Source organism: Hyla sarda (genome assembly GCF_029499605.1).
Source record: "Hyla sarda isolate aHylSar1 chromosome 2 unlocalized genomic scaffold, aHylSar1.hap1 SUPER_2_unloc_7, whole genome shotgun sequence".
Classification (NCBI taxonomy): Eukaryota; Metazoa; Chordata; class Amphibia; order Anura; family Hylidae; genus Hyla; species Hyla sarda.
In genome coordinates, this window is record NW_026607614.1 from 144,398 (window position 1) to 216,486 (window position 72,089).

General features: G+C 43.1%; 2 protein-coding genes across 2 annotated transcripts; one reads left to right on the forward strand and one right to left on the reverse strand.

Annotated features, from left to right (window-relative positions):
- Positions 1 to 11,659: 11,659 nt before the first annotated feature.
- APBB1 (amyloid beta precursor protein binding family B member 1) lies at positions 11,660 to 47,317 on the forward strand. The gene is made up of 14 exons (XM_056551319.1): positions 11,660 to 11,771; positions 17,774 to 17,818; positions 20,837 to 21,483; positions 22,177 to 22,373; positions 22,459 to 22,532; positions 26,370 to 26,427; positions 29,304 to 29,429; positions 32,166 to 32,293; positions 37,954 to 38,068; positions 38,152 to 38,236; positions 38,626 to 38,709; positions 39,183 to 39,295; positions 43,270 to 43,446; positions 45,514 to 47,317. Exons 3-14 carry the CDS (start codon positions 20,850 to 20,852, stop codon positions 45,673 to 45,675), a joined length of 1,953 nt encoding a protein of 650 aa, XP_056407294.1. The 5' UTR covers positions 11,660 to 11,771; positions 17,774 to 17,818; positions 20,837 to 20,849; the 3' UTR covers positions 45,676 to 47,317.
- Positions 47,318 to 48,650: 1,333 nt separating this feature from the next.
- LOC130298398 (uncharacterized) lies at positions 48,651 to 50,336 on the reverse strand. The gene is made up of 2 exons (XM_056551316.1): positions 50,188 to 50,336; positions 48,651 to 50,104 (listed from the first exon to the last, which is right to left on the reverse strand). Exon 2 carries the CDS (start codon positions 49,817 to 49,819, stop codon positions 49,019 to 49,021), a length of 801 nt encoding a protein of 266 aa, XP_056407291.1. The 5' UTR covers positions 49,820 to 50,104; positions 50,188 to 50,336; the 3' UTR covers positions 48,651 to 49,018.
- Positions 50,337 to 72,089: the final 21,753 nt, after the last annotated feature.

Below are 72,089 nucleotides of genomic sequence, written 5' to 3' on the forward strand. Positions count from 1 at the left end.
TCCTGTCTCTTCTCTGCATCCTGTCTCTTCTCTGTACCCTCTGTCTCTTCTCTGTACCCTCTGTCTCTTCTCTGTATCCTCTGTCTCTTCTCTGTACCCTCTGTCTCTTCTCTGGACCCTCTGTCTCTTCTCTGTATCCTCCGTCTCTTCTCAGTATCCTCTGTCTCTTCTCTGCATCCTGTCTCTTCTCTGTACCCTCTGTCTCTTCTCTGTACCCTCTGTCTCTTCTCTGTATCCTCTGTCTCTTCTCTGTACCCTTATTCTTTTATATATAATATTACATTATTTTTATCCCTTCCGTACAGGAGACATAAAACATTCACAGTCCATTTATTCCTGTATATAGCACCAACATATTGTGTAGTGTTGTACAGATCTTCTCACCCCTCCCGGTGCTCCTGTCCCCCTGGGGCTCATATAGTAAATTCCGGAAAATTCCATAGGTTATTGTCTGGATCTGAGGCGTCCGCAGAGAACATTCTGACTTATCGGATGACGTGAAGTGTGAACAAGCGCCGAGATGTCGTCCTGCAGCACAGAGGACATTGTGGGGTCACTGCGGCTCCGGCCAAAACAAACCAGATAAGTAATCAGCGAGCGGGCGCTCACCTTCAGGGGACGTGTAATCTCCTCTATACTCACCTTAGGGGGGTGTTAAGGGATTGGTTGCAGAATAAAATTACCCTGCCTCATTTTATTAAAAAAAATGTTTTAATCATTTAAATTCCCCCTTAATATAGGTATAGTGCGCTTATTTTACTACATGTGATTCAGTCATCAGGTGACTCAAAGATTTCCATTAAATAATAAGAATTTTTTTATTTTTATTATTCTCACCAATCTGGAATTAACAATGTGTTTTTTGGGGGGGCGGGGGGAGCCATATGTCAGCTGATATGAAAGGTCGCATCTATTCGGCGTATTTTTCCTTAGATTTTTTTTTCGCTCTTTTTTGCCTCGGTTGCAGTTTCAACCAATGCACTTTATAGAAGTTTTTTTTTTTTTTCTTGGTTGGGGGGGGGGGGATCAAATAACAAAATGTGGGTTTAACCCATTAATTTCAATAGAAATAGCTGTATAAGGAGGATCCAGGCCCTCGTAGACCCTCCCAGCCTCTCCCGGTGGTCTCCACATCATGGTCATCCCCTCACACTTTACTCCTTTGATAATTACGGATGTAAAATTAGGTTCAGTTCACACTGCGTTTCGTCTCTGGTTTGCCGTATCCATTGATATCACCGTTCAGGCTGTATGCGCTATTTTCAGCAGACTGGATAACGCAGCACATTGCACTTTAGAGTCTGCAGGAAAAACGTGTGAGACGTGAACGGTGGCGCTGTTCGTTAGGCGCTACAGTCTGCGTCCCCATCATATTTTCGGTGGGATAGCGACAGAATTGATCAATGACAGGAAAAATGGACCCAGCCATAGATCATTAGTCATTCCTCGTTAGTTACTAAGCTGAGTATTCAGTGCAGTTATTCTGAGCCTCTCCAGCTCTGCTATGTCATGAACCACCCCCAGGTGAAGCCACAATTGTATATAAGGATCCCCAGTGTGGTCTGAGGGGAGTATGAGCCCCCCACACATCATAGTTACATAGTTACATAGTTACATAGTTAGTACGGTCGAAAAAAGACATATGTCCATCAAGTTCAACCAGGGAATTAAGGGGTAGGGGTGTGGCGCGATATTGGGGAAGGGATGGGATTTTATATTTCTTCATAAGCATTAATGTTATTTTGTTCCAGGAATGTATCTAACCCTGTTTTAAAGCTGTTAATTGATCCTGCTGTGACCAGTTCCTGAGGTAGACCGTTCCATAAATTCACAGTCCTCACGGTAAAGAAGGCGTGTCGCCCCTTGAGACTAAACTTTTTCTTCTCCAGACGGAGGGAGTGCCCCCTCGTCCTTTGGGGGGGTTTAACCTGGAACAGTTTTTCTCCATATTTTTTGTATGGGCCATTTATATACTTATATACGTTTATCATATCCCCCCTTATACGTCTCTTCTCAAGACTAAACAATTGTAACTCCTTTAATCGCTCCTCATAGCTAAGATGTTCCATGCCCCATATTAGTTTAGTCGCGCGTCTCTGCACCCTTTCCAGCTCCGCAGTGTCCCTTTTATGGACAGGTGCCCAAAACTGACCAGCATATTCCAGGTGAGGCCGTACCAATGCTTTATAAAGGGGGAGTATTATACACTATAGACTGTACCAATGCTTTATAAAGGGGGAGTATTATACACTATAGACTGTACCAATGCTTTATAAAGGGGGAGTATTATACACTATAGACTGTACCAATGCTTTATAAAGCGGGAGTATTATACACTATAGACTGTACCAATGCTTTATAAAGGGGGAGTATTATATACTATAGACTGTACCAATGCTTTATAAAGGGGGAGTATTATACACTATAGACTGTACCAATGCTTTATAAAGGGGGAGTATTATACACTATAGACTGTACCAATGCTTTATAAAGGGGGAGTATTATACACTATAGACTGTACCAATGCTTTATAAAGGGGGAGTATTATACACTATAGACTGTACCAATGCTTTATAAAGGGGGAGTATTATACACTATAGACTGTACCAATGCTTTATAAAGGGGGAGTATTATACACTATAGACTGTACCAATGATTTATAAAGGGGGAGTATTATACACTATAGACTGTACCAATGCTTTATAAAGGGGGAGTATTATGTCCCTGTCCCTGGAGTCCAGGCCTCTTTTTATATATGACAATATCCTGCCGGCCTTGGAAGCAGCAGCCTGACATTGTGCTATTCTGTAGTCTGTGATCTACAAGTCCCCCAGATCCTTCTCTACCAGTGACTCTGACAGTTTAATCCCCCCTAAGACATACGACGCTGCAGGTTATTAGTATACACAGCCCCCCCTCTATATACACAGCCCCCCTCTATATACACAGCCCCCCCTCTATATACACAGCCCCCCTCTATATACACAGCCCCCCCTCTATATACACAGCCCCCCCTCTATATACACAGCCCCCCTCTATATACACAGCCCCCCTAAGACATACGATGCTGCAGGTTATTAGTATACACAGCCCCCCCTCTATATACACAGCCCCCCTCTATATACACAGCCCCCCCTCTATATACACAGCCCCCCTCTATATACACAGCCCCCCCTCTATATACACAGCCCCCCCTCTATATACACAGCCCCCCTCTATATACACAGCCCCCCCTCTATATACACAGCCCCCCTCTATATACACAGCCCCCCTAAGACATACGATGCTGCAGGTTATTAGTACCCAGATGCAGAACTTTACATTTATCCACATTGAACCTCATTTGCCAAGTGGAGGCCGAGACACTTAGTCTATCCAAGTCATCTTGTAACTTATGCACATCCTCTATATATACACAGCCCCCCCTCTATATACACAGCCCCCCCCCTCTATATACACAGCCCCCCCTCTATATACACAGCCCCCCCTCTATATACACAGCCCCCCTCTATATACACAGCCCCCCTCTATATACACAGCCCCCCCTCTATATACACAGCCCCCCCTCTATATACACAGCCCCCCTCTATATACACAGCCCCCCTCTATATACACAGCCCCCACTCTATATACACAGCCCCCCTCTATATACACAGCCCCCCTCTATATACACAGCCCCCCCTCTATATACACAGCCCCCCTCTATATACACAGCCCCCCTCTATATACACAGCCCCCCCTCTATATACACAGCCCCCCCTCTATATACACAGCCCCCACTCTATATACACATCCTCTATAGACTGTACCGTGCTACAAAGCTTGGTGTCATCTGCAAAGATAGAAACAGAGCTGTTAATACCATCCTCTGTATATACACAGCCCCCCCTCTATATACACAGCCCCCCTCTATATACACAGCCCCCCCTCTATATACACAGCCCCCCCTCTATATACACAGCCCCCCTCTATATACACAGCCCCCCTCTATATACACAGCCCCCTCTATATACACAGCCCCCCTCTATATACACAGCCCCCCCTCTATATACACAGCCCCCCTCTATATACACAGCCCCCCCTCTATATACACAGCCCCCCTCTATATACACAGTCCCCCTCTATATACACAGCCCCCCTCTATATACACAGCCCCCTCTATATACACAGCCCCCCTCTATATACACAGCCCCCCCTCTATATACACAGCCCCCCTCTATATACACAGCCCCCCTCTATATACACAGCCCCCCCCTCTATATACACAGCCCCCCCCCTCTATATACACAGCCCCCCCTCTATATACACAGCCCCCCCCTCTATATACACAGCCCCCCCCCTCTATATACACAGCCCCCCCTCTATATACACAGCCCCCCCTCTATATACAGAGCTGTTATTACCATCCTCTATATCATTGATAAATAAATTAAACAACAGCGGTCCCAGTACTGAACCTTGGGGTCACCACTAATTACCGGGGACCAATCAGAGTACGAATCATTGACCCCCACTCTCTGGGTACGATCCATGATCAGTGTTCAATCCAGTTACAACTAAAGATTCCAAACCCAAAGACCTTAACTTACCTGTCAGACGTCTGTGAGGGACAGTATCAAATGCTTTAGGGAAATCCAGAAACACTATATACACAGCCATTCCTCTATATACAGAGCCCCCCTCTATATACACAGCCCCCCTCTATATACACAGCCCCCCTCTATATACACAGCCCCCCTCTATATACACAGCCCCCCTCTATATACACAGCCCCCCTCTATATACACAGCCCCCCCTCTATATACACAGCCCCCCTCTATATACACAGCCCTCCCTCTATATACACAGCCCCCCTCTATATACACAGCCCCCCCTCTATATACACAGCCCCCCTCTATATACACAGCCCCCCCTCTATATACACAGCCCCCCCTCTATATACACAGCCCCCCCTCTATATACACAGCCCCCCCTCTATATACACAGCCCCCCCTCTATATACACAGCCCCCCTCTATATACACAGCCCCCCCTCTATATACACAGCCCCCCTCTATATACACAGCCCCCCCTCTATATACACAGCCCTCCCTCTATATACACAGCCCCCTCTATATACACAGCCCCCCTCTCTATACACACCCCCTCTATATACACAGCCCCCCTCTATATACACAGCCCCCCCTCTATATACACAGTCCCCCTCTATATACACAGCCCCCCTCTATATACACAGCCCCCTCTATATACACAGCCCCCCCCTCTATATACACAGCCCCCCTCTATATACACAGCCCCCCTCTATATACACAGCCCCCCCTCTATATACAGAGCCCCCCTCTATATACACAGCCCCCCCTCTATATACACAGCCCCCCCTCTATATACACAGCCCCCCCTCTATATACACAGCCCCCCCTATATACAGAGCCCCCCTCTATATACACAGCCCCCCTCTATATACACAGCCCCCCCCTCTATATCCACAGCCATTCCTCTGTCAAGGCTCCTACTCACCTCTTCATAAAAGCAGATTAGATTGGTGACACCTTCTATCCTTAGTAAACCCCTGCTGGCTATCACTTATAATACTATTATCCCCTATGTATTCCTGTATGTAATCCCTTATAAGTCCTTCAAACAATTTACCCACAATGCACGTTTAACTTACCGGTCTATAGTTTCCTGGGGAAGACCTAGAGCCCTTTTTGAAGATTGGCACCACATTCGCCTTGCGCCAGTCCCTTGGCACAATACCAGACACCAGAGAATCTCTAAATATCATGAACAGGGGTACAGATATTACTGAACTTACCTCTCTAAGAACTCTTGGGTGTAGTCCATCCGGTCCTGGGGATTTGCTTACATTTACTTTACTTAACTTACCTTGTACCATCTCTACATTAAGCCAGTTCAGTACATTACATGATGTGTTACCAGCACTGACCTGTACATGATGTGTTACCAGCACTGACCTGTACATGATGTGTTACCAGCACTGACCTGTACATGATGTGTTACCAGCACTGACCTGTACATGATGTGTTACCAGCACTGACCTGTACATGATGTGTTACCAGCACTGACCTGTACATGATGTGTTACCAGCACTGACCTGTACATGGTGTGTTACCAGCACTGACCTGTACATGATGTGTTACCAGCACTGACCTGTACATGATGTGTTACCAGCACTGACCTGTACATGATGTGTTACCAGCACTGACCTGACCAATGTCAGCTCCTTCTTCTATAGTGTATACAGAACTAAAGAACCCATTCAGTAGCTCCGCCTTCTCTTGATCGCCCGTGACAACCTCCCCATTATCATTATTAAGGGGTCCTACATGCTCTGTCCTTGGTTTTTTTTCATTTATATATCTAAAAAAATATTTAGGATTAGTTTTGCTTTCTTCGGCCACCTGTCTCTCATTTTGAATTTTTGCTGTTTTTATTACATTTTTACAGATTTTATTAAGCTCTTTGTACTGTTTAAATGTTATTGCTGACCCATCAGATTAGAATTTTTTGAAGGCTATTTTTTTGTTGTTTATTGCTCTTTTAACATCATGTGTCAGCCATGTAGGATTTAGTTTTAATGGTTTATATTTGTTCCCCTTTGGTATATATTTAGATGTATAGTTATTTAGAGTTGATATAAAGATGTCCCATTTACCTTCTGTATCAGTATTTGAGAACCCCTCCCCCCAGTCTATGTCCTGTAGTGCAGATCTCAGCCCAGGGAAATTTGCCTTTTTAAAGTTATATGTTTTTGCCTTCCCCGTCTGTCTTTGTTTTCTACATTTTAAGTGAAAAGTAACTATATTGTGGTCGCTATTCCCAAGGTTTTCCCGCACAGTTACATTACCAACCAGCTCTGCGTTGTTGGAAATGATCAGATCCCACAAGGCATCACTTCTTGTTGGGTCCTCCACAAACTGGCCCATAAAATTATCCTGCAATAAATTTAGGAATTGTCGCCCCTTTGTAGTTTTAGCCAACCCCGGACCCCAATCTATATCTGGATAGTTATTATCTCCCATTATTACCACTGTACCTGCCCGGGCGGCCTCTCTATTTGTTTATACAGCCGACCTTCTATCTCTTCAGTGATATTAGGGGGTCTGTAGATTACACCAAATATTATTTTTTCAGTATTTCCCTCCTTTTGTAATTCTACCCACAGTGATTCCACCTCCTCAGAATCATCACACACTATGGCATCGTTCACACTGACTTTCATACCACTTCTTACATACAGACAGACTCCACCACCTTTTCTGTTCATTCTATCCTTGGGGAACAATGTAAACCCCTGCAGATTAACAGCCCAGTCATGTGAGGAGTCCAGCCATGTCTCAGTGACCCCAACTATATCACCAGCCATGTCTCAGTGACCCCAACTATATCCCCAGCCATGTCTCAGTGACCCCAACTATATCACTAGCCATGTCTCAGTGACCCCAACTATATCCCCAGCCATGTCTCAGTGACCCCAACTATATCACTAGCCATGTCTCAGTGACCCCAACTATATCACCAGCCATGTCTCAGTGACCCCAACTATATCACTAGCCATGTCTCAGTGACCCCAACTATATCACTAGCCATGTCTCAGTGACCCCAACTATATCACTAGCCATGTCTCAGTGACCCCAACTATATCACCAGCCATGTCTCAGTGACCCCAACTATATCACCAGCCATGTCTCAGTGACCCCAACTATATCACCAGCCATGTCTCAGTGACCCCAACTATATCACCAGCCATGTCTCAGTGACCCCAACTATATCACCAGCCATGTCTCATTGACCCCAACTATATCACCAGCCATGTCTCAGTGACCCCAACTATATCACCAGCCGTGTCTCAGTGACCCCAACTATATCACCAGCCGTGTCTCAGTGACCCCAACTATATCACCAGCCGTGTCTCAGTGACCCCAACTATATCACCAGCCGTGTCTCAGTGACCCCAACTATATCACTAGCCATGTCTCAGTGACCCCAACTATATCACCAGCCATGTCTCAGTGACCCCAACTATATCACTAGCCATGTCTCAGTGACCCCAACTATATCACCAGCCATGTCTCAGTGACCCCAACTATATCACCAGCCATGTCTCAGTGACCCCAACTATATCACCAGCCATGTCTCAGTGACCCCAACTATATCACCAGCCATGTCTCAGTGATCCCAACTGTATCACCAGCCATGTCTCAGTGACCCCAACTATATCACCAGCCATGTCTCAGTGACCCCAACTATATCACCAGCCATGTCTCAGTGATCCCAACTATATCACCAGCCATGTCTCAGTGACCCCAACTATATCACCAGCCATGTCTCAGTGACCCCAACTATATCACCAGCCATGTCTCAGTGACCCCAACTATATCACCAGCCATGTCTCAGTGACCCCAACTATATCACCAGCCATGTCTCAGTGACCCCAACTATATCACCAGCCATGTCTCAGTGACCCCAACTATATCACCAGCCATGTCTCAGTGACCCCAACTATATCACCAGCCATGTCTCAGTGACCCCAACTATATCACCAGCCATGTCTCAGTGACCCCAACTATATCACCAGCCATGTCTCAGTGACCCCAACTATATCACCAGCCATGTCTCAGTGACCCCAACTATATCACCAGCCATGTCTCAGTGACCCCAACTATATCACCAGCCATGTCTCAGTGACCCCAACTATATCACCAGCTATGTCTCAGTGACCCCAACTATATCAATATGTTGCTCCAGTATCAAGGCCTCAAGCTCCCCCATTTTATTTGCTAGGCTTCTGGCATTTGTGAACATACACTTTACATTTCCATCCTTTATGTTATTGGGGTTAATTGGATTCAAGGGTGTAATTTTTATTTTCCTATGAAGCCTATTCCTATTAACTATTCTAACCCCTCCCTCCGCTCCACCCCCAGGTACATTTATAATTCCCACCTCTCTATCTACACTATCTTCCCCCTCTTTGCTGTAGGTTCCCTCCCCCCAAGTCCCTAGTTTAAACACTCCTCCACCCTTCTAGCCATCTTCTCCCCAAGCAAAGCTGCCCCCTCCCCATTGAGGTGCAGCCCGTCCCTACGGTAGAGCCGGTAACCGACAGCGAAGTCAGCCCAGTTCTCCATGAACCCAAACCCTTCCTTCCTACACCAGCTTCTGAGCCACTTGTTTACCTCCCTGATCTCCCGCTGCCTCTCTGGTGCCGCTCGTGGTACAGGTCCCTGATCTCCCGCTGCCTCTCTGGTGCGGCTCGTGGTACAGGTCCCTGATCTCCCGCTGCCTCTCTGGTGCGGCTCGTGGTACAGGTCCCTGATCTCCCGCTGCCCCTCTGGTGCGGCTCGTGGCACAGGTCCCTGATCTCCTGCTGCCTCTCTGGTGCGGCTCGTGGTACAGGTCCCTGATCTCCCGCTGCCTCTCTGGTGCGGCTCGTGGTACTGGGAATATTTCAGAAATTACTACCTTGGAGGTCCTTGCCTTAAGCTTGCGGCCTAAGTCCCTGAAATCATTTTTAAGGACACTCCACCTACCTCTTACTTTGTCATTGGTGCCAATATGTACCATGACTGCTGGGTCCTCTCCAGCCCCGCCCAACAACCTGTCAACCCGATCCGCGATGTGCCGAACTCGTGCGCCAGGCAGACAACACACTGTTCGGCGATCCCGGTCTTTGTGACAGATTGCCCTGTCTGTCCCCCTACATCAGTCCAGGAGCAACCTGAAGCGACTCCTCCTCCAGTCGGGTGAGCCAAGCGGACTGACTCCTCCTCCAGCCGGGTGAGCCAAGGGGACTGACTCCTCCCCCCAGTCGGGTGAGCCAAGGGGACTGACTCCTCCCCCAGTCGGGTGAGCCAAGGGGACTGACTACTCCCCCAGTCGGGTGAGCCAAGGGGACTGACTACTCCCCCAGTCGGGTGAGCCAAGGGGACTGACTATTACCCCAGTCGGGTGAGCCAAGAAGACTGACTACTCCCCCAGTCGGGTGAGCCAAGGGGACTGACTCCTCCTCCAGTCGGGTGAGCCAAGGGGACTGACTACTCCCCCAGTCGGGTGAGCCAAGGGGACTGACTACTCCCCCAGTCGGGTGAGCCAAGAAGACTGACTACTCCCCCAGTCGGGTGAGCCAAGGGGACTGACTACTCCCCCAGTCGGGTGAGCCAAGAAGACTGACTACTCCCCCAGTCGGGTGAGCCAAGGGGACTGACTACTCCCCCAGTCGGGTGAGCCAAGAAGACTGACTACTCCCCCAGTCGGGTGAGCCAAGGGGACTGACTACTCCCCCAGTCGGGTGAGCCAAGGGGACTGACTACTCCCCCAGTCGGGTGAGCCAAGAAGACTGACTACTCCCCCAGTCGGGTGAGCAAAGGGGACTGACTACTCCCCCAGTCGGGTGAGCCAAGGGGACTGACTACTCCCCCAGTCGGGTGAGCCAAGAAGACTGACTACTCCCCCAGTCGGGTGAGCCAAGGGGACTGACTACTCCCCCAGTCGGGTGAGCCAAGAAGACTGACTACTCCCCCAGTCGGGTGAGCCAAGGGGACTGACTACTCCCCCAGTCGGGTGAGCCAAGGGGACTGACTACTCCCCCAGTCGGGTGAGCCAAGGGGACTGACTACTCCCCCAGTCGGGTGAGCCAAGGGGACTGACTACTCCCCCAGTCGGGTGAGCCAAGGGGACTGACTACTCCCCCAGTCGGGTGAGCCAAGGGGACTGACTACTCCCCCAGTCGGGTGAGCCAAGGGGACTGACTACTCCCCCAGTCGGGTGAGCCAAGGGGACTGACTACTCCCCCAGTCGGGTGAGCCAAGGGGACTGACTACTCCCCCAGTCGGGTGAGCCAAGAAGACTGACTACTCCCCCAGTCGGGTGAGCCAAGGGGACTGACTACTCCCCCAGTCGGGTGAGCCAAGAAGACTGACTACTCCCCCAGTCGGGTGAGCCAAGAAGACTGACTACTCCCCCAGTCGGGTGAGCCAAGGGGACTGACTACTCCCCCAGTCGGGTGAGCCAAGGGGACTGACTACTCCTCCAGTCGGGTGAGCCAAGAAGACTGACTACTCCCCCAGTCGGGTGAGCCAAGGGGACTGACTACTCCCCCAGTCGGGTGAGCCAAGGGGACTGACTACTCCCCCAGTCGGGTGAGCCAAGGGGACTGACTACTCCCCCAGTCGGGTGAGCCAAGGGGACTGACTACTCCTCCAGTCGGGTGAGCCAAGAAGACTGACTACTCCCCCAGTCGGGTGAACCAAGGGGACTGACTACTCCCCCAGTCGGGTGAGCCAAGGGGACTGACTACTCCCCCAGTCGGGTGAGCCAAGGGGACTGACTACTCCCCCAGTCGGGTGAGCCAAGAAGACTGACTACTCCCCCAGTCGGGTGGGCCAAGGGGACTGACTCCTCCTCCAGTCGGGTGAGCCAAGAAGACTGACTACTCCCCCAGTCGGGTGAGCCAAGGGGACTGACTACTCCTCCAGTCGGGTGAGCCAAGAAGACTGACTACTCCCCCAGTCGGGTGAGCCATATAACAATGCCAAATATATTAATATATACGAATACTATATAACAGCTGTATACACTGCCATCCCCTGTATCACCGCTCGTATACACAGAACATCCGCACTGCCCTCCCCAACATGGCGGCCGCGCCCCGATAACAGGAAGTGCGTCATCAACGACCGGAAGTGCGGCGGAGACCATCAGGGCGGCGACCGTAGACATAACGGGACCGGGACAAGCGGAAGTGCTGAGGTGAGAGACGAAATTATCCGCACTGTGTGTATACAACCCTGAGCTGTAAATCTATATACTGTACTGTGTGTATATATATATACCTCCTGTACATCTATATACTGTACTGTGTGTATATACCTCCTGTACATCTATATACTGTACTGTGTATATATACCTCCTGTACATCTATATACTGTACTGTGTGTATATATACCTCCTGTACATCTATATACTGTACTGTGTGTATATATACCTCCTGTACATCTATATACTGTACTGTGTGTATATATACCTCCTGTACATCTATATACTGTACTGTGTGTGTATATACCTCCTGTACATCTATATACTGTACTGTGTGTATATATACCTCCCGTACATCTATATACTGTACTGTGTGTATATACCTCCTGTACATCTATATACTGTACTGTGTGTGTATATACCTCCTGTACATCTATATACTGTACTGTGTGTGTATATACCTCCTGTACATCTATATACTGTACTGTGTGTGTATATACCTCCTGTACATCTATATACTGTACTGTGTGTGTATATATACCTCCTGTACATCTATATACTGTACTGTGTGTGTATATATACCTCCTGTACATCTATATACTGTACTGTGTGTGTATATATACCTCCTGTACATCTATATACTGTACTGTGTGTGTATATACCTCCTGTACATCTATATACTGTACTGTGTGGATATATACCTCCTGTACATCTATATACTGTACTGTGTTTGTATATACCTCCTGTACATCTATATACTGTACTGTGTGTGTATATACCTCCTGTACATCTATATACTGTACTGTGTGTATATATACCTCCTGTACATCTATATACTGTACTGTGTGTGTATATACCTCCTGTACATCTATATACTGTACTGTGTGTGTATATACCTCCTGTACATCTATATACTGTACTGTGTGTATATACCTATTGTACATCTATATACTGTACTGTGTGTATATATACCTCCCGTACATCTATATACTGTACTGTGTGTGTATATACCTCCTGTACATCTATATACTGTACTGTGTGTGTATATACCTCCTGTACATCTATATACTGTACTGTGTGTGTATATACCTCCTGTACATCTATATACTGTACTGTGTGTGTATATACCTCCTGTACATCTATATACTGTACTGTGTGTGGATATACCTCCTGTACATCTATATACTGTACTGTGTGTGGATATACCTCCTGTACATCTATATACTGTACTGTGTGTATATATACCTCCTGTACATCTATATACTGTACTGTGTGTGTATATACCTCCTGTACATCTATATACTGTACTGTGTGTATATATACCTCCTGTACATCTATATACTGTACTGTGTGTGTATATATACCTCCCGTACATCTATACACTGTACTGTGTGTATATACCTATTGTACATCTATATACTGTACTGTGTGTATATATACCTCCCGTACATCTATATACTGTACTGTGTGTATATACCTATTGTACATCTATATACTGTACTGTGTGTATATATACCTCCTGTACATCTATATACTGTACTGTGTGTGTATATACCTCCTGTACATCTATATACTGTACTGTGTGTGTATATACCTCCTGTACATCTATATACTGTACTGTGTGTATATACCTATTGTACATCTATATACTGTACTGTGTGTATATATACCTCCCGTACATCTATATACTGTACTGTGTGTATATACCTCCTGTACATCTATATACTGTACTGTGTGTATATACCTATTGTACATCTATATACTGTACTGTGTGTATATATACCTCCCGTACATCTATATACTGTACTGTGTGTATATACCTCCTGTACGTCTATATACTGTACTGTGTGTATATACCTATTGTACGTCTATATACTGTACTGTGTGTATATACCTATTGTACGTCTATATACTGTACTGTGTGTATATACCTATTGTACATCTATATACTGTACTGTGTGTGTGTATATACCTATTGTACGTCTATATACTGTACTGTGTGTGTATATACCTCCTGTACATCTATATACTGTACTGGGTGTATATACCTCCTGTACATCTATATACTGTACTGTGTGTATATATACCTCCTGTACATCTATATACTGTACTGTGTGTGTATATACCTCCTGTACATCTATATACTGTACTGTGTGTATATACCTCCTGTACATCTATATACTGTACTGTGTGTGTGTATATACCTCCTGTACATCTATATACTGTACTGTGTGTGTATATACCTCCTGTACATCTATATACTGTACTGTGTGTGTATATACCTCCTGTACATCTATATACTGTACTGTGTGTGTATATACCTCCTGTACATCTATATACTGTACTGTGTGTGTATATACCTCCTGTACATCTATATACTGTACTGTGTGTGGATATACCTCCTGTACATCTATATACTGTACTGTGTGTGTATATACCTCCTGTACATCTATATACTGTACTGTGTGTATATATACCTCCTGTACATCTATATACTGTACTGTGTGTGTATATACCTCCTGTACATCTATATACTGTACTGTGTGTATATATACCTCCTGTACATCTATATACTGTACTGTGTGTGTATATATACCTCCCGTACATCTATATACTGTACTGTGTGTATATACCTATTGTACATCTATATACTGTACTGTGTGTATATATACCTCCCGTACATCTATATACTGTACTGTGTGTATATACCTATTGTACATCTATATACTGTACTGTGTGTATATATACCTCCTGTACATCTATATACTGTACTGTGTGTGTATATACCTCCTGTACATCTATATACTGTACTGTGTGTGTATATACCTCCTGTACATCTATATACTGTACTGTGTGTATATACCTATTGTACATCTATATACTGTACTGTGTGTATATATACCTCCCGTACATCTATATACTGTACTGTGTGTATATACCTCCTGTACATCTATATACTGTACTGTGTGTATATACCTATTGTACATCTATATACTGTACTGTGTGTATATATACCTCCCGTACATCTATATACTGTACTGTGTGTATATACCTCCTGTACGTCTATATACTGTACTGTGTGTATATACCTATTGTACGTCTATATACTGTACTGTGTGTATATACCTATTGTACGTCTATATACTGTACTGTGTGTATATACCTATTGTACATCTATATACTGTACTGTGTGTGTGTATATACCTATTGTACGTCTATATACTGTACTGTGTGTGTATATACCTCCTGTACATCTATATACTGTACTGGGTGTATATACCTCCTGTACATCTATATACTGTACTGTGTGTATATATACCTCCTGTACATCTATATACTGTACTGTGTGTATATATACCTCCTGTACATCTATATACTGTACTGTGTGTGTATATACCTCCTGTACATCTATATACTGTACTGTGTGTGTGTATATACCTCCTGTACATCTATATACTGTACTGTGTGTGTGTATATACCTCCTGTACATCTATATACTGTACTGTGTGTGTATATACCTCCTGTACATCTATATACTGTACTGTGGATATATACCTATTGTACATCTATATACTGTACTGTGTGTGTATATACCTCCTGTACATCTATATACTGTACTGTGTGTATATACCTCCTGTACATCTATATACTGTACTGTGTGTGTATATACCTCCTGTACATCTATATACTGTACTGTGTGTGTGTATATACCTCCTGTACATCTATATACTGTACTGTGTGTGTATATACCTCCTGTACATCTATATACTGTACTGTGTATATATACCTCCTGTACATCTATATACTGTACTGTGTGTATATACCTCCTGTACATCTATATACTGTACTGTGTGTGTATATACCTCCTGTACATCTATATACTGTACTGTGTGTATATATACCTCCTGTACATCTATATACTGTACTGTGTGTGTATATACCTCCTGTACATCTATATACTGTACTGTGTGTGTATATACCTCCTGTACATCTATATACTGTACTGTGTGTATATATACCTCCTGTACATCTATATACTGTACTGTGTGTATATACCTCCTGTACATCTATATACTGTACTGTGTGTGTATATACCTCCTGTACATCTATATACTGTACTGTGTGTGTATATACCTCCTGTACATCTATATACTGTACTGTGTGTATATATACCTCCTGTACATCTATATACTGTACTGTGTGTGTATATACCTCCTGTACATCTATATACTGTACTGTGTGTATATACCTCCTGTACATCTATATACTGTACTGTGTGTATATACCTCCTGTACATCTATATACTGTACTGTGTATATATACCTCCTGTACATCTATATACTGTACTGTGTGTATATATACCTCCTGTACATCTATATACTGTACTGTGTGTATATACCTCCTGTACATCTATATACTGTACTGTGTGTGTATATACCTCCTGTACATCTATATACTGTACTGTGTGTGTATATACCTCCCGTACATCTATATACTGCACTGTGTGTATATACCTCCTGTACATCTATATACTGTACTGTGTGTGTATATACCTCCCGTACATCTATATACTGTACTGTGTGTGTGTATATACCTCCTGTACATCTATATACTGTACTGTGTGTGTATATACCTCCTGTACATCTATATACTGTACTGTGTATATATACCTCCTGTACATCTATATACTGTACTGTGTGTGTATATACCTCCTGTACATCTATATACTGTACTGTGTGTGTATATACCTCCCGTACATCTATATACTGTACTGTGTGTATATACCTCCTGTACATCTATATACTGTACTGTGTGTATATACCTCCTGTACGTCTATATACTGTACTGTGTATATATACCTCCTGTACGTCTATATACTGTACTGTGTGTATATATATACCTCCTGTACGTCTATATACTGTACTGTGTGTGTATATACCTCCTGTACGTCTATATACTGTACTGTGTGTGTGTATATACCTCCTGTACATTTATATACTGTACTGTGTGTGTATATACCTCCTGTACATCTATATACTGTACTGTGTGTATATACCTCTTGGACATCTACATACTGTACTGTGTATATATACCTCCTGTACATCTATATACTGTACTGTGTGTGGATATACCTCCTGTACATCTATATACAGTACTGTGTGTGTATATACCTCCTGTACATCTATATACTGTACTGTGTGTATATATACCTCCTGTACATTTATATACTGTACTGTGTGTGTATATACCTCCTGTACATCTATATACTGTACTGTGTGTGTATATACCTCCTGTACATCTATATACTGTACTGTGTGTATATACCTCCTGTACATCTATATACTGTACTGTGTGTGGATATACCTCCTGTACATCTATATACTGTACTGTGTGTGTATATACCTCCTGTACATCTATATACTGTACTGTGTGTATATATACCTCCTGTACATTTATATACTGTACTGTGTGTGTATATACCTCCTGTACATCTATATACTGTACTGTGTGTGTATATACCTCCTGTACATCTATATACTGTACTGTGTGTATATACCTCCTGTACATCTATATACTGTACTGTGTGTATATACCTCCTGTACGTCTATATACTGTACTGTGTGTATATACCTCCTGTACGTCTATATACTGTACTGTGTGGATATACCTCCTGTACGTCTATATACTGTACTGTGTGGATATACCTCCTGTACGTCTATATACTGTACTGTGTGGATATACCTCCTGTACGTCTATATACTGTACTGTGTGTATATATACCTCCTGTACATCTATATACTGTACTGTGTGTGTGTATATACCTCCTGTACATCTATATACTGTACTGTGTGTATATACCTCCTGTACATCTATATACTGTACTGTGTGTGTGTGTATATACCTCCTGTACATCTAAATACTGTCGCTCTGGGGACTGGTCCGCCACTGTTGCTCTGGGGACTGGTCCGCCACTGACACTCTTTATCTCATTGCAGGTTGTATCTGTGCGGAGAATGATCGGCGTCCTTCAGATACCCCAGGTGAGGTATCCACAACACCTGTATCCAAAAACATGGGGGAACGATCATTATCATCATAGCGCCCCCTTCACCTCCATTACTGCAGTACAGGACCGATCATCATGATGGTCTATAAGACGTGCCGTACAGCGCCCCCTTCACATCCATTACTGCAGTACAGGACCGGTCTACGTGATGGTCTATAAGACGTGCCGTACAGCGCCCCCTTCACCCCCATTACTGCAGTACAGAACTGCTCATCATGATGGTCTATAAGACGTGCCGTACAGCGCCCCCTTCACCCCCATTACTGCAGTACAGAACTGCTCATCATGATGGTCTATAAGACGTGCCGTACAGCGCCCCCTTCGCCTCCATTACTGCAGTACAGGACCGGTCATCATGATGGTCTATAAGACGTGCCGTACAGCGCCCCCTTCACATCCATTACTGCAGTACAGGACCGGTCATCATGATGGTCTATAAGACGTGCCGTACAGCGCCCCCTTCACCCCCATTACTGCAGTACAGAACTGCTCATCATGATGGTCTATAAGACGTGCCGTACAGCGCCCCCTTCGCCTCCATTACTGCAGTACAGGACCGGTCATCATGATGGTCTATAAGACGTGCCGTACAGCGCCCCCTTCACATCCATTACTGCAGTACAGGACCGGTCTACGTGATGGTCTATAAGACGTGCCGTACAGCGCCCCCTTCACCCCCATTACTGCAGTACAGGACTGCTCATCATGATGGTCTATAAGACGTGCCGTACAGCGCCCCCTTCGCCTCCATTACTGCAGTACAGGACCGGTCATCATGATGGTTTATAAGACGTGCCGTACAGCGCCCCCTTCACCTCCATTACTGCAGTACAGGACCGGGCATCATGATGGTCTATAAGACGTGCCGTACAGCGCCCCCTTCACCCCCATTACTGCAGTACAGGACCGGGCATCATGATGGTCTATAAGACGTGCCGTACAGCGCCCCCTTCACCCCCATTACTGCAGTACAGGACTGCTCATCATGATGGTCTATAAGACGTGCCGTACAGCGCCCCCTTCACCTCCATTACTGCAGTACAGGACCGATCATCATGATGGTCTATAAGACGTGCCGTACAGCACCCCCATCACCTCCATTACTGCAGTACAGGACCGGTCATCATGATGGTCTATAAGACGTGCCGTACAGCACCCCCTTCACCTCCATTACTGCAGTACAGGATCGGTCATCATGATGGTCTATAAGACGTGCCGTACAGCGCCCCCTTCACCCCCATTACTGCAGTACAGGACCGATCATCATGATGGTCTATAAGACATGCCGTACAGCGCCCCCTTCACCTCCATTACTGCAGTACAGGACCGGTCATCATGATGGTCTATAAGACGTGCCGTACAGCGCCCCCCTTCACCTCCATTACTGCAGTACAGGGCCGGTCATCATGATGGTCTATAAGACGTGCCGTACAGCACCCCCTTCACCTCCATTACTGCAGTACAGGACCGGTCATCATGATGGTCTATAAGACGTGCCGTACAGCGCCCCCTTCACCCCCATTACTGCAGTACAGGACCAGTCATGTCGTCATGATGGTTTTAAAGACGTGCCGTACAGTGCCCCCTTCACCTCCATTACTGCAGTACAGGACCGCTCATCATGATGGTCTATAAGACGTACCGTACAGCGCCCCCTTCACCCCCATTACTGCAGTACAGGACCAGTCATGTAGTCATGATGGTTTTAAAGACGTGCCGTACAGTGCCCCTTCACCTCCATTACTGCAGTACAGGACCGCTCATCATGATGGTCTATAAGACGTACCGTACAGCGCCCCCTTCACCCCCATTACTGCAGTACAGGACCAGTCATGTCGTCATGATGGTTTTAAAGACGTGCCGTACAGTGCCCCTTCACCTCCATTACTGCAGTACAGGACCGCTCATCATGATGGTCTATAAGACGTACCGTACAGCGCCCCCTTCACCCCCATTACTGCAGTACAGGACCAGTCATGTCGTCATGATGGTTTTAAAGACGTGCCGTACAGTACCCCCTTCACCTCCATTACTGCAGTACAGGACCGCTCATCATGATGGTCTATAAGACGTGTCGTACAGTGCCCCCTTCACCCCCATTACTGAAGTACAGGACCGGTCATCATGATGGTCTATAAGACGTACCCTACAGCACCCCCTTCACCCCCATTACTGCAGTACAGGACCGGGCATCATGATGGTCTATAAGACGTGCCGTACAGTGCCCCCTTCACCCCCATTACTGCAGTACAGGACCGGGCATCATGATGGTCTATAAGACGTGCCGTACAGTGCCCCCTTCACCTCCATTACTGCAGTACAGGATCGCTCATCATGATGGTCTATAAGACATGCCGTACAGCACCCCCTTCACCTCCATTACTGCAGTACAGGACCGGTCATCATAATGGTCTATAAGGCGTGCAGGAGAGCGCCCCCCTTCACCCCCATTACTGCAGTACAGGATCGCTCATCATGATGGTCTATAAGGCGTACCGTACAGCACCCCTTCACCCCCATTACTGCAGTACAGGACCGGTCATCATGATGGTCTATAAGACGTACCATACAGCACCCCCTTCACATTCATTACTGTAGTACAGGACCGGTCATCATGATGGTCTATAAGACATGCCGTACAGCACCCCCTTCACCTCCATTACTGCAGTACAGGACCGGTCATCATGATGGTCTATAAGGCGTGCAGGAGAGCGCCTCCCTTCACCCCCATTACTGCAGTACAGGATCGCTCATCATGATGGTCTATAAGGCGTGCCGTACAGCACCCCCTTCACCCCCATTACTGCAGTACAGGACCGGTCATCATGATGGTCTATAAGACGTACCCTACAGCACCCCCTTCACATTCATTACTGTAGTACAGGACCGGTCATCATGATGGTCTAAAAGATGTGCTGTACAGCGCCCCCTTTCTGTTGTCGCCGTGCTCACATGGAGCTTCTTACTTTATTAACCCTTTTCTTCCCCTCAGTTTTCCAGTAACGATGTCCGGACCGTTGACTGAGAAGACCCCCATGTCCGGCCTCACCCTCAGCCTCCTCACCTCCCACAATGACCTCCTGTCTTCAAAGAGTCGTCAGATCTATGCCCACACTGACCTGCAGAGTGCCATGGGCTTGGTGAGCGCAGAACTGGGCTGCGGGGCCCCATCAGACCGCACCAACCCAAAATGGCTGAAAGAAGGCCAGAACCACCTACGTAAGGCGGCAGAGCACGAGAAAGAAGATCAGAATTGCAACCCAAATCCGGAGCGAACCAACAAGGACTGGACCAACCGGAACCAAGAGAAGGACGAGAAGAGGACGGAGGAACTGGAGGTGTCGGCGCTCAACTGCGTCAACCGCAGCAGCATAAACCTGTCCCCTCTGCTCATCCAAGACGGAGAAGAGGATGATGAAGATGACCTGACCCCGGCCCAGAGTGAAGTAACCGACCCTATCACCACCGAGACCTCTGAGCTCAGCTCAGAATTGGCGCAGGACAACGGGAAGGCCAGAGAGACCGGACGCAGCGCCAGCCTCCTCTTCGGCATGAGGAACACCGGAGGAAGCGATGAGGATTCCAGCTGGGCCACCCTGTCCCAAGGAAGCCCGTCCTATGGTTCCCCTGACGACACAGGTACGAGGGGATTGTACGGTGTGTTGTCTGTGGTAGTCATGGTTCTGTGGAGGGGATTGTGGGCTGTGTAGTCTGGGAGTGGGTGTGGTTCTGTGGACGGGATTGTGGGGTGTGTAGACTAGGGTGGGTGTGGTTCTGTGGGGTGTGTAGTATGGGGTGGGCGTGGTTCTGTTTGGTGTGTGGTTCTGTGGAGGGGATTGTGGGGTGTGTAGTCCGGGGTGGGCGTGGTTCCTTGGGTGTGTAGTCTGTGGTGGGCATGGTTCTGTAGGGTGTGTAGTCTGTGGTGGGCGTGGTCCTGTAAGCTGTGTAGTCTGTGGTGGGCGTGGTTCTGTAGGGTGTGTAGTCTGTGGTGGGTGTGGTTCTGTAGGGTGTATAGTCTGTGGTGGGCGTGGTTCTGTAGGGGGTGTAGTCTGTGGTTCTGTGGGGTGTGTAGTCTGTGGTGGGCGTGCTTCTGGGGGGGGGTGTAGTCCGTGGTGGGTGTGGTTCTGGGGGGGTGTAGTCTGTGGTGGGCGTGGTTCTGTGGGGTGTGTAGTCCGTGGTTGGCGTGCTTCTGTGGGGTGTGTAGTCCGTGGTGGGCGTGCTTCTGTGGGGTGTGTAGTCCGTGGTGGTCATGGGTCTGTGCCCGATTAGGTTCTGCTCTAGGTGGGCACTACGTGGCGGATGATTGGGGTGACACGTACTTGTTCTTTGCAGATTGCTTCTGGCCACGGAACGCCCTGGATGTGGACTCTGATCTGCCCTCGGGGTGGATGCGGGTGCAGGACACCTCAGGAACCTACTACTGGCACGTACCTACTGGGACCACACAATGGGAGCCGCCCTCAGATCTGGGCAGTGGAGAGCCAAAGATATACTCGCCCTCCACCGAGCAGATGCCCACAGAGGAGGAAGTATGCCCTATATAAAGTGTGTACCCGACTGTATACTGTAGGGTGTGCCTGTATATAACATCCACCTCTTATTGTCTCCATGGAGATCTCACAGGAGGAGATGGCGGACTACAGCGAGGCCGAAGAGGTGACCTTCCACATCAACACCCTGAGCCTAAGGTGTGACCCCGGGTATTGTATCCTCGGTGTACAGGTGACCCTGTGGTGGGAGGGGCTTACACTGTATACTGTATCCTCGGCGTATAGGTGACCCTGTGGTGGGAGGGGCTTACACTGTATACTGTATCATCGGTGTATAGGTGACCCTGTGGTGGGAGGGGCTTACACTGTATATTGTATCCTCGGTGTACAGGTGACCCTGTGGTGGGAGGGGCTTACACTGTATACTGTATCCTCGGTGTACGGGTGACCCTGTGGTGGGAGGGGCTTACACTGTATATTGTATCCTCGGTGTACAGGTGACCCTGTGGTGGGAGGGGCTTACACTGTATATTGTATCCTCGGTGTACGGTGACCCTGTGGTGGGAGGGGCTTACACTGTATATTATATCCTCGGTGTACGGTGACCCTGTGGTGGGAGGGGCTTACACTGTATATTGTATCCTCGGTGTACGGTGACCCTGTGGTGGGAGGGGCTTACACTGTATACTGTATCCTCGGTGTACGGGTGACCCTGTGGTGGGAGGGGCTTACACTGTATATTGTATCCTCGGTGTATAGGTGACCCTGTGGTGGGAGGAGCTTACACTGTATATTGTATCCTCGGTGTACGGGTGACCCTGTGGTGGGAGGGGCTTACACTGTATATTGTATCCTCGGTGTACGGTGACCCTGTGGTGGGAGGGGCTTACACTGTATACTGTATCCTCGGTGTATAGGTGACCCTGTGGTGGGACGGGCTCTGTATATTGTATCCTCGGTGTACGGGTGACCCTGTGGTGGGAGGGGCTTACACTGTATATTGTATCCTCGGTGTACAGGTGACCCTGTGGTGGGAGGGGCTTACACTGTATATTGTATCCTCGGTGTACGGTGACCCTGTGGTGGGAGGGGCTTACACTGTATATTGTATCCTCAGTGTACAGGTGACCCTGTGGTGGGAGGGGCTTACACTGTATATTGTATCCTCAGTGTACAGGTGACCCTGTGGTGGGAGGGGCTTACACTGTATATTGTATCCTCGGTGTACGGTGACCCTGTGGTGGGAGGGGCTTACACTGTATATTGTATCCTCAGTGTACAGGTGACCCTGTGGTGGGAGGGGCTTACACTGTATATTGTATCCTCGGTGTACAGGTGACCCTGTGGTGGGAGGGGCTTACACTGTATAATGTATCCTCTCTGTATGGGTCACCCTGTAATGGGAGGGGCTTACACTGTATATTGTATCCTCGGTGTACGGTGACCCTGTGGTGGGAGGGACTTACACTGTATACTGTATCCTCGGTGTACGGGTGACCCTGTGGTGGGAGGGGCTTACACTGTATATTGTATCCTTGGTGTACTGGTGACCCTGTGGTTGGAGGGGCTTACACTGTATAGTGTATCCCCTGTGTACGGGTGACCCTGTGGTGGGAGGGGCTTACACTGTATAGTGTATCCCCTGTGTACGGGTGACCCTGTGGTGGGAGGGGCTTACACTGTATATTGTATCCTCGGTGTACGAGTGACCCTGTGGTGGGAGGGGCTTACTCTGTATATTGTATCCTCGGTGTACGAGTGACCCTGTGGTGGGAGGGGCTTACACTGTATATTGTATCCTCGGTGTACGGGTGACCCTGTGGTGGGAGGGGCTTACGCTGTATACTGTATCCTCGGTGTACGGGTGACCCTGTGGTGGGAGGGGCTTACACTGTATATTGTATCCTCGGTGTACGGGTGACCCTGTGGTGGGAGGGGCTTACACTGTATATTGTATCCTCTGTGTATGGGTGACCCTGTGGTGGGATGGGCTTACACTGTATATTGTATCCTCGGTGTACGGGTGACCTTGTGGTGGGAGGGGCTTACACTGTATTGTATCCTCGGTGGACGGGTGACCCTGTGGTGGGAGGGGCTTACACTGTATATTGTATCCTCGGTGTACGGGTGACCCTGTGGTGGGAGGGGCTTACACTGTATATTGTATCCTCGGTGTACGGGTGACCCTGTGGTAGGAGGGGCTTACACTGTATATTATATACACAAAAAGGAAATCGAGTTCAAACAACTCCTTAATTAAAATCATGATTTTATTAATACAAATTTTAAAAAGCAATGTGAACAGACGCCAATAATTGAAATTGGGATTAGGTTAGGTTCCAGTACAAAAAAGTAGGGCTACTGCCAGCTGCAATGGGCTAACATATAATATGATGTAACAAGTAATTAATATAATATCTAAGAGAACTGCACTGCATATCAGTTATTGCTACTAAAGTGCTCTATATACGGTATTCAAAGTATACACTGACCACAATTGTGGGTATAATAGGATATAAATTAGTGCAAACAAATAGAAATAGATTTCAACTCGCATGTGCATATATATACAAAAATATAATATTGCGCAATTGAGTACCTCTTGATAAAGGGAAACCGAAACGATCGTAGGGGTCTGGGCTCTGCAGCCTAACATGGGTAAGCTTACTATATGCACTTTATCTTACTAGTCTCTGTGTCTCTCTGCAGTCTGCATGGATCCATAGATAAGCGCTTGTGTTACCACTATATTATCACACTATCATTGCGCAATATTATATTTTTGTATATATATGCACATGCGAGTTGAAATCTATTTCTATTTGTTTGCACTAATTTATATCCTATTATACCCACAATTGTGGTCAGTGTATACTTTGAATACCGTATATAGAGCACTTTAGTAGCAATAACTGATATGCAGTGCAGTTCTCTTAGATATTATATTAATTACTTGTTACATCATATTATATGGTAGCCCATTGCAGCTGGCAGTAGCCCTACTTTTTTGTACTGGAACCTAACCTAATCCCAATTTCAATTATTGGCGTCTGTTCACATTGCTTTTTAAAATTTGTATTAATAAAATCATGATTTTAATTAAGGAGTTGTTTGAACTCGATTTCCTTTTTGTGTATATGGTATTATGAGTTCTCCTGTGTCCATGCAGGAATTAGTGTGCCCCCGATTGTATGCCTTAGAGGCAAGGGGTGATCATGCACGTTTAATACTAGGACCTGTATTAATTACACTGTATATTGTATCCTCTGTGTATGGGTCACCCTGTTGTAGGAGGGGCTTACACTGTATATTGTATCCTCTGTGTATGGGTCACCCTGTGGTAGGAGGGGCTTACACTGTATATTGTATCCTCTGTGTATGGGTCACCCTGTGGTAGGAGGGGCTTACACTGTATATTGTATCCTCTGTGTATGGGTCACCCTGTGGTAGGAGGGGCTTACACTGTATATTGTATCCTCTGTGTATGGGTCACCCTGTGGTAGGAGGGGCTTACACTGTATATTGTATCCTCTGTGTATGGGTCACCCTGTGGTAGGAGGGGCTTACACTGTATATTGTATCCTCTGTGTATGGGTCACCCTGTGGTAGGAGGGGCTTACACTGTATATTGTATCCTCTGTGTATGGGTCACCCTGTGGTAGGAGGGGCTTACACTGTATATTGTATCCTCTGTGTATGGGTCACCCTGTGGTAGGAGGGGCTTACACTGTATATTGTATCCTCTGTGTATGGGTCACCCTGTGGTAGGAGGGGCTTACACTGTATATTGTATCCTCTGTGTATGGGTCACCCTGTGGTGGGAGGGGCTTACACTGTATATTGTATCCTCTGTGTATGGGTGACCCTGTGGTGGGAGGGGCTTACACTGTATATTGTATCCTCTGTGAATGGGTGACCCTGTGGTGGGAGGGGTTTACACTGTATATTGTATCCTCTGCGTACAGGTCACCCTGCAGTGGGAGGGGCTTTAATGGCATATTGTATTCCCATCTTCTCTTTTTTTTCCCCCCACAGCTCTATTGACTCTTCAGAAGAAAAGGGGCCACATCTGCCCTCTGATTCAGGGCCCCAGGTATGTGGATCGCAAGTGCAGCATTGTATTGGGGGGGGGAGTCTTGTGGGGTATCTTCCCCTGTGGGGTGTGTATTGTGGGGTATCTTCCCCTGTGGGGTGTGTATTGTGGGGTATCTTCCCCTGTGGGGTGTGTATTGTGGGGTATCTTCCCCTGTGGGGTGTGTATTGTGGGGTATCTTCCCCTGTGGGGTGTGTATTGTGGGGTATCTTCCCCTGTGGGGTGTGTATTGTGGGGTATCTTCCCCTGTGGGGTGTGTATTGTGGGGTATCTTCCCCTGTGGGGTGTGTATTGTGGGGTATCTTCCCCTGTGGGGTGTGTATTGTGGGGTATCTTCCCCTGTGGGGTGTGTATTGTGGGGTATCTTCCCCTGTGGGGTGTGTATTGTGGGGTATCTTCCTCTGTGGGGTGTGTATTGTGGGGTATCTTCCCCTGTGGGGTGTGTATTGTGGGGTATCTTCCCCTGTGGGGTGTGTATTGTGGGGTATCTTCCCCTGTGGGGTGTGTATTGTGGGGTATCTTCCTCTGTGGGGTGTGTATTGTGGGGTAGCTTCCCCTGTGGGGTGTGTATTGTGGGGTAGCTTCCCCTGTGGGGTGTGTATTGTGGGGTAGCTTCCCCTGTGGGGTGTGTATTGTGGGGTAGCTTCCCCTGTGGGGTGTGTATTGTGGGGTAGCTTCCCCTGTGGGGTGTGTATTGTGGGGTAGCTTCCCCTGTGGGGTGTGTATTGTGGGGTAGCTTCCCCTGTGGGGTGTGTATTGCGGGGTAGCTTCCCCTGTGGGGTGTGTATTGCGGGGTAGCTTCCCCTGTGGGGTGTGTATTGCGGGGTAGCTTCCCCTGTGGGGTGTGTATTGCGGGGTAGCTTCCCCTGTGGGGTGTGTATTGCGGGGTAGCTTCCCCTTTGGGGTGTGTATTGTGGGGTAGCTTCCCCTGTGGGGTGTGTATTGTGGGGTAGCTTCCCCTGTGGGGTGTGTATTGTGGGGTAGCTTCCCCTGTGGGGTGTGTATTGCGGGGGAGCTTCCCCTGTGGGGTGTGTATTGCGGGGTAGCTTCCCCTGTGGGGTGTGTATTGTGGGGTAGCTTCCCCTTTGGGGTGCGTATTGCGGGGTGGCTTCCCCTGTGGGGTGTGTATTGTGGGGTGGCTTCCCCTGTGGGGTGTGGATTGTGGGGTGGCTTCCTCTGTGGGGTGTGGATTGTGGGGTGGCTTCCCCTGTGGGGTGTGGATTGTGGGGTGGCTTCCCCTGTGGGGTGTGTATTGTGGGGTAGCTTCCCCTGTGGGGTGTGTATTGTGGGGTAGCTTCCCCTGTGGGGTGTGTATTGTGGGGTAGCTTCCCCTGTGGGGTGTGTATTGTGGGGTAGCTTCCCCTGTGGGGCTGTGCATTGGGGGGGGGGGCTCTTCCTCCTCCTCTGAGGGTCTCTGTATTGGGGGGGGGCTCTTCCTCCTCTGAGGGTCTCTGTATTGGGGGGCTCTTCCTCCTCCTCTGAGGGTCTCTGTATTGGGGGGGGGCTCCTCTTCCTCCTCTGAGGGTCTCTGTATTGGGGGGCTCTTCCTCCTCTGAGGGTCTCTGTATTGGGGGGCTCTTCCTCCTCCTCTGAGGGTCTCTGTATTGGGGGACTCCTCCTCCTCTGAGGGTCTCTGTATTGGGGGGGGCTCCTCCTCCTCTGAGGGTCTCTGTATTGGGGGGGGCTCCTCCTCCTCTGAGGGTCTCTGTATTGGGGGGGGGGCTCCTCCTCCTCTGAGGGTCTCTGTATTGGGGGGGGCTCCTCCTCCTCTGAGGGTCTCTGTATTGGGGGGGGGGCTCTTCCTCCTCCTCTGAGGGTCTCTGTATTGGGGGGGGGCTCTTCCTCCTCCTCCTCTGAGGGTCTCTGTATTGGGGGGGGACTCTTCCTCCTCCTCTGAGGGTCTCTGTATTGGGGGGCTCTTCCTCCTCCTCTGAGGGTCTCTGTATTGGGGGGGCTCCTCCTCCTCTGAGGGTCTCTGTATTGGGGGGCTCCTCCTCCTCTGAGGGTCTCTGTATTGGTGGGCTCTTCCTCCTCTGAGGGTCTCTGTATTGGGGGGGCTCCTCCTCCTCTGAGGGTCTCTGTATTGGGGGGGCTCCTCCTCCTCTGAGGGTCTCTGTATTGGGGGGCTCCTCCTCCTCTGAGGGTCTCTGTTTTGGGGGGGGCTCCTCCTCCTCTGAGGGTCTCTGTTTTGGGGGGGCTCCTCCTCCTCTGAGGGTCTCTGTATTGGGGGGGGCTCCTCCTCCTCTGAGGGTCTCTGTATTGGGGGGGGCTCCTCCTCCTCTGAGGGTCTCTGTATTGGGGGGCTCCTCCTCCTCCTCCTCTGAGGGTCTCTGTATTGGGGGGCTCCTCCTCCTCCTCTGAGGGTCTCTGTATTGGGGGGCTCCTCCTCTGAGGGTCTCTGTATTGGGGGGCTCTTCCTCCTCCTCTGAGGGTCTCTGTATTGGGGGGCTCCTCCTCCTCCTCTGAGGGTCTCTGTATTGGGGGGCTCCTCCTCCTCCTCTGAGGGTCTCTGTATTGGGGGGCTCCTCCTCTGAGGGTCTCTGTATTGGGGGGCTCCTCCTCTGAGGGTCTCTGTATTGGGGGGCTCCTCCTCCTCCTCTGAGGGTCTCTGTATTGGGGGGCTCCTCCTCCTCTGAGGGTCTCTGTATTGGGGGGCTCCTCCTCCTCTGAGGGTCTCTGTATTGGGGGGCTCCTCCTCCTCTGAGGGTCTCTGTATTGGGGGGGGCTCCTCCTCCTCTGAGGGTCTCTGTATTGGGGGGGGGGCTCCTCCTCCTCTGAGGGTCTCTGTATTGGGGGGCTCCTCCTCCTCCTCTGAGGGTCTCTGTATTGGGGGGGCTCCTCCTCCTCCTCTGAGGGTCTCTATTGGTGTCTTGCAGAGGTTCCCGGTTTGCTCCCTTGGTTGGGTGGAGATGACGGAGGAGGACTTGGCCCCGGGCCGCAGCAGTGTGGCCGTGAATAGCTGCATCCGACAATTATCTGTTCACAACCAGAGTCTGACACAGGTAAGTCTCCTCATTGGCGCCCCCTGCCTGCATCTAGTCATAGTCTGTCACATGAAGGATTTGCGCTCTTGTATTTAAAAGAGCAATGACCGTAACACAGGCATAGTTTGGGGCTTGGTTGGGTGGGGCAGGGGGTCACCTGGTGACCTTCAGTATTATGATCTTCAGGGGGTTTACCTATTAGATGATAGGAGGTGGGACCAGTGATGACCCCTCAGTATTGTGATCTTCAGGGGATTTACCTATTAGATGATATGAGGTGGGGCCAGTGATGACCCCTCAGTATTGTGATCTTCAGGGGATTTACCTATTAGATGATATGAGGTGGGGCCAATGATGACCCCTCAGTATTGTGATCTTCAGGGGGTTTACCTATTAGATGACAGGAGGTGGGGCCAGTGATGACCCCTCAGTATTGTGATCTTCAGGGGATTTACCTATTAGATGATATGAGGTGGGGCCAGTGATGATCCCTCAGTATTGTGATCTTCAGGGGGTTTACCTATTAGATGATAGGAGGTGGGGCCAGTGATGACCCCTCAGTATTGTGATCTTCAGGGGGTTTACCTATTAGATGATAGGAGGTGGGACCAGTGATGACCCCTCAGTATTGTGATCTTCAGGGGGTTTACCTATTAGATGATATGAGGTGGGGCCAGTGATGATCCCTCAGTATTGTGATCTTCAGGGGGTTTACCTATTAGATGATATGAGGTGGGGCCAGTGATGATCCCTCAGTATTGTGATCTTCAGGGGGTTTACCTATTAGATGATATGAGGTGGGGCCAGTGATGACCCCTCAGTATTGTGATCTTCAGGGGGTTTACCTATTAGATGACAGGAGGTGGGACCAGTGATGACCCCTCAGTATTGTGATCTTCAGGGGATTTACCTATTAGATGATATGAGGTGGGGCCAGTGATGATCCCTCAGTATTGTGATCTTCAGGGGGTTTACCTATTAGATGATAGGAGGTGGGGCCAGTGATGACCCCTCAGTATTGTGATCTTCAGGGGGTTTACCTATTAGATGACAGGAGGTGGGACCAGTGATGACCCCTCAGTATTGTGATCTTCAGGGGGTTTACCTATTAGATGATATGTGGTGGGGCCCGTGATGACTCCTCAGTATGGTGATCTTCAGGGGGTTTACCTATTAGATGATAGGAGGTGGGACCAGTGATGACCCCTCAGTATTGTGATCTTCAGGGGGTTTACCTATTAGATGACAGGAGGTGGGACCAGTGATGACCCCTCAGTATTGTGATCTTCAGGGGGTTTACCTATTAGATGATATGAGGTGGGGCCAGTGATGACCCCTCAGTATTGTGATCTTCAGGGGGTTTACCTATTAGATGATATGAGGTGGGGCCAGTGATGACCCCTCAGTATTGTGATCTTCAGGGGGTTTACCTATTAGATGATAGGAGGTGGGACCAGTGATGACCCCTCAGTATTGTGATCTTCAGGGGATTTACCTATTAGATGATATGAGGTGGGGCCAGTGATGATCCCTCAGTATTATGATCTTCAGGGGGTTTACCTATTAGATGATAGGAGGTGGGGCCAATGATGACCCCTCAGTATTGTGATCTTCAGGGGGTTTACCTATTAGATGATAGGAGGTGGGGCCAGTGATGACCCCTCAGTATTGTGATCTTCAGGGGGTTTACCTATTAGATGATAGGAGGTGGGACCAGTGATGACCCCTCAGTATTGTGATCTTCAGGGGGTTTACCTATTAGATGACAGGAGGTGGGACCAGTGATGACCCCTCAGTATTGTGATCTTCAGGGGGTTTACCTATTAGATGATATGAGGTGGGGCCAGTGATGACCCCTCAGTATTGTGATCTTCAGGGGGTTTACCTATTAGATGATAGGAGGTGGGGCCAGTGATGACCCCTCAGTATTGTGATCTTCAGGGGGTTTACCTATTAGATGATATGAGGTGGGGCCAGTGATGACCCCTCAGTATTGTGATCTTCAGGGGGTTTACCTATTAGATGATAGGAGGTGGGGCCAGTGATGATCCCTCAGTATTGTGATCTTCAGGGGGTTTACCTATTAGATGATAGGAGGTGGGGCCAGTGATGACCCCTCAGTATTGTGATCTTCAGGGGGTTTACCTATTAGATGATAGGAGGTGGGGCCAGTGATGCCCCCTCAGTATTGTGATCTTCAGGGGGTTTACCTATTAGATGATAGAAGGTGGGGCCAGTGATGACCCCTCAGTATTGTGATCTTCAGGGGGTTTACCTATTAGATGATATGAGGTGGGGCCAGTGATGACCCCTCAGTATTGTGATCTTCAGGGGATTTACCTATTAGATGATAGGAGGTGGGGCCAGTGATGACCCCTCAGTATTGTGATCTTCAGGGGATTTACCTATTAGATGATAGGAGGTGGGGCCAGTGATGACCCCTCAGTATTGTGATCTTCAGGGGATTTACCTATTAGATGATAGGAGGTGGGACCAGTGATGACCCCTTAGTATTGTGATCTTCAGGGGGTTTACCTATTAGATGATATGAGGTGGGGCCAGTGATGACCCCTCAGTATTGTGATCTTCAGGGGGTTTACCTATTAGATGATATGAGGTGGGGCCAGTGATGATCCCTCAGTATTGTGATCTTCAGGGGGCTTACCTATTAGATGATATGTGGTGGGGCCCGTGATGCCCCTCTGTACCCGTTGCCCCTTACATCAGGGTAATGTTCCCTATTGTATTCCGCAGGGGAAGGAGATGCTTCTGGTGCTGGATGAGGACTCTCTGAAGCTCTACGACTCCTCCGGGCAGACATTACTGCACTCGCAGCCCATCGTCAGTATCCGGGTGTGGGGTGTGGGCAGAGATGATGGCAGGTGAGGGCCAGGGGGCCCTGGCTTCTTTTTTAACCCCCTTACTGACCAGCCCCTTTCTTATTGCTAAACCTCTCCCCTTCTCCTTTTTATTTTACTGCTGCTGTTGGACACAGAGAGAGGTATAGTATATAATATAGTGTATATAGGGAGGCACTGCTAATGGATGTGTATAGGAGATGTAATGTATAGGTGTGGCGTGTGTGTAGTGTATATGTGTCTAGAGGGTGTAGTGTATATGGGTGTAGTGTATATGTGTCTAGAGGGTGTAGTGTATATGGGTGTAGTGTATATGGGTGTAGTGTATATGGGTGTAGTGTATATGGGTGTAGTGTATATGGGTGTAGTGTATATGGGTGTAGTGTATATGTGTCTAGAGGGTGTAGTGTATATGGGTGTAGTGTATATGTGTCTAGAGGGTGTAGTGTATATGGGTGTAGTGTATATGGGTGTAGTGTATATGTGTCTAGAGGGTGTAGTGTATATGGGTGTAGTGTATATGTGTCTAGAGGGTGTAGTGTATATGGGTGTAGTGTATATGTGTCTAGAGGGTGTAGTGTATATGTGTCTAGAGGGTGTAGTGTATATGTGTCTAGAGGGTGTAGTGTATATGGGTGTAGTGTATATGGGTGTAGTGTATATGTGTCTAGAGGGTGTAGTGTATATGGGTGTAGTGTATATGTGTCTAGAGGGTGTAGTGTATATGGGTGTAGTGTATATGGGTGTAGTGTATATGGGTGTAGTGTATATGGGTGTAGTGTATATGGGTGTAGTGTATATGTGTCTAGAGGGTGTAGTGTATATGTGTCTAGAGGGTGTAGTGTATATGTGTCTAGAGGGTGTAGTGTATATGGGTGTAGTGTATATGGGTGTAGTGTATATGGGTGTAGTGTATATGGGTGTAGTGTATATGGGTGTAGTGTATATGTGTCTAGAGGGTGTAGTGTATATGGGTGTAGTGTATATGTGTCTAGAGGGTGTAGTGTATATGTGTCTAGAGTATATGTGTCTAGAGGGTGTAGTGTATATGTGTCTAGAGGGTGTAGTGTATATGGGTGTAGTGTATATGGGTGTAGTGTATATGTGTCTAGAGGGTGTAGTGTATATGGGTGTAGTGTATATGGGTGTAGTGTATATGGGTGTAGTGTATATGGGTGTAGTGTATATGGGTGTAGTGTATATGGGTGTAGTGTATATGGGTGTAGTGTATATGGGTGTAGTGTATATGTGTCTAGAGGGTGTAGTGTATATGGGTGTAGTGTATATGTCTAGAGGGTGTAGTGTATATGGGTGTAGTGTATATGTGTCTAGAGGGTGTAGTGTATATGGGTGTAGTGTATATGTGTCTAGAGGGTGTAGTGTATATGGGTGTAGTGTATATGTGTCTAGAGGGTGTAGTGTATATGGGTGTAGTGTATATGTGTCTAGAGGGTGTAGTGTATATGTGTCTAGAGGGTGTAGTGTATATGGGTGTAGTGTATATGTGTCTAGAGGGTGTAGTGTATATGTGTCTAGAGGGTGTAGTGTATATGTGTCTAGAGGGTGTAGTGTTTATGGGTGTAGTGTTTATGGGTGTAGTGTTTATGGGTGTAGTTTATATGGGTGTAGTTTATATGGGTGTAGTTTATATGGGTGTAGTGTATATGGGTGTAGTGTATATGTGTGTAGTGGGTGTAGTGTATATGTGTGTAGTGTATATGTGTGTAGTGGGTGTAGTGTATATGTGTGTAGTGGGTGTAGTGTATATGGGTGTAGTGTATATGGGTGTAGTGGGTGTAGTGTATATGTGTGTAGTGGGTGTAGTGTATATGGGTGTAGTGTATATGGGTGTAGTGGGTGTAGTGTATATGTGTGTAGTGGGTGTAGTGTATATGTGTGTAGTGGGTGTAGTGTATATTTGTGTAGTGGGTGTAGTGTATATTTGTGTAGTGGGTGTAGTGTAGATTTGTATAGTGGGTGTAGTGTAGATTTGTATAGTGGGTGTAGTGTAGATTTGTATAGTGGGTGTAGTGTAGATTTGTATAGTGGGTGTAGTGTAGATTTGTGTAGTGGGTGTAGTGTATATTTGTGTAGTGTATATTTATTTTTGTAGTGTATGTGTGTGTATGTTGGTAGTGGGTGTAGTGTATATTTGTGTAGTGGGTGTAGTGTATATTTGTGTAGTGGGTGTAGTGTATGTGTGTGTATGTTGGTAGTGGGTGTAGTGTATATTTGTGTAGTGGGTGTAGTGTATATTTGTGTAGTGGGTGTAGTGTATATTTGTGTAGTGGGTGTAGTGTATCTGTTTGTAGTGGGTGTAGTGGATATTTATTTTTGTAGTGTATGTGTGTGTATGTTGGTAGTGGGTGTAGTGTATATGTGTCTAGAGGATATAGTGTATATGGGTGTAGTGTATATGTGTCTAGAGGGTGTAGTGTATATGTGTCTAGAGGGTGTAGTGTATATGGGTGTAGTGTATATGGGTGTAGTGTATATGGGTGTAGTGTATATGTGTCTAGATGGTGTAGTGTATATGGGTGTAGTGTATATGGGTGTAGTGTATATGGGTGTAGTGTATATGTGTCTAGAGGGTGTAGTGTATATGGGTGTAGAGGGTGTAGTGTATATGGGTGTAGAGGGTGTAGTGTATATGTGTCTAGAGGGTGTAGTGTATATGGGTGTAGTGTATATGGGTGTAGTGTATATGGGTGTAGTGTATATGTGTCTAGAGGGTGTAGTGTATATGGGTGTAGTGTATATGTGTCTAGAGGGTGTAGTGTATATTGGTGTAGTGTATATGGGTGTAGTGTATATGGGTGTAGTGTATATGTGTCTAGAGGGTGTAGTGTTTATGGGTGTAGTTTATATGGGTGTAGTGTATATGGGTGTTGTGTATATGTTTGTAGTGAGTGTTGTGTATATGTTTGTAGTGAGTGTTGTGTATATGTTTGTAGTGAGTGTAGTGTATATGTGTGTAGTGGGTGTAGTGTATATGGGTGTAGTGGGTGTAGTGTATTTGTGTAGTGGGTGTAGTGTATATTTGTGTAGTGGGTGTAGTGTATATTTGTGTAGTGTATATTTGTGTAGTGGGTGTAGTGTATATTTGTGTAGTGGGTGTAGTGTATATTTGTGTAGTGTATATTTGTGTAGTGGGTGTAGTGTATATGTGGGGAGTGTGTGTAGTGTATATGTTTGTAGTGGGTGTAGTGTATATTTCTTTGTGTAGTGTATGTGTGTGTGTAGTGTGTATGTCTAGTGGGTGTAGTGTATATGTGTGTAGTGGGTGTAGTGCATATTTGTGTAGTGGGTGTAGTGTATATTTGTGTAGTGGGTGTAGTGTATATTTGTGTAGTGGGTGTAGTGTATATTTGTGTAGTGGGTGTAGTGTATATTTATTTTTGTAGTGTATGTGTGTGTGTATGTTGGTAGTGGGTGTAGTGTATATTTGTGTAGTGGGTGTAGTGTATATTTGTGTAGTGGGTGTAGTGTATATTTGTGTAGTGGGTGTAGTGTATATTTGTGTAGTGGGTGTAGTGTATATTTGTGTAGTGGGTGTAGTGTATATTTGTGTAGTGGGTGTAGTGTATATTTGTGTAGTGGGTGTAGTGTATGTTGGTAGTGGGTGTAGTGTATATTTGTGTAGTGGGTGTAGTGTATATTTGTGTAGTGGGTGTAGTGTATATTTGTGTAGTGGGTGTAGTGTATATTTGTGTAGTGGGTGTAGTGTATATTTGTGTAGTGGGTGTAGTGTATATTTGTGTAGTGGGTGTAGTGTATGTTGGTAGTGGGTGTAGTGTATATTTGTGTAGTGGGTGTAGTGTATATTTGTGTAGTGGGTGTAGTGTATATTTGTGTAGTGTATATTTGTGTAGTGGGTGTAGTGTATATTTATTTTTGTAGTGTATGTGTGTGTGTATGTTGGTAGTGGGTGTAGTGTATATTTGTGTAGTGGGTGTAGTGTATATTTGTGTAGTGGGTGTAGTGTATATTTGTGTAGTGGGTGTAGTGTATATTTGTGTAGTGGGTGTAGTGTATATTTGTGTAGTGGGTGTAGTGTATATTTGTGTAGTGGGTGTAGTGTATGTTGGTAGTGGGTGTAGTGTATATTTGTGTAGTGGGTGTAGTGTATATTTGTGTAGTGGGTGTAGTGTATATTTGTGTAGTGGGTGTAGTGTATATTTGTGTAGTGGGTGTAGTGTATATTTGTGTAGTGGGTGTAGTGTATGTTGGTAGTGGGTGTAGTGTATATTTGTGTAGTGGGTGTAGTGTATATTTGTGTAGTGGGTGTAGTGTATATTTGTGTAGTGTATATTTGTGTAGTGGGTGTAGTGTATATTTATTTTTGTAGTGTATGTGTGTGTATGTTGGTAGTGGGTGTAGTGTATATTTGTGTAGTGGGTGTAGTGTATATTTGTGTAGTGGGTGTAGTGTATGTTGGTAGTGGGTGTAGTGTATATTTGTGTAATGGGTGTAGTGTATCTGTTTGTAGTGGGTGTAGTGTATATTTATTTTTGTAGTGTATGTGTGTGTATGTTGGTAGTGGGTGTAGTGTATATTTGTGTAGTGGGTGTAGTGTATATTTGTGTAGTGTATATTTGTGTAGTGGGTGTAGTGTATATTTGTGTAGTGGGTGTAGTGTATATTTGTGTAGTGGGTGTAGTGTATCTGTTTGTAGTGGGTGTAGTGTATATTTTTGTAGTGTATGTGTGTGTATGTTGGTATTGGGTGTAGTGTATATGTGTGTAGTGGGTGTAGTGTATATTTGTGTAGTGGGTGTAGTGTATATTTGGGTAGTGGGTGTAGTGTATATTTATTTTTGTAGTGTATGTGTGTGTATGTTGGTATTGGGTGTAGTGTATATGTGTGTAGTGGGTGTAGTGTATATTTGTGTAGTGGGTGTAGTGTATATTTTTGTAGTGGGTGTAGTGTATATTTGTGTAGTGGGTGTAGTGTATCTGTTTGTAGTGGGTGTAGTGTATATTTATTTTTGTAGTGTATGTGTGTGTATGTTGGTATTGGGTGTAGTGTATATGTGTGTAGTGCATATTTGTGTAGTGGGTGTAGTGTATATTTGTGTAGTGGGTGTAGTGTATATTTGGGTAGTGGGTGTAGTGTATATTTGGGTAGTGGGTGTAGTGTATATTTGGGTAGTGGGTGTAGTGTATATTTGGGTAGTGGGTGTAGTGTATATTTGGGTAGTGGGTGTAGTGTATATTTGGGTAGTGGGTGTAGTGTATATTTATTTTTGTAGTGTATGTTGGTAGTGGGTGTAGTGTATATTTGTGTAGTGGGTATAGTGTATCTGTTTGTAGTGGGTGTAGTGTATATTTGTGTAGTGGGTGTTTGTAGTGGGTGTAGTGTATATGTTTGTAGTAGGTGTAGTGTGTATGTTGGTAGTGGGTGTAGTGTATATTTGTGTAGTGGGTGTAGTGTATATTTGTGTAGTGGGTGTAGTGTATGTTGGTAGTGGGTGTAGTGTATATTTGTGTAGTGTGTGTAGTGTATGTGTGTGTGTGTGTGTATGTTGGTAGTGGGTGTAGTGTATATTTGTGTAGTGTATGTTTGTAGTGGGTGTAGTGTATATGTGTGTAGTGTATGTGTGTGTAGTGTGTATGTTGGTAGTTTAGGGGATGTACTGTACTGTGTCGACCCATCTGACTTCCTCTTCCGATTCATGATCTCAGGGATTTCGCCTACGTGGCCAGAGACAAGCTGACGCAGCTACTGAAGTGTCACGTGTTCCAATGCGCGATGCCGGCCAAGGCTATAGCGACGGGTCTGCACGCCGTCTGCTCCCGGGTACATCTTCTCTGTGTGATACTGAAGGGTACAGAGGGTCTTCTGACCAGAACCCACCATAACCCGCCTGTTATTACCTACAGATAATGGCTGAAAGGCGGACAACACGATCCCTCATGGACAGCCTGTTCCTGGACCAGTCCCGGCTGGTGGACGTCCCTTTCCAAGGTGAGGGCCCACGTTATGTCCGTGGACTTCCTTGTAGGTGATTCCGTGGCGTCTCCATTGTTGATTTTCCCCTCAGATCTACCAAGGTGTCACATTCTATTTATCATTTTCTGTTTTGGGGGAAGTTGGAAATATGGCTGCCTCCTCAGGTTGTCTCTTTTACCCAGCTTTCCTAGCATCCTGAATGCAGATTCTATAACTAGGCAAGTGGGCAGATTGTCGGGCAGCTGGGTGAAGGCCCCTGTGGAGGCACGATGAGTGTCACATCTGTTCTGCTTCAGGAGAGGCTTTACTCTTCATGGAGTCCATCCTCCCGTATACCCGGTTGGTGGTGGAGGGCAATGATCCTTATTCTGCTTCTCATGTTTTGTTTGTTCTTTCTCCTTTAGTGGAGTTTCCAGCCCCAAAGAATGAGCTTGTCCAGGGCTTCCAGGTCTTCTACTTGGGAAACGTCTCCGTAGCTAAACCTGTGGGTAAGTTCTGTCCAACTCTATCCAACCCAAAGACCCTCCAGGGCCCAACTCTATCCAACCCAAAGACCCTCCAGGGCCCAACTCTATCCAACCCAAAGACCTTCCAGAGCCCAACTCTATCCAACCCAAAGACCAACTCTATCCAACCCAAAGACCTTCCAGAGCCCAACTCTATCCAACCCAAAGACCTTCCAGAGCCCAACTCTATCCAACCCAAAGACCTTCCAGAGCCCAACTCTATCCAACCCAAAGACCAACTCTATCCAACCCAAAGACCTTCCAGAGCCCAACTTTATCCAGCCCAAAGACCCTCCAGGGCCCAACTCAGTCAACCCTACTACTCATGTTTCCTACCATATTAGATGAAAAATACTCGGACAGGGAAATAATGGACTACAGCGTTATGGGAAAAGAGGTGAGATGTGTCTGTAGCTGCCCGTAAAAAATTGATGATGTTCCCCTGTCTCCTGTAGGAATGGACGTGATAAACAACACTCTGCTGACTGCTGTGAACACCGACCGCACCAACTGGACCCCAGTCACTGTTAATGTGGCCTCAGCTACTGTGACGGTCTTGCATCAACAGGTAACGTCTACACAGTGGTCACTCTCCCAGCTGTTTGCTCTGAATTATCACATGACCTCTTCAGGATGCAATGGAACACCCATAGACAGCCAACTGGAAGCCAAGCCCTGTTTCCAAATCTCCTTCCGAATTATGCACAGGCAAACAGGGCTTGTCTTCCAACTGACTGTCCATCAAGCAGGGATGGGAGGAGAAGCAAGGAGGTGTTCCAGTCCTCAGCACTTCAGGAGCTTTTGAACGCCTCTTTGACTCTTGTCACCAGAAAATAAGTGTTTTTCTATGTTCTGGAAGCAAAGTGTTAAGGGTTTTTTAACCCCCTGAAGTGCTGGAAGGCCTCCTCGCTCCACCCCCTGCCCTGTCCTTGCTTGATTGACAGTCATCTGAAAGCTGAGGCCTGTTTACATATTTTTACACCTACGCACAATTTGTAGGAATGAGACTTGGAAATAGGGCTCGGCTTCCAGTGTTGGAAGGGTCAGTCCAATTCTCAGCACCTCATGGGAAGCTGAGACAGATATATGACCAGTCCCATGTGTCCCCTTGTCCTAACTGTATCACACAGTGACAACAGATCAAAAACCAGATCAGGGACATGTATTGCAGCTGACAGATTCCCTTTAAATCCTTATGTTTTTGTCCCAGGAGGTATTGAAGCTAGTTGAGTGATCGGGGGCCGGGGTGAGAAGAAGAAAAAACTGTGTATAGGAATAAGGGACTGAACATAGGGGATGTGCAGGGAAAGGCGAGGGTCAGCACCCACCTCCTGAGATGAAGAGCTGTGTATAGGAATAAGGGACTGAACATAGGGGATGTGCAGGGAAAGGCAAGGGTCAGCACCCACCTCCTGAGAGGAAGAGCTGTGTATAGGAATAAGGGACTGAACATAGGAGATGCGGAGGGACAAACAAGGGTCAGCACCCACCTCCTGAGATGAAGAGCTGTGTATAGGAATAAGGGACTGAACATAGGGGATGTGCAGGGAAAGGCGAGGGTCAGCACCCACCTCCTGAGATGAAGAGCTGTGTATAGGAATAAGGGACTGAACATAGGGGATGTGCAGGGAAAGGCAAGGGTCAGCACCCACCTCCTGAGAGGAAGAGCTGTGTATAGGAATAAGGGACTGAACATAGGAGATGCGGAGGGACAAACAAGGGTCAGCACCCACCTCCTGAGATGAAGAGCTGTGTATAGGAATAAGGGACTGAACATAGGGGATGTGCAGGGAAAGGCAAGGGTCAGCACCCACCTCCTGAGATGAAGAGCTGTGTATAGGAATAAGGGACTGAACATAGGGGATGTGCAGGGAAAGGCGAGGGTCAGCACCCACCTCCTGAGATGAAGAGCTGTGTATAGGAATAAGGGACTGAACATAGGGGATGTGCAGGGAAAGGCGAGGGTCAGCACCCACCTCCTGAGATGAAGAGCTGTGGATAGGAATAAGGGACTGAACATAGGGGATGTGCAGGGAAAGGCGAGGGTAAGCACCCACCTCCTGAGATGAAGAGCTGTGTATAGGAATAAGGGACTGAACATAGGGGATGTGCAGGGAAAGGCGAGGGTCTGCACCCACCTCCTGAGATGAAGAGCTGTGTATAGGAATAAGGGACTGAACATAGGGAATGTGCAGGGAAAGGCAAGGGTCAGCACCCACCTCCTGAGATGAAGAGCTGTGTATAGGAATAAGGGACTGAACATAGGGGATGTGCAGGGAAAGGCGAGGGTCTGCACCCACCTCCTGAGATGAAGAGCTGTGTATAGGAATAAGGGACTGAACATAGGGGATGTGCAGGGAAAGGCGAGGGTCAGCACCCACCTCCTGTGAGGAAGAGCTGTGTATAGGAATAAGGGACTGAACATAGGGGATGTGCAGGGAAAGGCAAGGGTCTGCACCCACCTCCTGAGAGGAAGAGCTGTGTATAGGAATAAGGGACTGAACATAGGAGATGTGCAGGGAAAGGCAAGGGTCAGCACCCACCTCCTGAGAGGAAGAGCTGTGTATAGGAATAAGGAACTGAACATAGGGGATGTGCAGGGAAAGGCAAGGGTCTGCACCCACCTCCTGAGAGGAAGAGCTGTGTATAGGAATAAGGGACTGAACATAGGGGATGCGGAGGGACAAACAAGGGTCAGCACCCACCTCCTGAGAGGAAGAGCTGTGTATAGGAATAAGGGACTGAACATAGGGGATGTGCAGGGAAAGGCGAGGGTCAGCACCCACCTCCTGAGATGAAGAGCTGTGTATAGGAATAAGGGACTGAACATAGGGGATGTGCAGGGAAAGGCGAGGGTCAGCACCCACCTCCTGAGAGGAAGAGCTGTGTATAGGAATAAGGGACTGAACATAGGGGATGCGGAGGGACAAACAAGGGTCAGCACCCACCTCCTGAGATGAAGAGCTGTGTATAGGAATAAGGGACTGAACATAGGGGATGCGGAGGGACAAACAAGGGTCAGCACCCACCTCCTGAGAGGAAGAGCTGTGTATAGGAATAAGGAACTGAACATAGGGGATGCGGAGGGACAAACAAGGGTCAGCACCCACCTCCTGAGAGGAAGAGCTGTGTATAGGAATAAGGGACTGAACATAGGGGATGTGCAGGGAAAGGCGAGGGTCAGCACCCACCTCCTGAGATGAAGAGCTGTGTATAGGAATAAGGGACTGAACATAGGGGATGTGCAGGGAAAGGCGAGGGTCAGCACCCACCTCCTGAGATGAAGAGCTGTGGATAGGAATAAGGGACTGAACATAGGGGATGTGCAGGGAAAGGCGAGGGTAAGCACCCACCTCCTGAGATGAAGAGCTGTGTATAGGAATAAGGGACTGAACATAGGGGATGTGCAGGGAAAGGCGAGGGTCTGCACCCACCTCCTGAGATGAAGAGCTGTGTATAGGAATAAGGGACTGAACATAGGGAATGTGCAGGGAAAGGCAAGGGTCAGCACCCACCTCCTGAGATGAAGAGTTGTGTATAGGAATAAGGGACTGAACATAGGGGATGTGCAGGGAAAGGCGAGGGTCTGCACCCACCTCCTGAGATGAAGAGCTGTGTATAGGAATAAGGGACTGAACATAGGGGATGTGCAGGGAAAGGCGAGGGTCAGCACCCACCTCCTGTGAGGAAGAGCTGTGTATAGGAATAAGGGACTGAACATAGGGGATGTGCAGGGAAAGGCAAGGGTCTGCACCCACCTCCTGAGAGGAAGAGCTGTGTATAGGAATAAGGGACTGAACATAGGAGATGTGCAGGGAAAGGCAAGGGTCAGCACCCACGTCCTGAGAGGAAGAGCTGTGTATAGGAATAAGGAACTGAACATAGGGGATGTGCAGGGAAAGGCAAGGGTCTGCACCCACCTCCTGAGAGGAAGAGCTGTGTATAGGAATAAGGGACTGAACATAGGGGATGCGGAGGGACAAACAAGGGTCAGCACCCACCTCCTGAGAGGAAGAGCTGTGTATAGGAATAAGGGACTGAACATAGGGGATGTGCAGGGAAAGGCGAGGGTCAGCACCCACCTCCTGAGATGAAGAGCTGTGTATAGGAATAAGGGACTGAACATAGGGGATGTGCAGGGAAAGGCGAGGGTCAGCACCCACCTCCTGAGAGGAAGAGCTGTGTATAGGAATAAGGGACTGAACATAGGGGATGCGGAGGGACAAACAAGGGTCAGCACCCACCTCCTGAGATGAAGAGCTGTGTATAGGAATAAGGGACTGAACATAGGGGATGCGGAGGGACAAACAAGGGTCAGCACCCACCTCCTGAGAGGAAGAGCTGTGTATAGGAATAAGGAACTGAACATAGGGGATGCGGAGGGACAAACAAGGGTCAGCACCCACCTCCTGAGAGGAAGAGCCGGCTCTAATGGATGTGATTATGGGACTGAATATAATATAGATAATGTGGGGCTGTGTATTACAGGTAGGTCATGTGACCACGGTGTTAGCCCCTCATCTCCTGTGCTCTTTCCCTCAGACGGAGGAGACGCTCAGTGAGTGCCGCGTTCGCTTTCTGTCCTTTATGGGGGTTGGACGTGATGTTCACACTTTTGCTTTCATCATGGCGGAGGCCCCGGGAATCTTCATCTGTCACATGTTCTGGTGTGAACCCAACGCTGCTCATCTGTCCGAGGCCGTCCAGGCCGCCTGCATGGTAAGAGGAGGAGCTATGTAATCATGTGACCTCCCAGCCGCCTGCATGGTAAGAGGAGGAGCTATGTGATCATGTGACCTCCCAGCCGCCTGCATGGTAAGAGGAGGAGCTATGTGATCATGTGACCTTCCAGCCGCCTGCATGGTAAGAGGAGGAGCTATGTGATCATGTGACCTCCCAGCCGCCTGCATGGTAAGAGGAGGAGCTATGTGATCATGTGACCTTCCAGCCGCCTGCATGGTAAGAGGAGGAGCTATGTGATCATGTGACCTCCCAGCCGCCTGCATGGTAAGAGGAGGAGCTATGTGATCATGTGACCTCCCAGCCGCCTGCATGATAAGAGGAGGAGCTATGTGATCATGTGACCTCCCAGCCGCCTGCATGGTAAGAGGAGGGGCTATGTGATCATCTGACCTCCCAGCCGCCTGCATGATAAGAGGAGGAGCTATGTGATCATGTGACCTCCCAGCCGCCTGCATGGTAAGAGGAGGGGCTATGTGATCATCTGACCTCCCAGCCGCCTGCATGGTAAGAGGAGGAGCTATGTGATCATGTGACCTCCCAGCCGCCTGCATGGTAAGAGGAGGAGCTATGTGATCATGTGACCTCCCAGCTGCCTGCATGGTAAGAGGAGGGGCTATGTGATCATGTGACCTCCCAGCCGCCTGCATGGTAAGAGGAGGAGCTATATGATCATGTGACCTCCCAGCTGCCTGCATGGTAAGAGGAGGAGCTATGTGATCATGTGACCTCTCAGCCGCCTCATCTGTTATACGTCACTAGCTCTTTGGTTTGGATTCTTTTGTCTTCTGCTCCTGCCCCACCGATCCCTTCCATCTGTGAGAAATCTTCTCCGCTTCATCTAACACCATCTCCTTTGTACTGATCTCTACCCTGCTCCTTTGTACTGATCTCTACCCTGCTCCTCTGTACTGATCTCTACCCTGCTCCTCTGTACTCGTCTCTGCCCTGCTCCTCTGTACTCGTCTCTGCCCTGCTCCTCTGTACTGATCTCTACCCTGCTCCTCTGTACTGATCTCTACCCTGCTCCTCTGTACTGATCTCTACCCTGCTCCTCTGTACTGATCTCTACCCTGCTCCTCTGTACTGGTCTCTGCCCTGCTCCTCTGTACTGGTCTCTGCCCTGCTCCTCTGTACTGGTCTCTGCCCTGCTCCTCTGTACTGGTCTCTGCCCTGCTCCTCTGTACTGGTCTCTGTACTGGTCTCTGCCCTGCTCCTCTGTACTGGTCTCTGCCCTGCTCCTCTGTACTGGTCTCTGCCCTGCTCCTCTGTACTGGTCTCTGCCCTGCTCCTCTGTACTGGTCTCTGCCCTGCTCCTCTGTACTGGTCTCTGCCCTGCTCCTCTGTACTGGTCTCTGCCCTGCTCCTCTGTACTGGTCTCTGCCCTGCTCCTCTGTACTGGTCTCTGCCCTGCTCCTCTGTACTGGTCTCTGCCCTGCTCCTCTGTACTGGTCTCTGCCCTGCTCCTCTGTACTGGTCTCTGCCCTGCTCCTCTGTACTGGTCTCTGCCCTGCTCCTCTGTACTGGTCTCTGCCCTGCTCCTCTGTACTGGTCTCTGCCCTGCTCCTCTGTACTGGTCTCTGCCCTGCTCCTCTGTACTGGTCTCTGCCCTGCTCCTCTGTACTGGTCTCTGCCCTGCTCCTCTGTACTGGTCTCTGCCCTGCTCCTCTGTACTGGTCTCTGCCCTGCTCCTCTGTACTGGTCTCTGCCCTGCTCCTCTGTACTGGTCTCTGCCCTGCTCCTCTGTACTGGTCTCTGCCCTGCTCCTCTGTACTGGTCTCTGCCCTGCTCCTCTGTACTGGTCTCTGCCCTGCTCCTCTGTACTGGTCTCTGCCCTGCTCCTCTGTACTCGTCTCTGCCCTGCTCCTCTGTACTCGTCTCTGCCCTGCTCCTCTGTACTCGTCTCTGCCCTGCTCCTCTGTACTCGTCTCTGCCCTGCTCCTCTGTACTCGTCTCTGCCCTGCTCCTCTGTACTCGTCTCTGCCCTACTGATCCGTATGTATTATTTCTGTAATCTTGTATTTCTGTTGTCTTTGTTTCTCTCAGCTGCGATATCAGAAGTGCTTGGATGCGCGACCTCAGACCATCTCCTGCCTCCCCGCCCCTCCCGACTCCGTTGCCCGCCGGGTTGGCTCCAGTGTCCGAAGAGGAGTGCAGTCCCTTTTTGGCTCCTTTAAGCCCAAGCGTCCTGGGGGGCAGATACCTTGACTTTGCGGTGACATCTGCCCCTGGCTCTACACTGTTTGCCCCTCTCTCTGATTTATCCAACAGACCTGGGTGCAGCATGTACGTCCATTAGTCTTGTTTCTCGCTAATTGTAAGGGCAGAATAGACACTACAGTGATTGGGTTACCTCTGGAATACTGGGACCCTTTATGAGGCCTTATGAAGAGCAATAAGGCAATGGGAAGCAGCCAGGGGATTGTGGTCCTTTGGCAGCCCCTTCCTCCCCGCTCCTTCGGGAGGTTGTTTTCGTGCTTGTTTAGATAATGTGTCTTTGTGGTGTAACGTCTAACACATTAATAATATCAGTCGCGTGTAGCCGTAATAATCCTGGACGTGTTCTAAACTGTTCCCACATGACATCCTCTGGACGGATCACTAGACCTTGTGATCTTGAAGCACGGCGTCCGCCTTCCATTGTTTTCTGTTTTCGTGCCGGCCTCTCGACTGGAGAACGGTCTTTGTTCTGGTTGATGGCTCGGAGACTTGGGTGGTCGTCTGGGGGGCCCGATGACTTATGCCGCCTCTTACGGTCAGCTGGCTATGTGGACCAGAACAGTGGCTGCTCTCACTGAGCAGTTCAGAGGCCAGTAATATAACAGGTATCAGTGGTGGCCGATCCCATTAACCTACCATCCTCGACTACTGTCAGTCACAGCGATCCCGGACAAACCCCCAACTGGTGCTGAACCACCATAGAACCATTGACATCCACATCAAGTCGGTTAGTGGTGCCGCCATCCCTCTCTGTGATTGGTGTGACCCCTAAGGTGGATACCCCCATCTATTGTTTATGGGCTGACAGTAGGTGCTTTGGACCTTGGTCCAGTTAACACTCCCGGTGTGCGCTCATCTCACTATGATTGTTGGATAACACAGCACTAGATCATGTCTCTGCTGCTCTCTGTGTGATAACACTATACTTGATGAATGGACAACTGTTTGCTGATCATCTCTTTTTGCATGTTCCGTGGAGCGGTGTGTGTGCGGGGTCACATGGATTGTAGCAGGACATGTCTTCTTCAGGTCAGGACTGGGCGATGTGTCCACAATTGTTGTTCTATATCTCTAGCATTTGGCAGAGAGTAGAGTTTATTGCTGGCTCTGAGATCCCATAATGTTCTTTACGGTTGTATTTATTGTACTTTATTTTCTTTGTATAATTTAATATGTTTTGATATTGATTGATTTTTTTTTTGGGACGCAGCCATGAATCCTGACCTGATTTTTGAGAAGTTTTGTTCCTGCTGATAGTCTTTCCACTGTGTATGTGAGATGTCACGCTGCATACGGTGATGATACGTGTGATCTTATCAGTGCTCCCTGCGGAGTGTGGACATAAGTACGTGGCTATGTGTGACCTGCTGTTCATGGAACTCGTATTGTGTGACTGGTTTATGTGACCAGCTTTACCAGTTTTATGGCTGCGGTATGGAATGAGTTAATAGAACAAGCTTGTGTATGAGTGTTCTGTGGAGTCCCCGGATCATGCACCTGTGCATCATCTGAACCCTGCGGTGTCCTCACAACATGCACCTGTGCATCATCTGAACCCTGCGGTGTCCTCACAACATGCACCTGTGCATCATCTGAACCCTGCGGTGTCCTCACAACATGCACCTGTGCATCATCTGAACCCTGTGGTGTCCTCATAACATGCACCTGTGCATCATCTGAACCCTGCGGTGTCCTCACAACATGCACCTGTGCATCATCTGAACCCTGCGGTGTCCTCACAACATGCACCTGTGCATCATCTGAACCCTGCGGTGTCCTCATAACATGCACCTGTGCATCATCTGAACCCTGCGGTGTCCTCACAACATGCACCTGTGCATCATCTGAACCCTGCGGTGTCCTCACAACATGCACCTGTGCATCATCTGAACCCTGCAGTGTCCTCACAACATGCACCTGTGCATCATCTGAACCCTGCGGTGTCCTCACAACATGCACCTGTGCATCATCTGAACCCTGCGGTGTCCTCACAACATGCACCTGTACATCATCTGAACCCTGCAGTGTCCTCAAACATGCACCTGTGCATCATCTGAACCCTGCGGTGTCCTCATAACATGCACCTGTGCATCATCTGAACCCTGCGGTGTCCTCACAACATGCACCTGTACATCATCTGAACCCTGCGGTGTCCTCACAACATGCACCTGTGCATCATCTGAACCCTGCGGTGTCCTCACAACATGCACCTGTGCATCATCTGAACCCTGCGGTGTCCTCATAACATGCACCTGTGCATCATCTGAACCCTGCGGTGTCCTCACAACATGCACCTGTGCATCATCTGAACCCTGCAGTGTCCTCATAACATGCACCTGTGCATCATCTGAACCCTGCGGTGTCCTCACAACATGCACCTGTGCATCATCTGAACCCTGTGGTGTCCTCATAACATGCACCTGTGCATCATCTGAACCCTGCGGTGTCCTCATAACATGCACCTGTGCATCATCTGAACCCTGTGGTGTCCTCATAACATGCACCTGTGCATCATCTGAACCATGTGGTGTCCTCACAACATGCACCTGTGCATCATCTGAACCCTGCAGTGTCCTCATAACATGCACCTGTGCATCATCTGAACCCTGCGGTGTCCTCACAACATGCACCTGTGCATCATCTGAACCCTGCGGTGTCCTCACAACATGCACCTGTGCATCATCTGAACCCTGCGGTGTCCTCACAACATGCACCTGTGCATCATCTGAACCCTGCGGTGTCCTCACAACATGCACCTGTGCATCATCTGAACCCTGCGGTGTCCTCACAACATGCACCTGTGCATCATCTGAACCCTGCTGTGTCCTCACAACATGCATCTGTGCATCATCTGAACCCTGCGGTGTCCTCATAACATGCACCTGTGCATCATCTGAACCCTGCGGTGTCCTCATAACATGCACCTGTGCATCATCTGAACCCTGCGGTGTCCTCATAACATGCACCTGTGCATCATCTGAACCCTGCGGTGTCCTCACAACATGCACCTGTGCATCATCTGAACCCTGCAGTGTCCTCACAACATGCACCTGTGCATCATCTGAACCCTGCAGTGTCCTCACAACATGCACCTGTGCATCATCTGAACCCTGCGGTGTCCTCATAACATGCACCTGTGCATCATCTGAACCCTGCGGTGTCCTCACAACATGCACCTGTGCATCATCTGAACCCTGCAGTGTCCTCACAACATGCACCTGTGCATCATCTGAACCCTGCGGTGTCCTCACAACATGCACCTGTGCATCATCTGAACCCTGCGGTGTCCTCACAACATGCACCTGTACATCATCTGAACCCTGCAGTGTCCTCAAACATGCACCTGTGCATCATCTGAACCCTGCGGTGTCCTCACAACATGCACCTGTACATCATCTGAACCCTGCGGTGTCCTCACAACATGCACCTGTGCATCATCTGAACCCTGCGGTGTCCTCACAACATGCACCTGTGCATCATCTGAACCCTGCGGTGTCCTCATAACATGCACCTGTGCATCATCTGAACCCTGCGGTGTCCTCACAACATGCACCTGTGCATCATCTGAACCCTGCAGTGTCCTCATAACATGCACCTGTGCATCATCTGAACCCTGCGGTGTCCTCACAACATGCACCTGTGCATCATCTGAACCCTGTGGTGTCCTCATAACATGCACCTGTGCATCATCTGAACCCTGCGGTGTCCTCATAACATGCACCTGTGCATCATCTGAACCCTGCGGTGTCCTCATAACATGCACCTGTGCATCATCTGAACCCTGCGGTGTCCTCACAACATGCACCTGTGCATCATCTGAACCCTGTGGTGTCCTCATAACATGCACCTGTGCATCATCTGCACCCTGCAGTGTCCTCACAACATGCACCTGTGCATCATCTGAACCCTGCAGTGTCCTCATAACATGCACATGTGCATCATCTGAACCCTGCGGTGTCCTCACAACATGCACCTGTGCATCATCTGAACCCTGCAGTGTCCTCACAACATGCACCTGTGCATCATCTGCACCATGTGGTGTCCCCAGAACATGCACCTGTGCATCATCTGAACCCTGCGGTGTCCTCATAACATGCATCTGTGCATCATCTGAACCATGTGGTGTCCTCATAACATGCACCTGTGCATCATCTGAATCCTGGGGTGTCCCCGGAATGTAAATCTGTGCAACAGCTGAACCCTGCAGTGTCCTCAGCACCTGTGCATCGTCTGAACCCCGCAGTGTCCCCGGAACATGCACCTGTGCATCAGCTGAACCCTGCAGTGTCCTCAGCACCTGTGCATCATCTGAACCCTGCAGTGTCCCCGGAACATGCACCTGTGCATCAGCTGAACCCTGCAGTGTCCTCAGCACCTGTGCATCGTCTGAACCCTACAGTGTCCCCGAAACATGGACCTGTGCTTCAGCTGAACCCTGCGGTGTCATAATAACATGCATCTGTCCATCAGCTGAACCCTGCGGTGTCCCCGAACATGCACCTGTGCATCAACTGAACCCTGCAGTGCCCTCAGCACTTGTGCATCAGCTGAACCCTCTATATGTGCAGTACGGTCATTGTTAACACTAAATTCCTCCAGGACACGTTTAACTGTTGTATCAAATCTACTCCAATAAAGGCCTAACCTGACAGAGATGTGGCTCTTGTGTGTTCTTCGGCTGCAGTCTCCTGCTTTCTGCTCACGTTTCAGAATACTTTCACTATAATGACACCCATCACTTACCACCAGTGGTCATATAATCTACCTGATCCCTGAATAGAGGCTGTGAAGAATACATTGAGAAGTGAAATGGTGGCCTCCAGGAAGACTGATCTACCACCTCAGCACTGTCTGTTCTATACTGTGATGTAGAGTTGTTTGCCCCCTTCACAATTTCTTCTAGTTTTCGTACATTCTCATACTGTTCCAGATCATCTAACTATTTCTAATGTTAGACAGAGATAGCCCAAGTAAACACAACAAGCTGCTTTAAATTTCATTTATTGGAGAAAAGCCAAGTTCAGCCGTACTTTGTCCTATATCTAAAAGTAATTGTCTCCTAGGAAGTCAACCGGTTCACCAGATTCTGTTGACAATCTGGTCGAATTCGGCCTCACACCTGGTTCTGATCTGTCGGAGATTTTGGATGTAAACACCAATTTTATTGAAGCTGTTCCGCAGTGAGAAGGTCTCGAAAGCCACATGAGGCCACGTTGTGAAGACTTTTATTTACAGATCAGCTAAAGTCACAAAGATGTTACCAGTCCGGTCGGGTTTTTTAAAGCCCATATAAGACACCAATAGTGAGTGCCACTGAACATAATTGGGGAAAATTTGGCAGAAGCCGGGGCAGGGTCTGGGGAGGACAAGGGTTTTGGAAGACCTGGATCCCAGATTTACGCTGGTCGGTACAACCCCCACTTCATGTGCTCTACAAAGATTTTTAAGCTGTTCGAGTTGTTGGCATGAAGCTACGAAGTATTGATGTCCTTTGTACGAACCCAATATCATCTTCTCTGGACCGTACTCTCCATAGTCAAAAATAAATACAAAAGAATGGGATGGAGTAATAAATTGATAAAAAATATGACTTTATTGATAATTCATTACATATTAAAAGCAAGAAAAAACATCATAGTCAAGTACAGTAACCCCCAAATCATCTTGAGGTCTAAAGTCTGATATATCCCAAAGTTGATCGTGTAGATGTCTTGAGGACAGAGTCAACTGTTTCTTGGTCCATACAAAGACCAGCTGGAAAAGTGATATAACCCCTAAGGAAACTCTCCACATTTGATCAAATACATTTCTAGTTTTCGTATAGGAAATTTTCACCAATATAAGGATTGAGCTATTATGCAAGTCAGGGTGTTAGAAGACCTAAAAGTGCACCAGTACATATCAGTATAAGACCATGACAAAGCTCATCCTCAAAGAGTTAGAAAACTGGCTGCTGTCAGAGGTTTATGGGCATAGACCAATACCAGTAGTGACCATATGAAGTATAAAATAGACCATCAGGTCCCTCCTGATCCTGGATTGAATTGTAGGCTCCACGTGACTTCAATTTAGTGACAAATTGATCTATTAAAGTGGTCAAAAAGCTCAGAGAAAAGGGTAGTGATCTTTTAACCCCTTAAGGACCAAGCCCATTTTCTCCATTCGTCTTATCCCCTATCCAAATAGGGCATAAGGTGTCTGATCGAGGGGGTCCCGCCGCTGGCACTGTGCGTGATGACGTGGTGATTCGGGGACGGAGCATTGTGACGTAACCCCCGTGACATCACGTCCCACCCACTCAAGACTTGTCACGCCCCTCCCATAGACTTGTATTATGAAGCGGGATGAGATGTCATGGGTGCGGAGCCGTGGTGTTGTTTGCTCCGTCCCCTGCATTGCCCCATCATCACGCACAGAGCCATCCATCTTTACTGCATGGACCGTCTGCATTCCGGTGGGGAGAGTTCAGCCGGTCCGGGTCGTCAATCTTCACAGGGAGGCCCTCTTCTCCACTCCGGGCCATTCCCAGACTAGTGATGCTGCATTGATGCCACCACGCAAGGACGTCCATGCGCAGAAGACATGTGACATCAGGGACCAGCTCACCCTCCCCACCGGAATGCAGACAGTTACTGCAGTGAAGATGGACGGCCTGGCTTACCCTCCCCGGACGGTCCCTGCAGCTATTAGAGCAACAATTGGGGAGGTGAGAAGACAATGAAAGGGTGGTCTGAATGATGACAGGGGAGGGGGGATGATGGATAATGACAGAGGAGGGGGGGATTATGTATTTCCCACCCTAGGCTTACTCGAGTCAATACAATTTCCTAGGTTTTTGGGGGGAAATTAGGGGGACTCGGCTTATATTCGGGTCGGCTTATACTCGAGTATATATTGATTCACATATGCCAGGGGTTCTCAACTGGTGGTATACGTACCCCTAGGGATACGCCACTGGATGTGCGGGGGTACGCCGATGCGCTGACAAATACCGGACATATATTGGCCAGTATTTGTCAGCGCACAGCAGAGAATGGCCGCGGCAGCTGTGTGACCTCCCCTGAGGTTGTGCAAAGGTGTCGCACAGCGCAGGAGGACGTCACACGTCAGTGCAGCCCCGCTGAATGGGACTCTGGGACGCACCGTGTACCCAGACAGGCCACACAAGACAAACAGGCCGGGTAATGTAAAAAAAAATAAAGTAAAAAATAAGTGTATGGGAGGGAGGGTTTTTGTATGTGTATATTTTAAATATATATTATGTTAGCCCAGGGGGATTGGAGGGGCGGGGGAGAGTGTGAGAGAGAAATATAAGCTCAAGGGCATTAAGATGGGGGTGGGGGGGGGATAATGGCAAAAGGGGATTAATATGGGGGGGGGGGTGATGTTTATCCCTCCCCCCTTCCATCTTAATCCACTTGTGCCATTATCCCTCTCCCCCCCCAAACCCCCCCCCCCCCCTTCCATCTTAATCCTCTTGCACCATTATTCCTCCCTCCCTCTGATCCCCTTTTGCCATATCAGATAATAATGGCACAAGGTGATTAAGATGGGGAGGGGGGGGGGGGGTATGGAAAAAGGGGATCAGAGGGAGGGGGGAATAATGGTGCAAGGGGATTAAGATGGGGAGGGGGGGGGGTGGAAAAAGGGGATCAGAGGGAGGGGGGAATAATGGTGCAAGGGGATTAAGATGGGGAGGGGGGGGGGGTATGGAAAAAGGGGATCAGAGGGAGGGGGGAATAATGGTGCAAGGGGATTAAGATGGGGAGGGGGGGGGGTGGAAAAAGGGGATCAGAGGGAGGGGGGAATAATGGTGCAAGGGGATTAAGATGGGGAGGGGGGGATGGAAAAAGGGGATCAGAGGGAGGGGGGAATAATGGCACAAGGTGATTAAGATGGGGAGGGGGGGGGGGATGGAAAAAGGGGATCAGAGGGAGGGGGGAATAATGGTGCAAGGGGATTAAGTGTTGCATTAGTATAAAGGTAAGCACACGCCATTATGAAAAAAGTTATGTTATTTCTTATTATGTCCCCATCATACAGGAGATATCTTTATATTATTATATTATACACAATATATTATGTCCCCATCATACAGGAGATATCTTTATATTATTATATACAATATATTATGTCACCATCATACAGGAGATATCTTTATATTATATACAATATATTATGTCACCATCATACAGGAGATATCTTTATATTATTATATACAATATATTATGTCACCATCATACAGGAGATATCTTTATATTATATACAATATATTATGTCCCCATCATACAGGAGATATCTTTATATTATTATATTATACACAATATATTATGTCCCCATCATACAGGAGATATCTTTATATTATTATATACAATATATTATGTCACCATCATACAGGAGATATCTTTATATTATATACAATATATTATGTCCCCATCATACAGGAGATATCTATATATTATTATATACAATATATTATGTCACCATCATACAGGAGATATCTTTATATTATTATATACAATATATTATGTCACCATCATACAGGAGATATCATTATATTATTATATACAATATATTATGTCACCATCATACAGGAGATATCTTTATATTATTATATTATTATATACAATATATTATGTCACCATCATACAGGAGATATCTTTATATTATTATATACAATATATTATGTCACCATCATACAGGAGATATCTTTATATTATTATATACAATATATTATGTCCCCATCATACAGGAGATATCTTTATATTATTATATTATATACAATATATTATGTCACCATCATACAGGAGATATCTATATATTATTATATACAATATATTATGTCCCCATCATACAGGAGATATCTTTATATTATTATATTATATACAATATATTATGTCCCCATCATACAGGAGATATCTTTATATTATTATATACAATATATTATGTCCCCATCATACAGGAGATATCTTTATATTATTATATTATATACAATATATTATGTCCCCATCATACAGGAGATATCTTTATATTATTATATACAATATATTATGTCACCATCATACAGGAGATATCTTTATATTATTATATACAATATATTATGTCACCATCATACAGGAGATATCTTTATATTATTATATTATATACAATATATTATGTCACCATCATACAGGAGATATCTTTATATTATTATATACAATATATTATGTCCCCATCATACAGGAGATATCTTTATATTATTATATACAATATATTATGTCCCCATCATACAGGAGATATCTTTATATTATATTATATACAATATATTATGTCCCCATCATACAGGAGATATCTTTATATTATTATATACAATATATTATGTCCCCATCATACAGGAGATATCTTTATATTATTATATACAATATATTATGTCCCCATCATACAGGAGATATCTTTATATTATTATATACAATATATTATGTCACCATCATACAGGAGATATCTTTATATTATTATATACAATATATTATGTCCCCATCATACAGGAGATATCTTTATATTATTATATACAATATATTATGTCACCACCATACAGGAGATATCTTTATATTATTATATACAATATATTATGTCCCCATCATACAGGAGATATCTTTATATTATTATATACAATATATTATGTCACCATCATACAGGAGATATCTTTATATTATTATATACAATATATTATGTCACCATCATACAGGAGATATCTTTATATTATTATATACAATATATTATGTCCCCATCATACAGGAGATATCTTTATATTATTATATACAATATATTATGTCACCATCATACAGGAGTTATCTTTATATTATTATATACAATATATTATGTCCCCATCATACAGGAGATATCTTTATATTATTATATACAATATATTATGTCACCATCATACAGGAGATATCTTTATATTATATACAATATATTATGTCACCATCATACAAGAGATATCTTATATTATTATATTATATACAATATATTATGTCACCATCATACAGGAGATATCTTTATATTATTATATACAATATATTATGTCACCATCATACAGGAGACATCTTTATATTATTATATTATATACAATATATTATGTCCCCATCATACAGGAGATATCTTTATATTATATACAATATATTATGTCACCATCATACAGGAGACATCTTTATATTATTATATTATATACAATATATTATGTCCCCATCATACAGGAGATATCTTTATATTATTATATACAATATATTATGTCACCATCATACAGGAGATATCTTTGTATCATTATATTATATACAATATATTATGTCACCATCATACAGGAGATATCTTTATATTATTATATACAATATATTATGTCCCCATCATACAGGAGATATCTTTATATTATATACAATATATTATGTCACCATCATACAGGAGATATCTTTATATTATTATATACAATATATTATGTCCCCATCATACAGGAGATATCTTTATATTATTATATACAATATATTATGTCACCATCATACAGGAGACATCTTTATATTATTATATTATATACAATATATTATGTCCCCATCATACAGGAGATATCTTTATATTATATACAATATATTATGTCCCCATCATACAGGAGATATCTTTATATTATTATATACAATATATTATGTCCCCATCATACAGGAGATATCTTTATATTATTATATACAATATATTATGTCACCATCATACAGGACACATCTTTATATTATTATATACAATATATTATGTCCCCATCATACAGGAGATATCTTTATATTATTATATACAATATATTATGTCCCCATCATACAGGAGATATCTTTATATTATTATATACAATATATTATGTCCCCATCATACAGGAGATATCTTTATATTATTATATACAATATATTATGTCACCATCATACAGGAGATATCTTTATATTATATACAATATATTATGTCCCCATCATACAGGAGATATCTTTATATTATTATATACAATATATTATGTCACCATCATACAGGAGATATCTTTATATTATATACAATATATTATGTCACCATCATACAGGAGATATCTTTATATTATTATATACAATATATTATGTCCCCATCATACAGGAGATATCTTTATATTATTATATTATATACAATATATTATGTCCCCATCATACAGGAGATATCATTATATTATTATATACAATATATTATGTCCCCATCATACTGGAGATATCTTTATATTATTATATACAATATATTATGTCACCATCATACAGGAGATATCTTTATATTATTATATACAATATATTATGTCACCATCATACAGGAGATATCTTTATATTATATACAATATATTATGTCCCCATCATACAGGAGATATCTTTATATTATTATATACAATATATTATGTCACCATCATACAGGAGATATCTTTATATTATTATATACAATATATTATATCACCATCATACAGGAGACATCTTTATATTATTATATACAATATATTATGTCCCCATCATACAGGAGATATCTTCATATTATATACAATATATTATGTCACCATCATACAGGAGATATCTTTATATTATTATATACAATATATTATGTCACCATCATACAGGAGATATCTTTATATTATTATATTATTATATACAATATATTATGTCACCATCATACAGGAGATATCTTTATATTATTATATACAATATATTATGTCACCATCATACAGGAGATATCTTTATATTATTATATACAATATATTATGTCCCCATCATACAGGAGATATCTTTATATTATATTATATACAATATATTATGTCCCCATCATACAGGAGATATCTTTATATTATATTATATACAATATATTATGTCCCCATCATACAGGAGATATCTTTATATTATTATTATATACAATATATTATGTCACCATCATACAGGAGATATCTTTATATTATTATATACAATATATTATGTCACCATCATACAGGAGATATCTTTATATTATTATATACAATATATTATGTCACCATCATACAGGAGATATCTTTATATTATTATATACAATATATTATGTCCCCATCATACAGGAGATATCTTTATATTATTATATACAATATATTATGTCACATCATACAGGAGATATCTTTATATTATTATATTACATACAATATATTATGTCCCCATCATACAGGAGATATCTTTATATTATTATATACAATGTATTATGTCACCATCATACAGGAGATATCTATATATTATTATATTATATACAATATATTATGTCCCCATCATACAGGAGATATCTTTATATTATTATATTATATACAATATATTATGTCACCATCATACAGGAGATATCTTTATATTATTATATTATATACAATATATTATGTCACCATCATACAGGAGATATCTTTATATTAATTATATTATATACAATATATTATGTCCCCATCATACAGGAGATATCTTTATATTATTAATATTATATACAATATATTATGTCCCCATCATACAGGAGATATCTTTATATTATTATATACAATATATTATGTCTCCATCATACAGGAGATATCTTTATATTATTATATACAATATATTATGTCACCATCATACAGGAGATATCTTTATATTATTATATTATATACAATATATTATGTCACCATCATACAGGAGATATCTTTATATTATTATATACAATATATTATGTCACCATCATACAGGAGATATCTTTATATTATTATATACAATATATTATGTCCCCATCATACAGGAGATATCTTTATATTATATACAATATATTATGTCACCATCATACAGGAGATATCTTTATATTATTATATACAATATATTATGTCCCCATCATACAGGAGATATCTTTATATTATTATATACAATATATTATGTCCCCATCATACAGGAGATATCTTTATATTATTATATACAATATATTATGTCACCATCATACAGGAGATATCTTTATATTATATTATATACAATATATTATGTCCCCATCATACAGGAGATATCTTTATATTATTATTATATACAATATATTATGTCACCATCATACAGGAGATATCTTTATATTATTATATACAATATATTATGTCACCATCATACAGGAGATATCTTTATATTATATTATTATATACAATATATTATGTCACCATCATACAGGAGATATCTTTATATTATTATATTATATACAATATATTATGTCTCCATCATACAGGAGATATCTTTATATTATTATATACAATATATTATGTCACCATCATACAGGAGATATCTTTAATATTATTATATACAATATATTATGTCACCATCATACAGGAGATATCTTTATATTATTATATACAATATATTATGTCACCATCATACAGGAGATATCTTTATATTATTATATACAATATATTATGTCCCCATCATACAGGAGATATCTTTATATTATTATATACAATATATTATGTCCCCATCATACAGGAGATATCTTTGTATTATTATATACAATATATTATGTCACATCATACAGGAGATATCTTTATATTATTATATTACATACAATATATTATGTCCCCATCATACAGGAGATATCTTTATATTATTATATACAATGTATTATGTCACCATCATACAGGAGATATCTATATATTATTATATTATATACAATATATTATGTCCCCATCATACAGGAGATATCTTTATATTATTATATACAATATATTATGTCCCCATCATACAGGAGATATCTTTATATTATTATATACAATATATGTCACCATCATACAGGAGATATCTTTATATTATTATATACAATATATTATGTCACCATCATACAGGAGATATCTTTATATTATTATATACAATATATTATGTCTCCATCATACAGGAGATATCTTTATATTATTATATACAATATATTATGTCTCCATCATACAGGAGATATCTTTATATTATTATATACAATATATTATGTCACCATCATACAGGAGATATCTTTATATTATTATATACAATATATTATGTCACCATCATACAGGAGATATCTTTATATTATTATATTATATACAATATATTATGTCACCATCATACAGGAGATATCTTTATATTATTATATTATATACAATATATTATGTCCCCATCATACAGGAGATATCTTTATATTATTATATTATATACAATATATTATGTCCCCATCATACAGGAGATATCTTTATATTATTATATACAATATATTATGTCCCCATCATACAGGAGATATCTTTATATTATTATATACAATATATTATGTCACCATCATACAGGAGATATCTTTATATTATTATATACAATATATTATGTCCCCATCATACAGGAGATATCTTTATATTATATTATATACAATATATTATGTCCCCATCATACAGGAGATATCTTTATATTATTATTATATACAATATATTATGTCCCCATCATACAGGAGATATCTTTATATTATTATATACAATATATTATGTCCACCATCATACAGGAGATATCTTTATATTATATTATTATAACAATATATTATGTCACCATCATACAGGAGATATCTTTATATTATTATATTATATACAATATATTATGTCTCCATCATACAGGAGATATCTTTATATTATTATATTATATACAATATATTATGTCACCATCATACAGGAGATATCTTTATATTATTATATACAATATATTATGTCACCATCATACAGAGATATCTTTATATTATTATATACAATATATTATGTCACCATCATACAGGAGATATCTTTATATTATTATATACAATATATTATGTCCCCATCATACAGGAGATATCTTTATATTATTATATACAATATATTATGTCCCCATCATACAGGAGATATCTTTATATTATTATATACAATATATTATGTCACATCATACAGGAGATATCTTTATATTATTATATTACATACAATATATTATGTCCCCATCATACAGGAGATATCTTTATATTATTATATACAATATATTATGTCACCATCATACAGGAGATATCTTTATATTATTATATACAATATATTATGTCACCATCATACAGGAGATATCTTTATATTATTATATACAATATATTATGTCACCATCATACAGGAGATATATTTATATTATTATATTATTACCGTATATACTCGAGTATAGGCCGAGTTTTTCAGCACGATTTTTCGTGCTGAAAACACCCCCCTCGGCTTATACTCGAGTGAACTCCCCCACCCGCAGTGGTCTTCAACCTGCGGACCTCCAGAGGTTTCAAAACTACAACTCCCAGCAAGCCCGGGCAGCCATCGGCTGTCCGGGCTTGCTGGGAGTTGTAGTTTTGAAACCTCCGGAGGTCCGCAGGTTGAAGACCACTGCGGCCTTCAACATCATCCAGCCCCCTCTCACCCCCTTTAGTTCTGAGTACTCACCTCCGCTCGGCGCTGGTCCGGTCCTGCAGGGCTGTCCGGTGAGGAGGTGGTCCGGTGAGGAGGTGGTCCGGTGAGGAGGTGGTCCGGGCTGCTATCTTCACCGGGGAGGCCTCTTCTAAGCGCTTCGGGCCCGGCCTCAGAATAGTCACGTTGCCTTGACAACGACGCAGATACGTCGTTGTTAAGGCAACGGCTCTATTCCGGGCCGGAAGCGCGGAGAAGAGGCGCCCCCGGTGAAGATAGCAGCCCGGACCACCTCCTCACCGGACCACCTCCTCACCGGACAGCCCTGCAGGACCGGACCAGCGCCGAGCGGAGGTGAGTACTCAGAACTAAAGGGGGTGAGAGGGGGCTGGATGATGTTGAAGGCCGCAGTGGTCTTCAACCTGCGGACCTCCGGAGGTTTCAAAACTACAACTCCCAGCAAGCCCGGACAGCCGATGGCTGCCCGGGCTTGCTGGGAGTTGTAGTTTTGAAACCTCTGGAGGTCCGCAGGTTGAAGGCCGCAGTGGTCTTCAACCTGCGGACCTCCGGAGGTTTCAAAACTACAACTCCCAGCAAGCCCGGACAGCCGATGGCTGCCCGGGCTTGCTGGGAGTTGTAGTTTTGAAACCTCTGGAGGTCCGCAGGTTGAAGGCCGCAGTGGTCTTCAACCTGCGGACCTCCGGAGGTTTCAAAACTACAACTCCCAGCAAGCCCGGACAGCCGATGGCTGCCCGGGCTTGCTGGGAGTTGTAGTTTTGAAACCTCTGGAGGTCCGCAGGTTGAAGACCACTGAGGGCGAATGATGAGAAGAGGATGATGAAGGGGGGGGGGGGGGGTGTGGGGATGATGAAGGGGGGTGGGGATGATGAAGGGGGGGGGGTGTGGGATGATTACAAGGGGATGATGAAGGGGGGATGTGTGGGATGATAAGGGGATGTGTGGGATGATGACAAGGGGATGATGAAGGGGGGATGTGTGGGATAAGGGGATGTGTGGGATGATGACAAGGGGATGATGAAGGGGGGATGTGTGGGATGATGACAAGGGGATGATGAAGGGGGGATGTGTGGGATGATAAGGGGATGTGTGGGATGATGACAAGGGGATGATGAAGGGGGGATGTGTGGGATGATGACAAGGGGATGATGAGGATGTTAATGACGGGTCTGGATGATGACAGGGGGGGATGAGGTATTTCCCACCCTAGGCTTATACTCGAGTCAATAACTTTTCCTGGGATTTTGGGTTGAAATTAGGGGTCTCGGCTTATACTCGGGTCGGCTTATACTCGAGTATATACGGTATATACAATATATTATGTCACCATCATACAGGAGATATCTTTATATTATTATATACAATATATTATGTCACCATCATACAGGAGATATCTTTATATTATTATATACAATATATTATGTCACCATCATACAGGAGATATCTTTATATTATTATATACAATATATTATGTCACCATCATACAGGAGATATCTTTATATTATTATATACAATATATTATGTCACCATCATACAGGAGATATATTTATATTATTATATTATTATATACAATATATTATGTCATCATCATACAGGAGATATCTTTATATTATTATATACAATATATTATGTCACCATCATACAGGAGATATCTTTATATTATTATATACAATATATTATGTCCCCATCATACAGGAGATATCTATATATTATTATATACAATATATTATGTCACCATCATACAGGAGATATCTTTATATTATTATATACAATATATTATGTCCCCATCATACAGGAGATATCTATATATTATTATATTATATACAATATATTATGTCCCCATCATACAGGAGATATCTTTATATTATTATATTATATACAATATATTATGTCACCATCATACAGGAGATATCTATATATTATTATATTATATACAATATATTATGTCCCCATCATACAGGAGATATCTTTATATTATTATATTATATACAATATATTATGTCACCATCATACAGGAGATATCTTTATATTATTATATTATATACAATATATTATGTCACCATCATACAGGAGATATCTTTATATTATTATATTATATACAATATATTATGTCCCCATCATACAGGAGATATCTTTATATTATTATATTATATACAATATATTATGTCCCCATCATACAGGAGATATCTTTATATTATTATATACAATATATTATGTCTCCATCATACAGGAGATATCTTTATATTATATTATATACAATATATTATGTCACCATCATACAGGAGATATCTTTATATTATTATATACAATATATTATGTCTCCATCATACAGGAGATATCTTTATATTATTATATACAATATATTATGTCACCATCATACAGGAGACATCTTTATATTATTATATACAATATATTATGTCACCATCATACAGGAGATATCTTTATATTATTATATTATATACAATATATTATGTCCCCATCATACAGGAGATATCTTTATATTATTATATTATATACAATATATTATGTCACCATCATACAGGAGATATCTTTATATTATTATATACAATATATTATGTCCCCATCATACAGGAGATATCTTTATATTATATTATATACAATATATTATGTCACCATCATACAGGAGATATCTTTATATTATTATATACAATATATTATGTCACCATCATACAGGAGATATCTTTATATTATTATATACAATATATTATGTCCCCATCATACAGGAGATATCTTTATATTATTATATTATATACAATATATTATGTCACCATCATACAGGAGATATCTTTATATTATTATATACAATATATTATGTCACCATCATACAGGAGATATCTTTATATTATTATATACAATATATTATGTCACCATCATACAGGAGATATCTTTATATTATTATATACAATATATTATGTCCCCATCATACAGGAGATATCTTTATATTATATACAATATATCATGTCCCCATCATACAGGAGATATCTTTATATTATTATATTATATACAATATATTATGTCACCATCATATAGGAGATATCTTTATATTATATACAATATATTATGTCACCATCATACAGGAGATATCTATATATTATTATATACAATATATTATGTCCCCATCATACAGGAGATATCTTTATATTATTATATACAATATATTATGTCCCCATCATACAGGAGATATCTTTATATTATATACAATATATTGTGTCACCATCATACAGGAGATATCTTTATATTATATTATATACAATATATTATGTCACCATCATACAGGAGATATCTTTATATTATTATATTATATACAATATATTATGTCACCATCATACAGGAGATATCTTTATATTATTATATACAATATATTATGTCCCCATCATACAGGAGATATCTTCATATTATTATATTATATACAATATATTATGTCCCCATCATACAGGAGATATCTTTATATTATTATATACAATATATTATGTCCCCATCATACAGGAGATATCTTTATATTATTATATACAATATATTATGTCCCCATCATACAGGAGATATCTTTATATTATTATATACAATATATTATGTCCCCATCATACAGGAGATATCTTTATATTATTATATACAATATATTATGTCACCATCATACAGGAGATATCTTTATATTATTATATACAATATATTATGTCACCATCATACAGGAGATATCTTTATATTATTATATACAATATATTATGTCCCCATCATACAGGAGATATCTTTATACTATTATATACAATATATTATGTCCCCATCATACAGGAGATATCTTTATATTATTATATACAATATATTACGTCACCATCATACAGGAGATATCTTTATATTATTATATACAATATATTATGTCACCATCATACAGGAGATATCTTTATATTATTATATACAATATATTATGTCCCCATCATACAGGAGATATCTTTATATTATTATTATATACAATATATTATGTCCCCATCATACAGGAGATATCTTTATATTATTATATACAATATATTATGTCACCACCATACAGGAGATATCTTTATATTATTATATACAATATATTATGTCCCCATCATACAGGAGATATCTTTATATTATTATATACAATATATTATGTCACCACCATACAGGAGATATCTTTATATTATTATATACAATATATTATGTCACCATCATACAGGAGATATCTTTATATTATTATATACAATATATTATGTCACCATCATACAGGAGATATCTTTATATTATTATATACAATATATTATGTCACCATCATACAGGAGATATCTTTATATTATTATATTATATACAATATATTATGTCACCATCATACAGGAGATATCTTTATATTATTATATACAATATATTATGTCACCATCATACAGGAGATATCGTTATATTATTATATACAATATATTATGTCACCATCATACAGGAGATATCTTTATATTATTATATACAATATATTATGTCCCCATCATACAGGAGATATCTTTATATTATTATATACAATATATTATGTCCCCATCATACAGGAGATATCTTTATATTATTATATTATATACAATATATTATGTCACCATCATACAGGAGATATCTATATATTATTATATACAATATATTATGTCCCCATCATACAGGAGATATCTTTATATTATTATATTATATACAATATATTATGTCACCATCATACAGGAGATATCTTTATATTATTATATACAATATATTATGTCACCATCATACAGAAGATATCTTTATATTATTATATACAATATATTATGTCCCCATCATACAGGAGATATCTTTATATTATTATATACAATATATTATGTCCCCATCATACAGGAGATATCTTTATATTATTATATACAATATATTATGTCCCCATCATACAGGAGATATCTTTATATTATTATATACAATATATTATGTCCCCATCATACAGGATATATCTTTATATTATTATATACAATATATTATGTCCCCATCATACAGGAGATATCTATATATTATTATATACAATATATTATGTCTCCATCATACAGGAGATATCTTTATATTATTATATACAATATATTATGTCCCCATCATACAGGAGATATCTTTATATTATATTATTATATACAATATATTATGTCACCATCATACAGGAGATATCTTTATATTATTATATACAATATATTATGTCCCCATCATACAGGAGATATCTTTATATTATTATATACAATATATTATATCACCATCATACAGGAGATATCTTTATATTATATACAATATATTATGTCCCCATCATACAGGAGATATCTTTATATTATTATATTATATACAATATATTATGTCACCATCATACAGGAGATATCTTTATATTATTATATACAATATATTATATCACCATCATACAGGAGATATCTTTATATTATATACAATATATTATGTCCCCATCATACAGGAGATATCTTTATATTATTATATTATATACAATATATTATGTCACCATCATACAGGAGATATCTTTATATTATTATATACAATATATTATGTCACCATCATACAGGAGATATCTTTATATTATTATATACAATATATTATGTCACCATCATACAGGAGATATCTTTATATTATTATATACAATATATTATGTCCCCATCATACAGGAGATATCTTTATATTATTATATACAATATATTATGTCCCCATCATACAGGAGATATCTTTATATTATTATATACAATATATTATGTCACCATCATACAGGAGATATCTTTATATTATTATATACAATATATTATATCACCATCATACAGGAGATATCTTTATATTATATACAATATATTATGTCCCCATCATACAGGAGATATCTTTATATTATTATATACAATATATTATGTCCCCATCATACAGGAGATATCTTTATATTATTATATTATATACAATATATTATGTCACCATCATACAGGAGATATCTTTATATTATTATATTATATACAATATATTATGTCCCCATCATACAGGAGATATCATTATATTATTATATACAATATATTATGTCTCCATCATACAGGAGATATCTTTATATTATTATATACAATATATTATGTCCCCATCATACAGGAGATATCTTTATATTATATACAATATATTATGTCCCCATCATACAGGATATATCTTTATATTATTATATACAATATATTATGTACCCATCATACAGGAGATATCTTTATATTATTATATACAATATATTATGTCACCATCATACAGGAGATATCTTTATATTATTATATACAATATATTATGTCACCATCATACAGGAGATATCTTTATATTATTATATACAATATATTGTGTCCCCATCATACAGGAGATATCTTTATATTATTATATACAATATATTATGTCCCCATCATACAGGAGATATCTTTATATTATTATATACAATATATTATGTCCCCATCATACAGGAGATATCTTTATATTATTATATTATATACAATATATTATGTCCCCATCATACAGGAGATATCTTTATATTATTATATTATATACAATATATTATGTCACCATCATACAGGAGACATCTTTATATTATTATATACAATATATTATGTCACCATCATACAGGAGATATCTTTATATTATTATATACAATATATTATGTCACCATCATACAGGAGATATCTTTATATTATTATATACAATATATTATGTCCCCATCATACAGGAGATATCTTTATATTATTATATTATATACAATATATTATGTCACCATCATACAGGAGATATCTTTATATTATTATATACAATATATTATGTCACCATCATACAGGAGATATCTTTATATTATTATATTATATACAGTATATTATGTCACCATCATACAGGAGATATCTTTATATTATTATATACAATATATTATGTCACCATCATACAGGAGATATCTTTATATTATTATATACAATATATTATGTCCCCATCATACAGGAGATATATTTATATTATTATATACAATATATTATGTCACCATCATACAGGAGATATCTTTATATTATTATATTATATACAATATATTATGTCACCATCATACAGGAGATATCTTTATATTATTATATACAATATATTATGTCCCCATCATACAGGAAATATCTTTATATTATTATATTATATACAATATATTATGTCACCATCATACAGGAGATATCTTTATATTATTATATTATATACAATATATTATGTCCCCATCATACAGGAGATATCTTTATATTATTATATTATATACAATATATTATGTCCCCATCATACAGGAGATATCTTTATATTATTATATACAATATATTATGTCCCCATCATACAGGAGATATCTTTATATTATTATATACAATATATTATGTCACCATCATACAGGAGATATCTTTATATTATTATATACAATATATTATGTCACCATCATACAGGAGATATCTTTATATTATTATATACAATATATTATGTCACCATCATACAGGAGATATCTTTATATTATTATATACAATATATTATGTCCCCATCATACAGGAGATATCTTTATATTATATTATTATATACAATATATTATGTCCCCATCATACAGGAGATATCTTTATATTATTATATTATATACAATATATTATGTCACCATCAGACAGGAGATATCTTTATATTATTATATACAATATATTATGTCACCATCATACAGGAGATATCTTTATATTATTATATACAATATATTATGTCACCATCATACAGGAGATATCTTTATATTATTATATACAATATATTATGTCATTATCATACAGGAGATATCTTTATATTATTATATACAATATATTATGTCACCATCATACAGGAGATATCTTTATATTATTATATACAATATATTATGTCACCATCATACAGGAGATATCTTTATATTATTATATTATATACAATATATTATGTCCCCATCATACAGGAGATATCTTTATATTATTATATACAATATATTATGTCCCCATCATACAGGAGATATCTTTATATTATTATATACAATATATTATGTCCCCATCATACAGGAGATATCTTTATATTATTATATACAATATATTATGTCCCCATCATACAGGAGATATCTTTATATTATTATATACAATATATTATGTCACCATCATACAGGAGATATCTTTATATTATTATATACAATATATTATGTCACCATCATACAGGAGATATCTTTATATTATTATATACAATATATTATGTCACCATCATACAGGAGATATCTTTATATTATTATATACAATATATTATGTCACCATCATACAGGAGATATCTTTATATTATTATATTATATACAATATATTATGTCACCATCATACAGGAGATATCTTTATATTATTATATTATATACAATATATTATGTCCCCATCATACAGGAGATATCTTTATATTATTATATACAATCTATTATGTCCCCATCATACAGGAGATATCTTTATATTATTATATACAATATATTATGTCCCCATCATACAGGAGATATCTTTATATTATCATATACAATATATTATGTCACCATCATACAGGAGATATCTTTATATTATTATATACAATATATTATATCACCATCATACAGGAGATATCTTTATATTATTATATACAATATATTATATCACCATCATACAGGAGATATCTTTATATTATCATATACAATATATTATGTCACCATCATACAGGAGATATCTTTATATTATTATATACAATATATTATGTCCCCATCATACAGGAGATATCTTTATATTATTATATACAATATATTATGTCCCCATCATACAGGAGATATCTTTATATTATTATATACAATATATTATGTCCCCATCATACAGGAGATACCTTTATATTATTATATACAATATATTATGTCCCCATCATACAGGAGATATCTTTATATTATTATATACAATATATTATGTCCCCATCATACAGGAGATATCTTTATATTATTATATACAATATATTATGTCCCCATCATACAGGAGATATCTTTATATTATTATATACAATATATTATGTCCCCATCATACAGGAGATATCTTTATATTATTATATTATATACAATATATTATGTCCCCATTAGTGATGAGTGAACTTTTCAAAAATTCGATTCGGCCGATTCGCCGAATTTTCCCGAAAAGTTTGTTTCGATCCGAATTTATTCGCGGCGAATCAATGTTAAAAAAAGGCTATTTCTAGCCTACATACAGCCTCTATAGGGGTATAGAACACTTTGCTGTGTTATAAAACACATATGGAGTGTGCTGGGGTAGTGAAATAATACTGTTATTCAGAATAACATGCAGATTACTGGCATCGCTCTTAGAATCACTGCCGCACAGCAGCACAATGACAGAGTCTGGAGGTGGCATCAGTGTCAGGAGACCATATAGTGACTGAATGACAGAGCCTGGAGGTGGCATCAGTGTCAGGAGACCATATAGTGACTGAATGACAGAGCCTGGAGGTGGCATCAGTGTCAGGAGACCATATAGTGACTGAATGACAGAGCCTGGAGGTGGCATCAGTGTCAGTAGACCATATAGTGACTGAATGACAGAGCCTGGAGGTGGCATCAGTGTCAGGAGACCATATAGTGACTGAATGACATAGTGTGGACATAGCGTGGCAAGAATAGACCATTTAGTGGCGGAATTACACAGCGTAGAGTTGGCTGATGCACTAGTACACTACAGCCCAGGGCTTCACAATCCCCCCCCAAAAAACCAACACAATATATGAAATTTTTGACAAAGATTTCTCATTGGTAGCACCGGCTATCCAAAAATTTGAAATTTCCAGAACCAGGCCCCACCTCTGCGGCATCAGTAACCCATATATTGCCTGAAGGACACAGCCTGGAGTTGGCTGATGCACCAGTACACACCCGGGCTTCACAATCCCCTCCAAAAAACAACAACATTTTAGAAATTTTTTAAAGAAATCCCTTTGTGTAAGAACAAGCGCATATCCAACAGTTCAGAAGACCCTATAATGCAGGACGGTGGACCACCCAAAGACATGAACTATTGGTAAGTGGTAGTAGAATGGTATATGTCAGGGTCCGGACTGGTACGTGGGGAGGACACTGGTGGTGGATCCTCTGTGTCAGTGGGGTGATGACGTGGGCCGTACCAGGGGAACGGAATCTAAGGGGTCACTGGTTTTCACCAGAGCCCGCCGCAAAGCGGGATGGACTTGCAGCGGCAGGTAACCCCCCAGGTCGTTCCGCCCGATAGCGACTCAACCTCACTGACAGCTGAGACAGGCGCGGTACACAGGGACAAGGCAAGAGCAAGGTCGGACGTAGCAGAAGATCAAGGCAGGCGGCTAAGTTCGTAGTCAGGGGCAACAGCAATGGGTCTGGATACACAGGCTAGGGATACACACAAAATGCTTTCTCAGGGCACTAGGGCAACAAGATCCGGCGAGGACAGGAAGGGGGAGTGGGTCTATATGTGTGGGAGTGATTGAGAACACATTGGGCCAGGCACCAATTAACGGTGCACTGGCCCTTTAAATCTGAGAGACCTGGCGCGCGCACGCACCCTAGAGAGCGGGGCCGCGCATCCGGACTGATGAGCAGGAGGATGGGGCAGGTAAACAGAACGTAATGCGACCCGAGGGCAGGCACGTCCCGCCGCGCGGATCGCATCCCCACCGGGGGAAACAGAGCAGCGCTCCCGGTCAGCGAGTCTGACCGGGGCGCTGCAACCAGGAGGTGAACGCCGCGAGCGTTCCAGGGGAGGAGAGGGATCCGGAGCGTTCGGCGTGACCGTATAGATGGGTTATTGATGAGTAGGAAGCGCTTCTCGTTTTTGCTGATGGTGCCTGATCTAACATGTCCTGTAGTGGTGGAAAAGGGTTGTTGTCCAATTTGCGGTAGTATTCGGGGTTG

Bases quoted from the DNA above. Each gene is read 5' to 3' on its own strand.
- APBB1 (XM_056551319.1), top strand. From the start codon at position 20,850: ATGTCCGGACCGTTGACTGAGAAGACCCCCATGTCCGGCCTCACCCTC. The intron at 32,294-37,953 runs GTGAGGGCCAGG...TCATGATCTCAG, and splicing joins GTGGGCAGAGATGATGGCAG to GGATTTCGCCTACGTGGCCA. The intron at 39,296-43,269 runs GTAACGTCTACA...TCTTTCCCTCAG, and splicing joins TGACGGTCTTGCATCAACAG to ACGGAGGAGACGCTCAGTGA.
- LOC130298398 (XM_056551316.1), bottom strand. From the start codon at position 49,819: ATGAGGACACCACATGGTTCAGATGATGCACAGATGCATGTTATGAGG.